Source organism: Phyllobates terribilis, unplaced genomic scaffold (assembly GCF_046119375.1).
Source record: "Phyllobates terribilis strain yellow unplaced genomic scaffold, ASM4611937v1 Scaffold_5__5_contigs__length_657084704, whole genome shotgun sequence".
Classification (NCBI taxonomy): Eukaryota; Metazoa; Chordata; class Amphibia; order Anura; family Dendrobatidae; genus Phyllobates; species Phyllobates terribilis.
This window is the reverse complement of record NW_027362765.1, coordinates 509,298,384-509,367,670: the sequence shown is the minus strand read 5'-3', so window position 1 is coordinate 509,367,670 and position 69,287 is coordinate 509,298,384. Positions and strand designations below refer to the sequence as shown.

Genomic DNA, 69,287 nt, shown 5'->3' with positions numbered 1-69,287 from the left:
CAGGGAGAGCTACCCCAGCTGTCCCCCAATTAAGGGTTAACCGCCTACCAGGGGGTTAATGCAGCAGACTCCCCACAACCTCTGCTAAATGAAAGAGGTGTGCGAGTCCCAGACAAAAAAACCTCTATATGAGGTAGCAGCTGCAGGGCAGCGCAGTCTGCCACCTAATTGTGCCGCAGAAAGGTGCCCTGCGCTGTGGGGGTGAGGAGGTTAAGCTTCTGCCCTGACAGGCAGAAGCGACTCACCCAGCTGGCCGCGGTGCAGCGTTCCTTCGGTTCTGACGGGAGGAGAGGAGAGTGAGGAGCCGGAGGAGGCCGTCAGAAATGGCCGCCGCGCAGTGAAGAGAGAAGCCGGAAGGGGAGGGACAGGAGAAAGCGCGCGCTCAGAGCGCTACCTGCCCGCGAAAAGACCGGGAAGGTAGCGCGCGCTCAGAGCGCTACCTGCCCGCGAAAAGACCGGGAAGGTAGCGCGCGCTCAGAGCGCTACCTGCCCGCGAAAAGACCGGGAAGGTAGCGCGCGCTCAGAGCGCTACCTGCCCGCGAAAAGACCGGGAAGGTAGCGCGCGCTCAGAGCGCTACCTGCCCGCGAAAAGACCGGGAAGGTAGCGCGCGCTCAGAGCGCTACCTGCCCGCGAAAAGACCGGGAAGGTAGCGCGCGCTCAGAGCGCTACCTGCCCGCGAAAAGACCGGGAAGGTAGCGCGCGCTCAGAGCGCTACCTGCCCGCGAAAAGACCGGGAAGGCGCGAAGCCACGCCCCCCACCGGCATTCAAAAAGGCGTGCGACTCCTCTGCTCTCCGCTCCTGCCCCGCTTCACATGTCCTGCAGGGATCCACCTGCGGACGAAAAACACACAGTCACCAACGGTACATGTAACAGCGGCCGCCGCAGCAGCCGCTGAAGCACTCAAACACATTTACCAATGCGGAGTACTCACCCAGCTGAGCGCCACAGGGACCCCCAGGGATTTGTGGCGCTGTGGCCCTTAGCTTCCCCCCAGGACGGAGCGCGCAAGGACCCCAATGGCGCGGTTTGCGTCTCCTCCGGGAAGCGTCCCTCATCCCCAGGGGCCGGCAGGGTTCTGCAGGGACCACCATAAAGGGTATGCAGATCCGCCAGGGGAGGGGTGGGGGTCCAGCAGCGCTGAGACCCCTGAGACCTCTAGACCACGGGGGGTCCAAGTCTCTGTCCGATAAAAATAAAAAAATTTTCTGAGGAGCTGCTCCAGCAGCAACTATCCTCTGCGACCTCAAATTTTAGACTGGAGAGCTGGAGTAGGAGGAGCCCAAGCTGGAGGGGCCGGTCAACACTTTTTTGTAATCTGAGGTGTTCTATCCTGTGTGGGCTCCGCCTACCCACTAGTAATGTCTGTGTCTCCCTGCCTTCCATTCTGCTGCTGAAAAAAGAAATAAAGTAAAAAATAAACAAAACCTGTATACTCACCTCTCCTGTCTCCTCCTGACGGCGTCCTCTCTTCGGCGTCCCATGGGGTACTAGCAGGACCTGCGGTGACGTTATTTAGTCAGCTGATGGTCACGCGACCATCACCTGACCGCTGACCTCAGCGGTCGCGTGACCATCAGCTGACTAAATAACGTCACCGCAGGTCCTGCTAGTACCCCGTGGGACGCCGAGGAGAGAGGATCGCCGCCGGGAGAAGACTGGAGAGGTGAGTATACAGGTTTTTTTTATTTTTAACTTTATTTTTTTTTTTTTAATATAGATGCAGCATTTAAAGCAAAGTTGGTCACACATTATACACGGTGTTCCAAATTATTATGCAAATAATATTTTCTCAGATTTTCCCAAATTACCTATATGAACTGCAGTCATTGTAATTTTCCAGTGAAATAACTATTCGAGTACAATTGAAAGGTTTTTGTACAAACTACCTATGATAACAGTATATTTAAAAAAAAATAAACTCAAAATGCATGTTCCAAATTATTATGCACAGCAGAGTTTTCAACCTTTTCATTTTAATAAAGAACAAAAAAAGTCATTTTTGAAATTCTAAGCATTAGCAGGTTATTACAAACTGAAATCAAACAGTTTTCAACTCAAAACTTTATTCTAGGTGATGTTACATTTGCACATAGGACCGCTTGTTCGAAAGGAGCTTCTGAACTCTCTCGTCCATTGAATTTGTCAGGTTTTGGATGGTTTCTGCTTCAATTGTTTTGCATGAGGACAGATTACCCTCCCAGAGCTGTTGCTTAGATGTGAACTGCCTCCCGCCATCATAGACACTCCTTTTGATGATGCTCCAGAGGTTCTCAATGGGGTTGAGGTGAGGGGAGCATGGGTGCCACACCATAAGTTTGCCCCCTTTTATGCCCATAGCAGCCAGAGATGCAGATGTGTTATGTGCAGCATGAGGCGGGGCATTATCATGCATGAAATGATCTCGATGGTCCAGATGGATGGAGTGGAGGATGGCTGGTTGATGGACACCCCATGCAAACACGGCTACGGCGCTAACAAGGAGGAGGTGGAGTAATGTTTTGGGCTGGAATCATGGGGAGAGAGATTGTCGGCCCTTTTAGGATCCCTGAAGGGGTAAAGATGAACTCCATAATGTATGTTGAGTTTCTCAAACAGCACTTCCTTCCATGGTTCAAGAAGAAGAACCGTGCACTCCGCATCAAGATCATTTTCATGCATGATAATGCCCCGTCTCATGCTGCACATAACATATCTGCATCTCTGGCTGCTGTGGGCATAAAAGGGGACAAACTTATGGTGTGACACCCGTGCTCCCCTGACCTCAACCCCATTGAGAACCTCTGGAGCATCATCAAAAGGAGTGTCGATGATGGCGGGAGGCAGTTCACATCTAAGCAACAGCTCTGGGAGGGTATTCTGTCCTCATGCAAAACAATTGAAGCAGAAACCATCCAAAACCTGACCAATTCAATGGACGAGAGAGTTCAGAAGCTCCTTTCGAACAAGCGGTCCTATGTGCAAATGTAACATCACATAGTTTTCAAATCAAAACTTTATTCTGTTTGATTTCAGTTTGTAATAACCTGCTAATGCTTCTAATTTCAAAAATGACCATTTTTTTGTTCTTTATTAAAAATGAAAAGGTTGAAAACTCTGCTGTGCATAATAATTTGGAACATTCATTTTGAGTGCAGTTTGAGTTTATTTTTTTAAAAATATACTGTTATCATAGGCAGTTTGTACAAAAACCTTTCAATTGTACTCTAATAGTTATTTGACTGGAAAATTATAATGACTGCAATTCATATAGGTAATTTGGGAAAATCTGAGAAAATATTATTTGCATAATAATTTGGAACACAGTGTAAATCCATGCCAGTTGCGTGGATTTATATTGTGGGACCAACTTGTCAAGCACTTTTCCAAGTGATGCTCAAAATCGCTTGGAAAAGTGCTTGAAAAAACGCTTCTCTCTGGCAGATAAAAACATGTAAATCTGCATGCATTTTTTTTTCTGCCAGAGAGAGGCAAAAACGCTCTGCATCAAATATGCTACATGGGCACATAGCCTAATCCTGCTTCTGATAAGGAGATTGCTGAAAACTCCTACTGCTTGTCATTTCAGGAAGAGTTTTTTTCAAATGTTTACTGGATTTTCTCTGCTTGTTATGTGGGGAAAGAACATGGAATATGTGCTTTATAGTGGTATGAACACATCACATTAGTTTAAACTGGTCACTTTATTTTTTATTTTTATTTCTTGAATTTTAGTGGATTGCAGCCCTAATGGGCAATTAAGTCAGATTGGGCACATCAGGTGCAGTAAATGCTGCTATTCACCAGACGGGAAAGCGAGGCAACAATCTCATGTAACCAACCAATAGGACTCCTAAAAAGTGACGTTGATTAGCACATCCAAAAAATATGGAATGGATAAAATCTTCAAATTTTAAGTCTAAAAAAATTAAAAGCCACATGATTGTGATAGAAACACTGACTGGTTTCTGACGCTTAGGAGCTAGTATGCATAACCTAGTGTATGTCTGGATTGCAATATTTTAAACCTCACAGTGGTGAGGAGATCGTATGGTCACCATAGGAGCTACTCTGGATGATCTTCTGACAGCGGGTGAGATGTGCTTATTTCAGGTCTGGCAATTATAATAAATAGGGATTTTCATAAACATACTGGCTGATGACCGGATCATACAGCTTTATAAGTGCAATACTCAAGTACCGAGTGCAGTTATCTTGTGCATGGAGGGTGTAGAGACAGATGAATAGTAGGGAGCAGATTCTAAATAATATTTAGAAGGCAGGAACAGGGGGAAGGTTAATTTAATGCATAGTTAAGGTGGTAGGCTTGTTTAAAGAGATGGGTTTTTAAAGCGCGCTTGAAGACATGGGGGCTAGGCCTCAGTCGGATCGTCTGGGGTAGAGCAGTCCAGAGAACTGGCGCAGCAGGAGAGAAGTCTTGGAGACGGAGGTGCGAGGTTCGGATTATGGGGGATGTTAGGGCGATAGCCAGATATGAGATATAAGGCGGTGCAGAACTGCGGAGAGCTTTGTGGGTGAGAGCGATGAGTTTATATTGGATCCTGAGGCGTATGGGCAACCAGTGTAATGACTGGCACAAGATGGAGGCATCGGTAAAGCGGCTGGACAGAAATATGACCCTGGCTGCTGCATTCAGGATGGATTGGAGAGGAGAAAGTATGGCACGAGGGAGACCGATCAGAAGAGAGTTGCAGTAGTCCAGATGAGAGTGAATAAGAGCGACAGTGAGTTTTAGCAGTTTCAAAGGTGAGAAAAGGTCGGATTCTGGAGATTCTTTTAAGATGCAGGTGCCAGGAACGAGTGAGTGATAAGATATGGGGGGGGGGGGGGGGGGGTAAAGGAAAGGTTAGTGTCAAATATGACCCCAAGGCAGCGGGCGTGCTGCTTGGGAGTTATGGTTGAACCCTCCAAGGTCGATTTGAATTTAACACAAATTTGGCTGAAATAGAGTGCAGGCACATGTTGCATTTGCAGGGCCCCTAACAGCACCCAGAGAGCAGAAACCCCCACAAGTGACCCCATTTTGGAAACTGCATCCCTCAAGGATTTTATCCAGGGGTATAATGAGCATTTTGAACCCACAGATACTACACAGAATTTGATGATTGTCATATTGAAAAAATATTTTCAATAAAGTGTTACAAAAGTGAAAAATTTGTGGATAAAGTAAGAGGAAACACAAAGTTGACCTAATTTATTACCCACTTTCTTCTGAGCATGGTGATATCCCACAGTAGTCAAAAAGTTCTGTTTGGAGACACGGCAGGGAAAAAACTACATTTGGTTTTTGGAGTGTAAACTTGGTCGAAATGGATTGCAGACACCATGTCTCATTTGCAGAGCCCCTGTGGTAGAAAACAGTAGAAACTCCCAGAAGTGACACCTTTTTGGAAACTAGACCCATACAGGAATTCAGCTAGGGGTGTGTTGAGCATTTTGAACCTGTAGGTGTTTCATAGAACTTTTTAGAATGTAGATGTGAAAACAAAAATTAAAAAAACAAAAAAAAAACCCACTAATAATTTCTGACAATTTAGTTACAGCCCCAAATTTGTAAATTTCTCCCAAACGTGAGAATACCCCAGATGTGGTTTTTAACCTGTTTGGGCACATGGCATGGCTCAGAAAGGAAGGAGCGCCATTTGATTTTTGGACCCCATTTTGGAAGTTAGGCTCCCCAAGGAATTCATCTAGGGGTGTACTGAACATTTTTTAACCTACAGGTGATTAACAAATTTACAACATTTAGATGTGAAAACAAAAGATTATTTTTTTTCCACAAATACTGGTTTTAGCACCAAATATATACACTGCTCAAAAAAAATAAAGGGAACAATAAGATACCACATCCTGTATATCACTGAATGAAATATTCCAGTTGCAAATCTTTATTCATTACATAATGCATTCCACTGAGAACAATAAAAAAAATTATCAAGGTAAATTAAATGAATTAGTAATTAGTTTTATCAATGTGCGGGTTCTCGGGAGAGTGCATAGTGAGAGCCTGCACAGTAGCTTCAGTCTGGCCACCTCATTCCATTGATAATGATAAACTGCAAGTGTGGCCAGGAACGCCATAGGGGCCTTATCTATGGCTACCTGAATGACTGCCTTGCACATAAGGTAAGCAATACAACAAAAAACACAACTATACAGAATATATAATTGGAGGCAATTACTAATATTACACCTAGTACATATTGAAATAGGATCTTTGAGATGTGAATACCCCTTCACCCCTGAGCCCTTTTCACCTTCATGACCAGGCCAAATTTTACAATTCTGACCTTACTTTGAGTTAACTCTGGAACGCTTCAATGGATTATACTGATTCAATATGGCTTGCATTTATTTGTGGAAAAAAAAGGAAGTTTGGCGAAAATGTTGAAAATTTTACAAATTTTCAAACTTAACTGATTTAAGGGCATAAAAATTAAGTCACAATATAGTTCATATATAACATTTCCCACAAGTCCACATTACACCAGCACAACTTTGGAAACGTTTTTTGTTAAGGGTTTATTGTTGACCTGCAATCTAGTTTTTCCAACTTTTTTTGGGACTAGATCACATTTGGAGGGGTCTATATGACAGAAAATACCCCAAAGTGACACCATTCTAAAAACTGCACCCCTCAAGGTGCTCAAAACCACATTCAAGAAGTTTATTCACCATTCACAGGAATTAATGGAATGTGGGAGGAAAGAAAAATGAACATTTTACTTTTCACAAAAATTTTACTTTAGATGCAAGTTTTTCAATTTTCATAAGGGTAAAAGGAGAAAATAGACCACAAAACCTGTTGGCATGCTCAAAAAAGAATTGCACAATACCCCATACATGGGGGAAAACCACTGTTTGGACGCACAGCCGGGCTCAGAAGAGAATAAGCACCATTTGACTTTTCGAGTGCAAAACTTGCTGGAATAATCAGCGGACGCCATGTTGCGTTTGGAAAGCCAGTGATGTGCTTAAACAGTGGAAATCCCCCACAAGTGTTACCATTTTGGAAACTAGACCCCTCCGGGAACTTATCTAGATGTGTGGTGAGCACTTTGAACCCCCAAGTACTTCACAGAAGTTTATAACGTAGAGTAGTGTGGGAAGGGGGGGTGGGCGAACATTTTTCCCACAATGTTTAGCCCCAAATTTCTCATTTTCATAAGCAGTAACAGGAGAAATGGACCCCAAAATTTGTTGTGCAATTTCCCGAGCATGCAGATACCCCATATGTGGGGGAAAATTGTTTGGGCGCATGGCAGTGCTCAGAAAGGAAGGAGTGACATTTTGGAACGCAGACTTTGACAGAATGGTCTGTGGGTGTCATACCACGTTTGGAGAGCCCCTAATGTACCTAAACAGTAGAAAACCCCAACAAGTGACCTTATTTTGGAAATTAAATAAAATTTTTTGAGGGGGTCGAATGTGTGATGAGCACTATCAACCCACAGGTGCTTCACAATTTTACAATGTGGCTCTGTAAAAATGAAAAATTTCTCCCACAAAAATGTTTTAGCCCCAAATTTTCATTTTCACAAGAAATTGGACCCCAAAATTTTTTATACATTTTTTCCTGTGTACGCAGATACCCCATGTGGTCGAAAACTACTTTTGGAGGCAAAGTGCAAGGCTCAGAAGGGAAGGAGCACAATATTGGAGTTCAGATTTTGCTGGACTCGTTTGAGGGTTCCATGTCACATTGGCAGAGCCCCTGAGGTTCCAGAACAGCAGACCCCCCCCATAAGAGACCCCATTTTACAAACCACTTCTCAATGAATCCATCTAGGAGGTGCAGTGATCATATTGACACCACAGATGGGTCATAGTTTTCTCTCTGCCCAATGATATATAAAATTCAAATTTGTACCAAAAAATTTTTAGCCCCAGATTTTATATTTTCACACTGGGAAATCAGATATTTCTACATTCAACAAAATTTGTGGGACAAATTTTGGTGCCATTTTTACCCATATGTACAGTAGTACTTAGCCACATGGCGAGACTCGGGATGGAGCACTATTTGTCCCTGGAGCACAGATTTTTCTAGGATAGTTTGCAGACTCCAGATATACAGTTCTTAAGTGCTAGAATAGCAGACTTCCCCCTCAAGTGACCCCATTTTGGACATTATACCTCTTTGGAAATTTATCTACAGGTGTAGTGTCGATTTTGACTCCATGGGTCTTTTCCAGAAACAAGCAGCAGTGGATGTTGCCGAGTGAAAATTGCAAACTGCCGTTGTAGTGCCCAGCTCGTGCTTCTGGAGAAATGCACCTGTAAATTAGGCGGGCTCTCATCGCTACAGAAATGCCAAACATGTGGATGCTAACTGGGGAGCTCAGAAGAGAGGAGGGGGCATTTGTGAGTGCTGAATTTCTTTAGAGGGGTAAGGAGCTATAGCCTTTGTGCTACCAGTAACGTGGAAGCCCTTATATTTCCAGTGACCCGACAAACTTGATTGGGGACTTGCTTTTTTTTGTGGATTGATTTGATGCTTTGGTTAGGAACATTATGGATCACATTTATCTGGTGCTCTACAGTGAGCACTTCTATCGAGGTTCTATCTAAATCTCAGTGACGTGATCCAGATGAAACCCCCAAGGGATCCATTAACTATGAGGCAGCAGTTACTCTGGACTCAGTCTTGCCACTTTTCAGAAGTGCACAAAACTGTGGCAGACGCAACTTTTATGCACACCTTAAAAGATGTACACTGCTGGATCACACGTCAGACGCGTCCAGATTGCCTCCATCTGCCTCATTACAGGGAATATTCTGCCGGGGGTTGCGTCTGAGATTTACAGACATCCCAATTTAAGCGCTCAGCGTACAGCGCAGGATAAATGTGAGCTGAGCCTAAGGGTATGTGCATCTCCCTGGCAGAAAAAACGTATGCGGATTGTACGTGTGTTTTTCCTGCGGAATACATGCGGATTCACATGCTTTTCCGCATGCGGATTGACAAGTGCTTTCCAGGCGATTTTAGCATCACCTGGAAAGTGCTTGACAACTAGGTCACACTATATAAATCCATGCAAACAGCATGGATTTATATAGTGTGACCGTATAAGAATGTTTAAAAATAAAAAAATAAAGCTATACTTTACCCTCTGATGCCCCAGCGTGTGCTGCCGCGTTCGTTCCTGGCTGCCGGGATATCGCGAGACACTGCACTGAAGGGCCTGCGGTCACATGACTGACGTCACTGAAGGTCCTTCAGTCTTGCACGTGAGCAGAGGGAAGGAGACCGGGGGCCGTCAGAAGGTGAATATATCTATTTTTTTATTTTATTCCTGTTTTTACAGCTTTTTAATGGTACCTGGGTGTGGAGGAGAATCTCATCTTCTCCACACTCTGGTACCATCCGTACATTAGAACGCGCCAATAACGCAAGTACAGATGCAGTCTTGCGGAATTGGCGCATTCTAAAGCAAGTCAATGGCGGCGAAAATTCCGCGTTTACGCAAAATTAATGGACATGCTGTGGATTTTTGAGCGCAGCATGGGCACAGCACATTGGGGAACATGGTTGCCCTTCTACCATGCGTTTTTAATGCGTTTCCGCAGCTGCAGAAACGCTGCGGAAACGCATAAAAAAAACGCATCGTGTGCACTCAGCCTTACTGCGATCAGAATGAACAAAACAGCAGGTGAAGAATTGGTCTTATTTTTTTACTCTGTTGCTAGTGCGGTTTAAGTGAACACTACTTTATTCTTTGGGTGGGTGAGATTACAGTGATCAGAGATTATTCTTCGGGTCAGTACGATTACAGAGATACCACATTTATCAATTTTTTCCCCATTTTGGCGCTTTTACATAAGCTACTTTATAGAAAAAAAAATTGCATCGCTTTATTCTGAGAGCTATATCTTTCTGTTGATGAAACTGTATGGCGGCTTGCTTTTTACAGGACAAGATGTTTTCAGCAGTACCATTTTTGCTTACATATTTGTCTTAAGTTATTCCAGTTTTTGTTTGGCTGTATGATAAAGAATTTTTTATGGTGTTCACACAAATGTACCATTTTTATTTTTTTCATAAAAATATATTTACCATTTTGTGCAATTTTTATTTTAAATGTTTTTGCAGTTTTCACCTCTTTTTACTTTGTCCCACTATGGGACTTTCACTTATTCAGCCTGATAGCTTATAAAGCATAGTGATGCAGGAGCATTACTATGCCTTATAAACGGTCAGTGCTGCACTGACACAAACTTGCTACATCATGTTCTGAGCATGATCTGGCATGATCTTTGCTAGAACTGGTGACCTGGATTTTGTGTCATGACAACATTGGGTCACCATGGCAACAATATGTGCCCCGTGATGACTTTGCAAGGTCTCCGATCCAAGGGCATAGGGTGTCTTCTTCCCTCTGCCTGTTCGCTAAATGCTGCGATCGCAGTATCTAGCAGGTAAAGTTGTCGGGAGCAGTGCCAGCACCGCTCCTGGCACAGAGTCCTGTGCGCAGGCGATTGCCATGACATATATACTGCATTGGTCGGGAAGTCCTTCCCAACAATGACGTATATATACACACTGCAAATGTCAGGAGGGTGTTAAAACCAACTCAGATTGGGTGCAGCCTTTCTGACAGTGATACATCATTGGATTCAGCTTCTCTTAACCTACATCAGGCTGCTCTCAGATGAGGTAGCAAAAACCTACTGACAGATTCCTTGTAAATCCTGTTTTGCTCAGCATTCTTCAGTGTCTGGTTTATTTAGTAAACAACTAGGAAGTGGGTGAAGGAAGGTGCCTTTAACTTCTCCACTTGTGTTTACATCTCAGTCCCAATAGGAGTAGGATTCTCATGCATTCATGGTGGCTAAAGAAAACCAAATCATTAAGTATAAATTTTAACTTTTCATACACAAGATAGGGATCGATGGACTGCTGTTATAAGGTTTTGGTGTTTCTGAAATTAATGCTTGAATTTGCTAGGGTTTTTTTAACGATACGATCCTATTGTACATGGTATTCTCATTCTGCTATTGTTGTGCAATTTTGTTGACAAATAATGGAATATTTTCTGTCAAGTGACAATACATAGCATATGTTAAAGAATCTCAAACACTAATTATTTTGATAACTTGTTTATTCAAAAAAACTTATGAAAAAACCACATGGGGGACTCAGCCAGCCTGGCAGGGGGATCCATAGAAAAATGTGCATTTAACACACTGGGGTTATGTATATTAAAATAACACAGAATATACTTTTTAAATGTGTGCATGGAATCTAACAAAAAAAACACACAGAGTGCTTTAGAATGTTTATGCATGCTCTGTCTGACCATGTATGAAGCAATGTTTAGTACACAAGCTTTATTTAATATTTAAACTAGAAAGACAAAACTACTTCCACGGGAAGTTTGATTAAAAGTGCAATAGTAAAACATGAACAAAGATTAACTTTTAAAGCCTTTGAACCAAAAGGCCAAATCTAAAGCAAGAATTACACTTTAATTTCTTCTAGGTTTTCAACTACTGAAAATAGACCACTTTTCTTTTTTGGCGCTGGGTTTGTTTTTTTCACTTGTGCTGCAAAAGAAATAAATATAAGTGTCCTATACTTACAAATGGAACTTTGTTAAAATAAAACACTGAACATGTTGCAGAATATGAAAGGTCCCCCTGCCCCCAACTAATGCATCTAGCAGACATATGATACCATGAAATGCAGTAAACTATGTGCTCTCTAATAAAGACTACATTTTAAATTAATTTAATTGCCAATTGTACACACTTACCAATAAGATCACTTCTATCCAGCAGAAGCTCTAGGTCTTTGTCACTAATGACTTTTCCATTTGACCCCTTCACTTCTCTGGGAAAAAACAAAAACGTAACAATTTGTGGGTTACTTGAAAGTAGCTAATAAGCAGTAGGTTAGACAGAGCTTAAAGAGCACTCCCATCAAGGTTTTCATCCTCTTAATACAGCCATGGCCGAAAGTGTTAGCACACTTTAAATTGTTTTAGAATATGAAGTGTTTCTCCTAGAAAATTATTGCAATTGCACACATTTTTATTTATGTATTGGAGGGAGGGGGTGGGGGGGGAGGCAAATTGGATATAATTCTTACAAAACCCCCAAAATGGGTTAGCGTCATGGGTCTTACAGCAGGACAATGACACCAAACATACTTCATAAAGCACCCATAAATGGATGGAAACAAAGAGCTGGAGAGTTCTGAAGTGGCCAGCAATGAGTCCGGACCTAAATCCCATTGCACACCTGTGGACAGATTTTAAAATTGCTGTTGGGAGAAGGTGGCTTCAGATATGAGGGACCTGGAGCAGTTTTGCAGAAGAAGAGTGGTCCAAAAGTCCAGTTGAGAGGTGCAAGAAGCTGGTTGATGGTTATATAGGAAATGATTGAAACAACTGCAATTAAAGGGTGTGCAGCCAAATATTAAGTTGGGGGTGCCCACTTAGTCCCCATTTTTGGGGGTTGTGTGTTATTTAAAATTTGCCCCCTCTCCCCTCTGTGTTCCAATACACAAGGGAAATACTACATTTTTATTTTTAATGTGAACATATTCTGCAGCACTTATACATGTTTAAAAAAAAATTGTAAACAGAACAAGTGTAACTGCAATAATATTCTGAGAGAAATACTTCATTTTCTGGAACAATTTCAAGAGTGCTCCTTTCGGTCATGACTGTATATTGCAATCATATATAGCACAATTGCTCATTTTGCCCTTCTACCCAGCTAATTCTCCTCTACGTAGAAACAGGAAGTCTCTTGTCCCTGCATTTCTCATACCCCTCAAATCATGACCCAGCTGCTCCACTCCTATTCCCTGCCAGGGACTTTTGCAGTGACTCATGGGGAAAGTTGACCCTTTTTACATAGAGCTTAGAAGGACTCAGCTAGTCAGTTTTTAATAAATGATTATTTGGCCGAGTCCCATAAAAAGTAGTACATTACAATTTTACTTTCAGAACTCAACTGAAGGTTTTGATGGTATGTTCTTCAGTAAAGCCATTGAGATTGGCACAACTCATGCCATGTTAACTGCAGATTCTCTACAGATTTCATGCATTACATAAAATTCTGAAACATTTGAAATAAAATATATGCATACAGCTTTCTTCTGCAACCATTTAACTTGCAACAGTGTCAGTCTCTGAAAGTTAAAAAATAATTGTATTTTCAGAAATAAGTCTCTGATCACTGGGTATCAGACAACTGTAATTTCCAGCAATCCTGAGAAAGGAGCTTTGCAGAGTGCAGCAAAAATGCGCACAAGAACAACCTCTGCTCCACTGTGTGATTGATGTAAGAAAGAGTAGGACAATGAACCGAGTGCAGGTCAAGCATGCGCAGCTCTGCTCCATTCAAGATGTAGCTATACAGATCAATAAGGTATCCCTGGTCCTTCCTATGGATAAGAGAACTCTGTTCTGGGAGTACCCTTATCTCCATTTAAATACCACCAAATATAGTCCTCAATATGTTTAAAGATTAACAGTATTACAGATCGTCCTCCTTTGTCAAGGGCCTTCTGCCAGATATGCAATAGGATGAAAACGGCACTAGCACGTCAGTTCTCAAAATACCAGTTGATTGAACATGTGATGAGACCAATCCACCACCCTACATCTGAAAAACAGCTTTGAGGAGACCGACCAGGTCCTCATCCATCAATCCATATTGAGAACAGGAAAGCTGAGAAGACAGCACTATCAAGTGTGCATACACTTCAGGAGAAAGTGTACAAATAAAAGTACAAAATCATATCTACACTTGTTAAATGGGGTTGGCAACTAAAAAAAAAAAAATGAAGATTGAGAGAATAAGGAAGTTGAGATGATATTCACTGTATTTAAAGAGAACCTGTCCTGTAAATCAGGATTTAGCACTAAAGGCAAGGCCATAATGGTGCTGTGATACTAAGTGATCTGATGTGAAGGGGCAGGATGTGGGGGAACCAGAAGACCACCCTGCCCCCAAGTCCCACCCCAAGCCACTGAGCAGATGCCTTCACATCAGGTATCAGATTAATCACTATCACAGCACCATTATGGCCATGCCTTTAGTTTATAGGGCCACATCCTGCTGACGGATTTGCTTTAACAAACAAATACCTCTTGAGGCAGATGTAGGAAAGGAAATAATCAGAAAGAATAGAATCTGTAGATACCTACCTTTCATGATCCCGGGATTGAAGTAATTCAAGCAACTCATTAGGATCCAAACAGTTTCTAGACTGATTAATCCCAGTCTGACCCCCTTTAAATTTATCTAGTTAAAAAAAAAAAAAAACGACCTTCGATTTAGGCTAAATTGTAAAAAGGAAATAAACACGTTTGCAATTTAGAAACAATGACTTTTCCCATTTGCAAGTGTATAAGTGTAGAGTACCTCTCATTGCTGTACAGTCTACCCCCTCACTTGTCCCAGTGCAAAAACCTAGCCGCTTTGTGCAATCAGCGAGTTGTAAAGTTTACCCCATCTTCACTCCACCAGTGTTTGTCACCAAATTTGCATTTTTCTCTCCACTACTGTGAAGTTTTTTGTATGGAGAGTTGTAATTTTGAATGACATTTTAACCCCTTCACCCTTGGGCAATTTTCAGTTTTTCGTTTTTGCTCCCCTTCTTCCCAAAGCCATAACTTTTATTTTTCAGTCAATATGGCCATGGGAGGGATTATTTTTTGCATGACAAGTTGTACTTTTAAAACGTCAACATTGGTTTTAACCATATCATGTACTGGAAAACAGGGGGGTGGTGGTGGGGGGGGGGGGGTGGTGTTCAAGTGAGGAGAAATTGCAACTCCAGTATTTATTTATTTTTTTAAATCATGTTCACCAAGTGCTAACTGACCTGCCATTACGATTCCCCAGGTCATAAGTTTGTATGGTATAGGTTCTTTTTTATGTGGTGAAAAAAACCAACGTTTTTGTTTAAAAAAACAAACAAAACGTGTCCATTTTCAGGATCTGGGTGAGGGCTTATTTTTTGAGTGCCAAGCTGACGTTTTTATTGACACCATTTCGGGGTAGGTACAATCTTGTGATCGCCTGTTATTGCAATGTTGCGGTGACCAAAAAAGTAATTCTGGAGTTTTGATTTTTCTTGTTACACAATTTGCCGATCAGATTAATTCTTTTTATATATTGGTAGATCAGGCGATTCTGAATTCGGTGATACAAAATGTGTACATTTCATTTTTATTTTTACTGTTTTATTTTGAATAGGGCAAAGGTAGGGGTGATTTAAACTATTTTAATTTTTTTTAAAATTTATTTCTCACTTGCTTTAATAGTCTACATTGGAGACTAGAAGCTATGATCATCAGATCGCCTGTGTATAGCAGAAATGCTCACTTGCCATGAGCGCCGACTGGCACTCATAGCATCCCAGCAATTACAAATGCCAGGGTCTCCTGCAGACCCATCGGCGATCCACGGTCATGTGACAAGGGCGCAGATGGGCTGGACTTATGACGTCCTTCCGCCGTGGCCATGTTAACTGCAGATGTCAGATTCAGAGATTGACAGCGGCATTTAACATGGTAACAGCTGTGGGTGGATCACGATTCCACCCGCTGCTGTTAGGGGCATATGACAGCTGATCGGATCAGCTCTCCTGTGCCTGGAAAGGCACATATTGGCAAGGGGTTAAAATACAATGTGTTAGTTATTTTTCTAAACAGAATTCTGACCCATTTACTTTCACAGCATTTAACGTATGGGTTGGTGTTATATTTTGAAAGTTTGGACTTATAGATGGGGAGTCAACATTTTTAAAGGGGAAAAAAAGGGTGATTTTAAACATTTTTCAAAACTTATTTTTTAGTCCCCTTAGATGTCTTGAAGCTGTGATCATTAGATCACTGAACACTAAGGTATTGCTTCTTATAGTGTAAAAATTGTGATGTCCTATGAAGCTCAACCTGTGGCTAGGCTTCACAGGAATAGAAAACTGGCAGCCACAGGCCTTAGCTGCCAGGACATCCCATCAGTGTCACGGAGGGCTGACAGAGGCTAGTGCGTGCAATGTCAACTGCTTAAGATGGCTGTAAGATTGACATTTAAATGGTTGATGGAAGCAATCTGAGCTCTGCTCAGGCTGCTGCTGTGAGGTGGCATCTACTGCGAGTGGAAGGAGGTCAGCTCCTGAGTAGAGATGAAACCTGAACTTAGAGGTTTGGAGTTCGTACCGGACTAAGTGTCTGGTGCTAAATATCCAACACAGACATTCCCTGGAAGTATATGTTAATGTTTGGCGTTCCGGGTGATTTTTTTCCCCGAAGTTAGTGTCCCCATTGTTTTCAATTGGGTTTGGGCTCTGAATCAAGTTCAGTTACAATTCTGGTATCCGGACTTTGGACTAAAGGTCAGGTACGCTCATCCCTACTTATGAGCACTCTCCCCACACACTGATGAACATGTATGTTATTTTGTGGTACTCAGAAAATGATGATTTCTACTACACAAAATCAGCTAGTCAGGCCAAACAATGAGGGGGGGGGGGGGGGGGGGGATTATATGTAGTGCAGTTAAGCAAATCATGAAATACATACTTTTGTGTATCACCAGTTTCTCCAGTTTTCTTTTTGCAGCAGCTCTTTCCACAATTTTTTGATCAATGGTATTAGCAGTCACCAGACGGTAGACAACAACTGGCCTGGTTTGACCGATCCTGTGACATCTGTCCTGAGCCTGCAAATCTGCTTGTGGATTCTAGGAATATTGGAAAGTGCAATTAATTCAGTCTTCTAAAGTGTGGAAATGTACTTCTATGAATATGTTGAAAGCAGATGCACACACCGTGTTAAGAGCTGGAGTACATTCTGTGGACCACAAGCATTACAATTATCTACCTGTCTATAAAAGCACAAGAACTGTTTAACAAGTATGATTAAAGCACCAGTGCTGGAGTGGTGCTACTAAAGTAAGGTCCCTGACTGTAGTCCTGTACTTACATGCCGCCATTTTTACCTTTTATCGGTGCCACCTTGTGATCGTAACTTCTGACTGAAAGTCAGAGGTAACTGTCATACACTGAGCGCTTAAGTCTATGAGAACCAGATCGAGGCCGTCAGACTTGCATTAAAAAGTGACCTCCAGCTCATTACAGCAAACACTGTAGCGATCCGGCAGGTCGCTGACCTACTAAAGACTGACTGGAGCTGGGCTGATAAGTGAAGATAGGGGCAAGTATGTGCAAGTCTAAGTACAGGGACCTTCGATAAGAAGCACCACTCCAGCGCTGCAAAAAACAAAAAAAAAAACACCCACCACTCCAGGGTTTTGTATTTTTTTTTAAGCTATAAACATTCAATAGTGGCAGTCACCATTATTCTGGGTGGTTTGATGGGGGAAAGGTGCCGTCAGTGCTGCATCTTACCAACTTATATTTGGTGTAACTCTTTCTGGTCTGGTTATTATATTAAAAAGGGATATTCCCAACTCTAATATCCTATCCCAATATGTAGCAGGTGTAATAATAGCTAATACCTTTAATTAGAAATGCTGTATAGTTTTTCTGATTTCCCATGTCTCTTCTCATGTGCAGGATCTTAGGTATCCATGGTTACAACCACTGATATAGTGACAGTTGCTAGTGGTCACAACCATGGATACCTAAGGTCCTGCATATGAGGAAAGACAGCAAATCAGAAAAACTATACTACATTTCTAATTGGAGGTATTTGCTAATATTTCTCCTACTACACATTGGGATAGAATCTTTGAGATGGAATACCCCTTTTAGACAGTATTTAGAAATCTCACTTTGTTTGCCTACCAGGCAGATAGATATATCTAATTTAGGAATAAAATAGCGTGCAAACACCATTTTCCTTTTGTAGTGGTACAGTGAATTGCGGTATGCGCAAAGCATCTTTACAGAATTAAGTGAACACTTACCCAATCACTGTCATAAATGATAACTGTATCTGCTGCTGTTAGATTGATTCCCAGGCCTCCCGCACGTGTGCTGACCAGGAAAATGAAAATATCAGGGTCTGTGTTAAAGTCTCTCATCTGCAAAACAAAAAGATACTATAGCTAACTGCCATGTTCAATGTCAAAGCCAAGATTTTTTTTTTTTTGCCAGTGCAATGCAGAAAGCCAACTTCCCAAATACACGTGTGCAAAGTACATAAGCCTTATTTAAGGTATGATTAAGAATCATTTTAATGAAAGCCAAATTTTAATTTTTAATACCCATTGTTTTAATTCCACTTCATTTTAAAGGACAGGCTTCCTGTTGGGGGAAAAGTGTTAGAAGTAACTACTGCTGTGGTTTTTGGCAGTCACACGGACCACAGGTGCTCTGCTTTGAGTTGCAATAGGGTGAGAATGGATGAGGGCAAGTCAAACAGATGAGGGTTAGGGACAATATAATGCGATACATTGAACATCAAGATGCTGACAAAATCTGCATTTTGCTTTAAAGAAGGCAGCACCACACCAGTCCAGGTCTTTTGGCCAATTGTTACTACATTAGTCTGTAAGGAGAAAGTGCAGCTGCACGAGCGCCAGAAAGTCAAGGAATGTTTTCAGCCTCCAAAATGTAAAGAGGAGCATCATTCACTGACAAATCACAGCTTAAAATGTTCTACAAAACAAACAAAAAAAAGAAGTACTATGACACCTTAATAAAATCAATGGTAAAAAAAACAAATTGTCAAATTCATTATATGTCAAATCTTACATTCTCATCTCTTTCTGTAAAGGTCATAGATCCATCCAACCGGCAAAATTTAAACTTCCTGTAGTAGCAGTAATCCATTAATATATCCAACATTGAGGTCATCTGAGAAAATATCAAGACCTAAAAAAGGCAGAGAATCAGAAAGGTCAAGTATAGAAAAGTTCACTATCAAAGTCTTCAAAAGGAAAGAGACATTGAAGCATTTGTGATCACATCCAAATGCAAAACTTAAGTGTGGGTTATTTTTACCTTGTGTCCTCTTTTCTTCATCTCTGGCAGCATACGATCTAGGACTAAAAACTTTCCTGCACATTTTATCAGATCTTCATCTATCTGGGGTACAGTAAGAAAACAAACCACATTACTACAAAGTTGCTGATAATCTAGAAGATAATTCATTAGGAAAAAGAAATTGCAAAATGTTTTAACACTTACATATATGAAACAATCAAGAAGCATGTATAAACAGGGATCACCACTATAAGGCTGTGTGCCAACGATGCGTTTAAGCGTTTCCGCAGCAGCAAAAACACTTGGTAGAAGGCCTGCCATGTTCCCCAATGATAATCCGCATGTGCTGTGCACATGCTGCGGAGATTTCCGCTGCAGATCATTGGGGAAAAAAACTCAGCACTACCAATTATTTTGCGGAAGTGCTGCGTTTTCGCCGCCATTGACTTGCATTGAAACGCATGGAATCCGCATCACTGCATATGTAGATATGCATTCCACGCGTTTCAATGTGCGGATGGTACCCGGGTGTGGAGGACAGGAGACTCTCCTCCGGACCCAAGTACCATAGAACCTGTGAAAAAAAAAAAAAAAAAAAAAAAAAAAAAAAAAGTTATATTTACCTTCTGATGGCCCCCGCTGCACTCGTCCTCCCATGCCGGCAGCTCACGGTGGACTGAAGGACCTGTGCTGACGTCATTTAGTCATGTGACGGCAGGTCCTTCAGTGCAGTGTACCGCGATCTGCCGGCAGCCAGGACAGAGCGAAGCAAGACTGTGGGGGCCATCAGAAGGTAAGTATAGATTTATTTTTAACCATTCTTTAAAGGTCACAGTATATAAATCCATGCGGTTTGCATTGATTTATATAGTGTGACCAAGTTGACAAGCACTTTCCAAGTGATGCTAAAATCGCTTGGAAAGCGCTTGTCAACCAGCATGCGGAAATGCATGTGAAGAACGCTTCACTTCCGCTTGTCCCTGGCAGGAAAAATTAATGTACAATCCGCATGCGTTTTTTTTTTTTTCTGCTAGGGAGAAGCAGAAATGCTCAGGAAAAAATCCGGAGCATTTCTGCATCGTGGGCACATAGCCTAACATAACAGAAAAGTTAACAGAAACCAAATACATTTTAAAAACAATTAAAAAAGCAAACAAATGCTATACAAGACCCCAACATCATAATGTTTTAGGCCATTCCTCTAACAGTTGTACTAATAGGAGGCATTACCTACCCTGATGAAGCTGGGGCCATTATTTCCTTGTCATTTTACAAGTTCTCTTCAGGTTTATTAATGGTTTTATCTTTTTTACCCCCATTCCTTTGTGTCAACAGTATAGATTTATATGTATGTTATACTATAAAGTTTGGGCACATAGTGACCATAGTACTGGGGATTCTTTACCATCTTTTTTTGATTACTACAAATGAGTGTATGGTACTAGTATCGAGTCTTTTAGGATAATTGAAGATTTTTTTGTACATGTCTATTACTACAACACTTCATGTTTGTGGGGTAAAACATTATATAGTATACTGTAGCAGTACAACGGCCTAAAACATTATGTTGGGGTCTTGTATAGTGTTTGCTTTTTTTAATGGTTTTTTAAAAAAAAGTGTGTGTGTTATTTGGTCTGTCAAATTTTGCTCTCATGTTATAGTGGTGAACCCTGTTTATACATACTGCCTTTTGCTTGTTCATTTCATGGTGTTTTTTCAATATATGACGGGCAGATGCCTATCTGATATGATCCTTTCTTTGAAGCTGGCAGAACACTGTAATCTGTCTATCATTTAGGTTTAAAACTTTAGACCCGGCATGCAAAACCAGGTCATCAAAAAAAAGTTATAAATGCTTTAATTTTCTATTTGAAATTTAAAATGCAGAACACAGACAGCAGCAAAAGTAAAGTAATACTACTTACCCTCGGCACAGTTTTCCATTGGGGTGCAGGGAAGTCCATGACTGGCTGCAGATATCATGCACCCCCAATGTAAACAGTATACAGGCAGGGATGCACCTCTGGAATGGAGGGCTATTACAAATTTAGCACCTATGCTGCTTATACAGCATTTTACACATTTCTGGCAATCCTTTTAAGGGGAATGTTGACAGCATTTTAGCAAGGTGTTTGGTGTGGAATTTGAGGGGCCAAATGCCCTCTTGACATGGTCAAAGATAAGAAAAAAAAACAGCCAATTATGTGTTGCTTAACGGAAGGAGGGGTGAAGCAGGGTGCGCAATTACAGGATCAGCCCCTGGAGTGGAGGTCATCGATGACCATCAGTTTCCGGGGAGTAGATAGAGGGAGAAATTGGTATAGCCTGCCCCTGGACCAGACATCTTTTATGGTGTTTGAGACTCCTTATGCATGCTGGGATATTTTTTTTATGAAATAAAGCTTTATTGGCAATATTATAAAAAAGCAGAGCTATAAATTAGAAATATTTTTAACTTGGGATGTGTAAAATATAACGCTACTTTAAGGGACAAAAGCCCCCCCTTTGAGCGCTATATTTTGTGGTGGTTGTTTAAGACCAACGAATCTAACTAGTCCATGTAAAGTGCAATACAAAAGCTGCACTTCATTGCTAAACCACTGGGATCCCCCCCCATCAAGCAGAAGATTTGAGTGCAGTTTGGGAAGGTTGATGGGCGCAGTTTCTTAGCCTTCTTACTTATTAAGGCGGCATTTCACATTCAATGAAAGCATTAGGAGTGCAGCTCATCATTGAATCTTTTGGTTAACGTCATTATTTATGAATAAACCCTGCATGCAATATAAACATTTGACATTAAAAACTTACCTTAAACTCCTGAGTGAATGGATCAAGAGGATATTCAATCAAATAAGGGTGACTACAGCACTTTCGCAGCAGCATCATAGTATTCCTCATATTGAGGTGTACTTCTGCATCCACTGGCATGGCCTCGTCTGTTGCACATCTGTAGGCAAAGATTAGTCACCAATGGTGGCAATACGGACCAACACTTAAGCACCAAGTTTCCATAGTAGCATACCTTTCTTCTTTTACTTCTCGCGCAAGTTGTTTCTGCATGTTAATAAGCCGGTCAATCTCATTTTCAGTGTCCCGTTCACAGTAATTGACTATTTTACAGCTTTTCCTTTTCGCTTTTTTTTGGGAATCTATGGAATTTATCATAAGTTCTGTGGACTAAATACAGATTTATGTCAGATCAGCTCCATGCCATCTTACAAGAACTTGGATCAGAAAAAGGTACGCTTAAGAGCCCTTTAAAGATTACAAAGACCCAATTTTATCCCCACTTGTCAGACTTGCAACTTCCACACTTTTCTTTACATGTCAGATGGCAAATGATAAAATACTGGCTGCCAGCCACTGTATACACAATTGTGTAAAGGAAAACAGTGAAAAAAAAGTGAGTGAATGCAAGGTGCAACAGGTATGAAAATGTAAAAGTGTCGTGAATTCAAATCACAAGATTATTCTATACAGATTGTTAATTTAGCTAAAAAGACAACCCTTTACCACAGCAGCATTTTCTATATTAATCTTTCAAGCTCTATAAAATGTATTTTTCAGTTAGTCAATGGAAGGGCTTATTTTGTGCTGGTTGAGTTGCAAGTATGCCACCATTTAATGTACAAAATATGGAGGAAGAAAAAAAAAACAAAAACACACACACCATGTAGTTAAATAGCCAATCACACAAACAGCAATACCTTGTCCTGTCCCAACATTTTCTCAATGGTCCGGTTTACTATGGCAGTGTAGAAAGTCTCTTGTTTCTTAGTCAGTGGGGCATAAACTACAACCTCCCTTTTTGGAGGGATCTCTAGTGTTACATCACATTTCAGTCTTCTCAAAAGAAAAGGTGTGAGAATCTAAAGAAAAAAAAAAAAAATAAAAATATATATATATATATATTATATATATATATATACCCCGAATAAGATTTATTCATGTCACATGAAAACTACTCTACAATATTTCAATCACAAAAAAATCTATGTTCCTCACCTGATGCAGCATGTGTAAAATGTTCTGTTCTCTTTCGTTGGCCACAAGGTCTTCAGCATGCTGCGTTATGCCAGCAATATCAAACCAGGACTCAAAACTAAGGTACAAGTAAAATATTGAACATTAATCGAAAAAACAAGTAAATCAATTAAATACCACTCAATGAAAAGGTGATAACTGGTATATCATTGGGTGTAGATGCACAGATTCTATTGATTTATCACTTACTGGACTGTTTTGCTGTTTCAATACAAGGTGGTTTAATCAGAATGAGATTTCCACTACAAGCCAAGCAGCCTCCTGGTCCAACCACGACCCCACAACTGTTTGGCAGATTTCTGTGTATTGTATAGTGAGAGCTGCCAATCCGTGGTGTGGGCGGGTTATACACAGCTCCACATTCTGAGCTCTGCTAGATCTGCAGCAGAGTAAACTGATTATTTACAGAGTGCGGCAGTTGTGATGCAAAGTGATACATCACTGGAATCAGTGTCTGTCCCTACATCATTGACAGATTACATAAAGGGAAGCCATTAGCAGGTTTTAACTAAAATGGGTGCAATGGAGATTGCCAAGGGTCTCAGCCATCCAACTTAAGTGCAAGTCATATACGACGGAAGCTTTTCCCAATGTATACTTAAACGTTCCCATAAGCTCCCATTCATTAGTCAGACGGAAACCAAGTGTATTTTTGGCCTCCAGGTATGTGTGCCTAAATATTTCTTTTGACTGGGCACTGTTGGGTGCATAACTTGTGCATATGTGCCCCAAAAGTAGGTACAAATGCATTCTGGCCTTAAACCTTAGTTTCCTTCCTACTTTTAAGTTAGTTTTTTGTTTTATTTCAAGTATCTATTGTGAGAAAGAAAGGTAATTTTTTAAATGTTTACCTTTGGAGATCATCAAATACATCTGGCAACAGAAAGTTCAGGAGAGACCACAGTTCTGCCAAATTGTTCTGCAAAGGTGTCCCAGTGAGAAGCAGCTTGTTATCCGACCTAAACTGTTTTAATTCCCTAATGAGACGACAGTTCATATTTTTGATCCTATGCCCTTCATCCAAAATCATATACTTCCAGGGTTTATGCTGTAGAGAAAAAAAAATCCACACAAAATGAGAATACTCAACACCATTTTAACCTCTTACCAACATTGGACATACTGGCAAGTCGAATGTCAGTGTGTATGGAGCCCATAGATGATTGCATGTGCATTATACAGCATCTAAAGGCAGAGCTCCGATTGCTGCTGCCAACCTCCTTAAATGCTGTCAATGGCTAGGGGGAGCGCACAGTTACATGCACCATTCAAGGGTACCTGCTAAAGACCCCAGTGCCAATCATGTTGGTACTTTATCAAGCCCAGCCACAGACTGCTTCATAGAACATGATTTTCTCTATATTCTCAAATACTGTGGTATTGCATTATAAAGAACATGGGATCAGATGAGTGCAAGTTAGAGTAACCCCCAAACTGAGAAAATGCTTTAAATAAACTTTAGTTTACTTTTAGAAAGTAATACAATGCAAAGTGAACAAAATAGAAATTTAAGTCCATACTCTGTGAGCACTGTGCCATCAGAACAGCATCAATTATTTTAGGTACACTTGCAGTTTGAAGGAAGTCGGCGGGGAGGTTGTTCTAAATATTTTGAAGATCTAACCATAGATTAGTGGTTGTAGGCTTGTGCAAATCCTTTTTTCATGTATTCACAGACCGATTCAACGTTGAGATCACTGAAAATATTACTTCCATGCTGCCTTGTTCTTTATGCTGAAGATCATTGTTAATAACTCAGTCTGGCCTCTTCAGAGGGTTTTTTTCAGAGGTGCACAAAACTGGTCAATAGCCCTTTTATGCACGCTTAAGAATATACACTGCGTCCACAGTACCTCCATCTGCTGCTGGGTGATCCATCTGAATCACGTATTTTAGAGATTTACACAGAAACCCTGGTGTAAGCACCCAGCGCAGGATAAGTGAGCTGCGCCTGTGATGTTTGTGAGGCAGAATGAACAAATCAGCAGGTGAAGAATTGGTTTTATTTTTATGCCATTCCTGGTGCGGTATAAGTGATGACTCTTTGGGTGAGTAGTGTTACATCAATACCACATTCATATTTTTTTCTGTGGTGCTGCTTTTACAGTAAGAAATTTTTATAGAATAAAAAGGTTTTTTTGAATCACTATTCTGAAAGCTATAATTTATTTCTCCGCTAATGGAGATGTATGGCAGCTTGTTTTTCGCAAGACAAGATGACATTTTCAGCTATACCATTTTTTATTCGACAGTCATCTCATTTTATTCCACTTATTGTTCGTCAGTATGATGAAAAAGCTAGCTTTTTTGCTACTTTAATTTTTTACGGTTTTCACTGAAGGTTAAATAGTGTGACCATTTTATAGGTCAGGTCATTTCAGATGTGGCGATACCAAATGTGTACTATTTTTGCTTTTACATTAAATATATTTGTTATATTTTATTTAACCCCCCCCCCCCACCACCTCTATGGGACTTTAACTTAATCTCACTGGTATAATGCATTATACCCATCAGTATGACACTGACAGAAGCCTCTTAGACCATGCTCCTGGTATAGATTAAACAGGCCTGCCGTACCTGGCTGACCCAGAGGTAGTCATGACTGCCTCGGGGTGTCCCAACAATTGGGCTTTCGCGATGACATCTTGGGGTCGCTGATCAGAAGGGAGTGGGAGTGCCCACCTAGCCTCCGAAATGCGATTTACATTGATTGCGGTATGTAAGTGGTTTAAACAGCTGGGGTGGTCCGGGTCTCAGCCATCACGCAAGCCGAGCTCCCGGCGGTGATCGTGCAGGCACAACTTGTGCCACGCACGATTGCCATGACATACCCCATAAGGCAAAGGTCAGGAACCCCTATTCGACCAAGGCATATGGGTACTTCAAAGTCGTAAAGGGGTTAGTCAAAATTACATACATGACTTTTTGCCATTTCACTTTGAAAATTTTTAAGTACACTTTAAAGGCAAGATGTAAGATGTGAAGCAAAAAATGAACTGCTCCAAATAAAAGCATGTCCATTGGAAAAGGTGTGTGGAGATATAGACATATCTATATCTCTATCTGCTTGGAGGAAGGGGGTATATATTTATATGTGAACGTACCTGTAAAACACGACGATCATTCATTGCAATCTCAAATGAAGTAATTACAACAGGATGAACTTGCAAAGTTCCTTCTCGCTTGCCAATTCTTTTTGAAAGTGCCAGGCGTTCCTGTGGTTTGCCATGATACAAAATAACCGGAATCTGAAAAAAAAAAAAAAAAAAGAAAATATATATAAAAAAAGCCCACAACCAAACTATATAGTTTAGTGAAAAGCAGTCACTTAAAGAGAAGCTGTCATCCAGATATCAAACTGATGGGATGTCTATAAAGGCTCATGAATGGCAAGCAGACCCTCACCTTTCTTGCAGAAATGTTGCAGTTTTAGTTAAATCCATAGATGAAGTTGTATGCTAATGAGAGCTGCAAGTGCAGTGGGCAGGCCTTGTTTGAAGCTCGTTAGCATATAACTATGGATTTCTTTAACACCAAATTGATTTCTAAAGCAAAACACAGCTAAAAGGACGTTAAAAAAAACAAAGAAAAAAGTAGCCAAGCTTAACACAGGTCAAAACTAATGCACTTATGGGATGGAACAGCTCCCTTGATAAAGGCTGAGGCTTCAGGTGCAAAATACTGACTTGTCCTTTTACTGTGTTTTTGATGTTCGTGCAGGAATTCACAAGACAATGAGGACCCTTGACATGGGCTGAGCGCTTGCATGTGTGTGACTGGCGCCCAATACAAGACTTGGTCATGTGCAATTTTAATACTAGGTGACCACCCCTTCCATGAATGGTCGGTGTGTGAGTAGTTAACTTCAGTATTTTGCATCCTTGTCGCCTCCACCTTTATCAAGGGGGCTGCTGCATTCTATAAATGCTTTTGTTTCCTGCTCGTATAGGTATAAATTGATTTCTACAAGAAAGTTGAGGATTTTAATCAGTATTAACACATCTTTACATGCATGTAATTAGTTTGGGGTATAAAATCCTGATGACAGATTCTCTTAAAATAAGGGATAAGCCGCAGAACCAAAGAAAGGCCACTACATGATGCATGGAGCTGCACTGTCTGAGCTCTATACATCCAGATGCAGGCCAACACTCAGATTGTGGGTTTGCTGGGTGTCAAGACCCCAAACGTGATATTAATAACCTATCCTAAAGAGGAGTCAATATACCTGGACAACCCCATTAAGTGTATGCATTAAAATAGATGCAACAGGTAACTTGAAAACCAACCTCCTCTGTGCTTACCTCAGGACAAAACCGTTTAAATTCTGACAACCAATTCGGTAAGGTAGATAAAGGTCCACAAACAAAAAACGGTCCTTGGACACCTCTCTCAATCATCATGGCTATAATGGCAATACATTGGACAGTCTTTCCTAAACCCATTTCGTCAGCCAATATGCCATTGATCCCATTCTCCCACAGCATCTGTGGACAAGTATATATTAGATATTGTACATACTTAAACTTTACTGAAGTATAATTAAAAGCAGTCACTAGTTTTATACTACCCCAATACAGGGGCACCATAAAAAGGATGCAATGCAGTAATTGTGATTTAAGAATAGAAACCCTGGATTAACTTTTTTTTTATCATGGTAGTAGTGATTATTTAGGTAAATGGTCAAAAAAAGCAAGGTACTGTAATTAAAAAAAAAAAAAAAAAAAGTTTTTTGCAGTGTAATGAGCTAACCGGAAAATTAAGCAAAGCCTCTCCAAAAGACAACTCCCTCATTCACACCAGATTTTTTATTTATTTTTTAAAGGGAACCTGTCATTGAATAATGCCAATAACTTGCAGATATTGGGTTAATAGTATTAGGCAGGTTTCTGGCCACAGTACAGAGTGCGGCACCCAGGAGAAATTACCTTTAGTCCTCCCAGGAGCTTTCAGTCACACAGGCGTACCAGCGCAGCCACAATCATTGACTGGCGAATGTAAGTGTGCCCCAGTACTTCACCGACCGCCAACTCTGCAATGATGAATAAAGTTTATGCTCTCCCGGGAGCCACACTTTCAGTACAGCAACCAGGCACTGTTCTTTGTCTACAGGTTAATAGCATTATCCAAAATGACAGAACTGAATGTGTTAAGGAAACTCCTCATTAAAAGGATTATTCCCATCTTCAGATGAATATGAATGGATAGTGGTTGTAAAACCAAGAACTTTTGCAGTTTACTGCTTGATAAACTTTGCAGCAGTCCTTGATAGTTGTTTACAGTTCATTGCTTAGGAGACCAACCATCGCTGCCGTTTAGCTTCTAAGCACTGCACTTAAGCTGCCCGGATTGGGAGGGTAACCGTGCGCTACGGCTATCCTGGCCAGCTTGAAAACTGTTTATAAGCACAAGAGAAAAAAAAATAATTTTTTACAACACTGCATGTTCTGTCTAGTAGCTACAAAATGTAACCAAAAAGTATTAATATCTCAACAGTTGAAAGTTTTAAAAAAAACAGCAAATTGCAATACAAAAACCATTCATGAAGCAAGGAATAACTTTTTAATGCATATTGGTCATCTGACAAATATAATTTAATGCAGTTTGAGTGGTCTTAAGGAGGGTTATTGTGTTTCTTCATGTTTATCTGTACAGCCATCATACACAATTTTGCAAGGAATTGGTATCAGTTGTTTATGGGTAGCATTGTGACATACAGAAGTAGTGCTGTTGCTTCAAAAGCATCCAGCAACTATAAGATAGAGCAGTCACAAGAGACAGTGTTGTGCTTCAGAAGCATCCAGCAACTAGAGGGTTTAATACAGTCACAGGAGACAGGGAGTGTTTAGCAAAGCCCCAGGGGGATTGTGGGGAACTGTTGATTAGTCTGGCTGGAGCCAAAGAGAAAGGTGGTGCGTGATCTGTATCTCAAAGAAGGCCAGTGAACAGAATTCAGGTCAGATATTACTCTGCTCTGTTAGTTCAGGGAGTCTATCAGGCAGAAAGAGAAGCACTGGAAGGAATCATCTCCCTCAACCCCCCCCCCCCAATTTGAGCACAGAATGTTACAAACACCAAGCTGAAAATGTAATCTGGAAGTTACCCTGAGCCACTCCATGCCTTCAATTTGGTAACACCGCATCACACCACCAGTAAAGTACTTTGGCTGCTGGTAAGGAACTGGTTGACCATCCACTTTCCTCACAGGATCAAAAAGATGTTCTACGTTCTGTCTCACAGTTTGCGACAGTCGATCTTTAATAACAGAGTTGGAATCTCCATTTTGTTCCAATTCTTCAGCTGTGAAATTTCTGGAGGCAACCACATCCTGCAGTGGGAAAAACTGGTTAATAAAATACATGTACAGCAGCAAATCTTAAGCTACTGCTTTGTGTGCATACATACTTCAGAGTCGTTCTTGCTTTTTTTGGATGCAGATATGATGTGCTAGCAAAAAGGAAACCACAAAAAAGTCACACCTCTGTTATTGGCAAGAAATACACATTTGTTACCACTTTTTTTTTTTACTTCAGAATTGCACTTCTATATAAAAAAAACAAACAAAAAAACAATATACAAACTTACTTCTTTGGACATAACATCTGAAATACTGTAATTTTCTTTCAGTTTTCTCTTCCTTGCTGAAAAAAAAAAATTAAGTTGGGAAATAAGAACCTGATTCATATAATTTTTCATTCTCCAGTTTACATGTGCTTGTCATTGAACACTGTTTATATGGATCAGAGCCCAAAAAAAAAATCTTAACGTTCTTAAGAGCAGACAGACAAATGCTGAATGAGAGGTAAAGTGCCAAAGTGATAAGTTAGGGGGTAAAGGTGGTGTGAAAAAAACCCTACATCGTGGGCATGAGATTTCTACAAATCTGTCTAAATTTGCTGGAACTTTAAGACACTGCGCTTTTTTTTGCTAATTGAAAATATGCAGTCAAAAACGCATTGTGGGAACATAACCTAAAAGCTGGCCAGACCCAGCCAGCTTCAGAGCTGCACAACAGGCTGTAAAGCAGAGCATGCTGTTGCTCTGTACTTATGTGATCGGCCATGCTGGGACATCTAAGAAATGAGCTGTACATTAAAGGATTACAAATCCCTCCATTTCTGAGAAGAGGGCTTTTATTAAGTGGCAAGTTCTAAAGTTTGTTTTTACAAACATTTAGCCAATGTACACATTTATAAACTTGATATAACCAAGTTTATTTTTAAATCCAAAACATCTTTACATGGGAAAAAATTTTACACTAAAATGGCTTAGGCTCACCTGTTTTGCTAGCATCAGATGAAGTCTTTACGTTCTGAAAAAGAATTAGCTTTAGTATGCATGGTTATACGGCTTTGCTTTTAACGTACGGGATGAAAACTTGACCAAATTAATACACAAACTTTTCATTAAAAGTAGCATCACACTTCCTCTCAGCTTCTGTGTAGTTATTACTGGAGAGCACCATTTGACCAACGCCATGCAGCATTAGTAGTGCTTTTTGGAAGAAACTTAATGTTATCATAATACTGGAAAAGCCTATTAAATTTATGAAAAATTGACCAGAGGCATATATAAATGTAATAATGCAGAGGTTCTCCTGTATTGTCATTGTAGAGGATAAAACTTAAACGACATGCAAGGAGAACTGTATCCCGAATCAGATTTCCATACACTACACCGTGTGTAGATGCCACAATTCCCCTGTGCATTACACTAAAGCAAGATGAGCCGATATGATCTATGAAGAAAGCGGGGAGAATTACTAGGCTAAAAAGGCCAACGTTCAGGAACTCTATGCACCTCACACTTCAGAACGGTCTATAGAAGATGGGTTAAAATGCTCAGATTGTTGTACAAAATAATGGTGTTAAAGAGAACCTGTCATGTAAAATAATGCTATTATGCAGTTAATCGCGTTCTGACACTATGGCGCCCTGAGGAGCTGTAATGCCTAAAGGAAAAACTATTTCCCCCAGCAGCGTTCACTCAGTGGTAGCACCGAAAAACAGGGATCCAAATGAGAATCAATGTGTGTTAAAACTTCATGTTTATTAGAATTCCTTTAAAATCATGCAGTTTCCATTCATAGGGGAGGCATCGGCCAAGTTATGACTAAGGACAATTTTGTTCAAAACGCGTAATCCCCTGGGATCTACGATTTTAACAGCATGATTTTAAAGGAATTCTAATAAACATGAAGTTTTAACACACATTCAGATTCTCATTTGGATGTCTGTTGCTGGATCCCTGTTTTTTGTTGATTACCACAGCCGCTTTATTCGAGCACCATCCTGGAGTCCACACCCAAAGGCCATAGGAATTAATCTAATAGTGAGCTAAAAAAACTCTCTCAGTGGTAGCACCGGTGCGGCCTCTGTCATTGCTCAGCGTATAGACAGTGGCGGCTCTAAATACTGACTGACAGCTCACTCATCATTGGGGCTGGCTGTCAGACAGGGCTGGGGGTGCAGTTACAGCTACAGCCCTCTATACTTAGAGCTGTGACTAAACCAACGCCGATGCCTCCCCTATGACTGGAAGCAGAATGCTGCCAGGGGGAATACAGCTAACTTCCTCGCAACATCGGGCGCTCTGTGCAAGGCCCTGCACAGTGCCAGACCGCTGTTTACCTGCAGATATGGGGTTAATCTGCAGGTTGTGTTATTTTACATGAAATATTCCCTTTAAAGAAAACTTAAGATAAAGCAGATCTCTCACACTGCTTGTGTGACAAACCTTTGGTGCTTCTACCTATTCCAGTTTTAATAAAGGAGCTGTATTGTCATTTATCAGCTCAGACAGAATTATAAATGCAGATGGTAATAACCAAACACCAGTAAAAGAATAGTGTTATTTTAAAAGTTACCGAAAGCAAAGCCAATGCTTTAAGAGGATCCACACAAGGCTACAAGCTGCAGTTGCTTCACTAATTTAACATGCTATTTAGTGCAGTTAAAGTGAGAATACCTTTTCAGCCAATTTCTGTTTCTTCTTTTCAAGCTTTTCTTGCTTTTTAATCTCCTAAAGAACAAACATGTACAGTGCAAATGTGATAGTCACAAAATTCTGCAACCAACATCGGTTACTATACAAACACAAATCTAGTTACCCAAGTCTACCTTCAATCTTAATTTAAGTTTATTGAGGTCAATCTATTAGGAGGAGGACAGGAGCCCAGTATAGGGAATAACAGGAATATTACAACTATGTTTTAGTAAACAGATTCAGGACAGGCAAAACAGCTTAGATTAGTAGCTTAGCTGATCGTACATAAGGCCATCATACACAGGTGGCTTACCTCTTGCTGCTGCTGTTCCATTTTAGTTAAGAGGAACTTCGAATAAATGTTGCTTTTCTCAAGTAAATGTTGAAGTCTCTTGAACCGCATTTCATTGGAATCTCTTTCCCAAGACATACGAGCCTGAGTGAGATGGATTAAGCACATTACTGGGACTTGCACCTTGTGACTGACACTGGACGTACATACAGCATGTAGAGTGAACAGGAACGTATCTGACCCAGTGAGAGTAGCAGAGTATTTCCGTATGTCACATGAGCACTAATAAACTGTAGTTATAGCAGCTATGAAACTATAATCTAGTCATCCACCCAAAAAAATGCAATCTTTCTTCCACCCCTTATAGTAATCTTTTGCTAAAAGAGAACAGCTTTTATTTCCTTAGTTATATTATTGCCTGCAGGGGTAACTACCTACAGCATACACAGCATCTTGAAAACTTATGTTTGGAGGACTACAGTAAAATAGTGCCAATACGTTACACGAGTCTACAAGCTCTATTTTAACAATTATGAAAGTTTGCCAGGGTAATCATTTAACACAAAACTGTTACCTTTTCCATCATCTTTTGCTCTTCTGCTTTAGCTGCCTCCTCCAGTTTCTCCTCCTCTTGAATCATATCAGCAGTTATTATTCCATCTAGGGATGACTCCATGTCGGAGTCTGGAGAAACTGAGGATACAAATAGTGTACTGCTCTTATCAAAGACTAGAGTAAACTAAAATGGAGAGTCAGTTGCAGTTTTTAGGCCTCAAAAGCAGTGGGACACAAAACAGACAACACCACCACTATTCTCTTCAATGTAATTACACCATAAAACTTAACTGCACTGGTAGTGCTACAAAGCATGACTGTAGTGGGACCACGTGTCCGCATGTCATAGCATCATAGCAGAGGCCGGTAAGCAAAGACCAGACTCAGTACCACAGAACATAAGAAGACTGAGGGCAAGTATAATTTGACAATTTTCAGCACGAGTAATCAGATTTTATTGCATATTTTCACTTCCTCATTAAAAGCGTATGGGGAAATAAAAATCCTCACTCTTTCCGCAGCCAACATTGACAAGCTGCCAGTTTAAAAATCCACAGAGTTCAGCTTCTGTGCTGAAAACATTTGCAGCATGTGGACGTTTGTCTTTGCTGCTGTAATATTTCACAAATCTGAAGATTTCAGTTCCTTATAGGGGATCTGTCAGTAGGATCATCCCTCCTAAGCCATCTATATGGGAATGCAGGTCATAGGAAGCTGAACATAATATGTTGAGATCTATCTTATAAGAAAGAAGGTGGCGTTCTCTGCAATATGTAAATGAGCTGTTCAGGACTATGGGTTGGACACTGATCTGAATGAGAATCTGCCTCCAGATATTATTATAGATGAAAGAAGGCGTTACCAGTGTGATGGCCACTCTCCTGATCTCACTGCAGAGCTGTGTGATTATTAGTGTTGAGCGATACCTTCCGATATCAGGAAATATCGGATCGATTCCGATACCGGAAACCAATGGGAAACAAATATCGGAATAAAAATAAACCCTTTCTTTCCTTGTAGGTTAATTCTACATGAAGGAAAACAACTAAGAATAATGTAGAATGTATTACATGAAAAGCCGGCAATTCAGCAGCAGCATACACCGGTACCCGACAATTTAGAACATCACACATAGATTAGATAGAAACATGTCAGTCACATATATAAGTACAGCGACAGTGTTGCTTACTGTACTTGTCATTTAGTATAAAGGATTTATCAAAAAAAAAAAAATTAATAGTGTTTTCATGCACCGTCTCTTTAAAAAAAGCTGGCCGGCAATTCAGCATCTGTACCCGACAATTTATAACAGAAAGAATAGAGCATCACACATAGAAACATGTCAGTCACATATATAAGAAGTACAGTGATAGTGTTGATTACTGTACTTGTCATTTAGTGTTGAAATAAAGGATTTATTAAAAAAAAAAAATTGGCGTGTCGTTCCCCGTAATTTCAGGCTCTAGCGGAGGTTAAGCAGACGGCTGGGGCAGATGTTTGAAGCCTGGGAAGGGGGTAATAGCCACGGAGCTTCCCAGGCTACTAATATCAGCCCCCAGCTGAATACCTAGCCTTTACTAGCTATTAAACTGGGGGACCCCCAAAAAAAGTGACATGGGGTCCCCCCTATTTTAATAGCTAGCTAGCAAAGGCTAGGCAGACAGCTGGGGGCTGATATTAATAGCCCAGGAAGGGTGCCATGAATATTGGCCCCCTCCCAGGCTAGAAACACCAGCCGTCAGCCGCCCCAGAAATGGCGCATCCATAGGATGCGCCAATTCTGGCACTTAGCCTCGCTCTTCCCACTGCCCTGTAGCGGTGGCAGTGGGGTAATAGGGCTGGGGTTGATGTCAGCTGACATCAAGCCCAGGTTAGTAACGGAGAGGCGTCTATAAGACACCCCCCATTACTAACCCCATAGTCAAAGTTACAAAAAAAACCACTAACACCCAGAATAAAGTCCTTTAATTGAAATAAAGACAATTCTTTATTGTTCTAAATTAAACCATAATTACCATCACGCCCATTCCAGCTGAAGCCAACGATCTCCTGCAATAAAAGTAAAATAATAAAGCAACCTCATCCTTACCTTTCCATGGTTCCCACGATGGCTCCAGCTCTGCTACATTCACATGACAGGCTGGACCGCAGCCGAAAGCTGCCATCCAGCAGAGACTGAGAAGCGCAGGCATGCTTGCGCTCCTCAGTGTCTGACTGACGGCATAAAGATGAGCCGAGTTCATGTCCAATGAACTCAGCTCACCTAATGCACTTCACTGACAGTGTGGGAGAATTCTCATGCTGAAGCGCTGAGTGCAGGAGAATTTTCCCACGCTGTCAGTGACATGCATGAGGTGAGCTGAGTTCATTGGACATGACCTCGGCTCATCTTTATGCAGTCACAGCGAGACACTGAGGAGCGCAAGCATGCCTGCGCTTCTCAGTGTCTGCGGCATGGCAAGCTGGATGGCAGCTTTCGGCTGCGATCCAGCCTGTCATGTGAATGTAGCAGAGCTGGAGCCGTCCTGGGAACCATGGAAAGGTAAGGATGAGGTCACTTTATTATTTTACTTTTATTGCAGAAGACATTGGCTTCAGCTGGAATGGGCGTGATGACAAGTATGGTTTAATTTAGAACATTAAAGACTTGTGTTTATTTCAATTAAAGGACTTTATTCTGGGTGTTAGTGTTTTTTTTTTTTTTAACTTTGACTATGGGGTTAGTAATGGGGGGTGTCTTATAGACACCTCTCCATTACTAACCTGGGCTTGATGTCAGCTGGCATTATAAGCTGACATCAACCCCAGCCCTATTACCCCACTGCCATCGCTACAGGGCAGTGGGAAGAGCGAGGCTAAGTGCCAGAACTGGCACATCCTATGGATGTGCCATTTCTGGGGCGGCTGGTGTTTCTAGCCTGGGAGGGGGCCAATATTCATGGCACCCATCCTGGGCTATTAATATCAGCCCCCAGCTGTCTGCCTAGCCTTTGCTAGCTATTAAAATAGGGGGGACGCCACGTCTTTTTTTTGGGGGGGGGGTCCCCCATTTTAATAGCTAGTAAAGGCTAGGTATTCAGCTGGGGGCTGATATTAGTAGCCTGGGAAGCTCCGTGGCTATTACCCCCTTCCCAGGCTTCAAACATCTGCCCCAGCTGTCTGCTTAACCTCCGCTAGAGCCTAAAATTACGGGGAACCCCACGCCAATTTTTTTTTAAAATAAATCCTTTATTTTAACACTAAATGACAAGTACAGTAACCAACACTGTCACTGTACTTCTTATATATGTGACTGACATGTTTCTATGCATCTAATCTATATGTGATGATCTATTCTTTCTATTCTAAATTGTCGGCCGGCTTTTTTAAAGAGAAGGTGCATGAAAAACTATTAAAAAAAATAGTGTTAATACTAAATGACAAGTACAGTAAGCTGAGCGCTGCCATCCAGCTTGTCATCCTTCAGAGACACTGCAGAGCGTAGGCATTATGGGAACTTCCGATTCCGGTATTCGATATTCTAAAAGTATCGGAACTCAGTATAAGAACTCCGATACCGCGAATATCAGTCGATACCCGATATTTCAGTATCGGAATGCTCAACACTACTATGTTGAGATCCATCTTATAAGAAAAAAGGTGGCGTTCTCTGCAATATGTAAATGAGCTGTTCAGGACTATGGGTTCGACACTGATCTGAATGAGAATCTGCCTCCAGAGATTATTATCGATGAAAGAAGGCGTTACCAGTGTGATGGCCGCTCTCCTGATCTCTCTGCAGAGCTGTGTGATTATACCGGACACATCTGAAGGTTCCTCTCCGCTTCCATCTCACAGGCAGGGTTGCATATTGTTGCAATACAGCAGAGCTACAACTGCTAATGTGTTTGTAAGGAGACAAAGTTCAGTTCTACTGTTGTGTAGATTATAAGTCTCACTGGTAACTGCGGCTTATATTTATTAAAAGCCATTGAGGCAGAGTCTCATACAGATTAGTTATACTGTAAGAGGCAGCTTGGAATTCCCTATGCACAAGCCAGGAGAAAGTTTAGTGGCTTCTCACCTCCGTGGTTACCATATTGTGCCTATTCATGGTCATTTTTTCTATTTACTCGCATAGGTGCCTTTAACCAGACCTGGATCCCTATACATAGTCTGTTTGATCTAGACTTGGTCCATTTGTGCCAGCCCGTTGTTTTTACTGACAGATGCATCCTGCGCTGTCTCTGGACTCTAGCTACACCTCTAACCACTTTATCTGACTGGCATGACTCGTCATTAACCACCCCCCTCAAACTTGATTGGTCTGCCGCAAGTACACATTTTTTGTCTTCTGATTCACTGAGTGGTTGGACACACCTATTAGTATCTGATTGGCCAGCCAGCAGCACATCCCTCTGCATTCCTGGCTCTTTTAAACCTGGATAGCACAAGCTTTTACAGCGCTTGTGAGCGGTGGATACCGCAGACTCACCTAGCGCTGCAGCACGCAGTCTCCCACTATCCAGATAGTTTATCTTCCTGACATGCAATTACTATTTGATCCAGGGGGATGTGCGCATTCTATTTCACAATGGTCAACAAGGTTTATGCTATTTTTTTTCCACCACAATACGATTTGGCACCTTCTACCACGGGGTGAATATGCGATGTATACCATATGATGTCATTATCAGTTTTCTTCACTGAGAATATATATTTACATACATTTGTCTCCATGAACCTGGGGTCTTGCCATTTTAAATCCCTTGGCTGTATATTTATTTGATCTTTCCTTGGTTTAGTATCCCCCCCTTTTTTTTACCCATTACCTTGAAAGATTGAGCTCGATATCACGATGCTAGGTTGGGATTTCCTCTATCCTCTTGAAAATTTTGCTTCATGATGTATAGATATGTTCTATTCTGCTTTCATATTGTTGTGCATTTGTTATATTTTTTGATAGACTGATGCAGGTCGTGTGTTGACCAAAAAGGTCTTTATTCTTTTCTGTTTATATTCCACATCTAATAAAATATTCCTGTTGAACCCACTGAATGAGTGCCAAGTGTCTAACAATAACTGAGGGATCGGGATCCTAACAGTGCCATTTTTTCTCTCTCATGCAGATCAGTGTCCCGCCCATAGCCCTGAACAGCTCATTTACATATAAGAGCAATGTGGATTTTTCTGGAAGACCTTGGATCTCAGCCATAATTTTATTCAGCTTCCTATGACCTACATGCCCATATAGACAGCTTAGAAGGGTTAATACTACTGAGATTCCTTTTAACCTTAATTTGGCCATTTTTGCCCACTTGTTTTTATAGTGTTCTTTGCTTGGTACAAATGACAGAAATAAGATTCTGAGTCAGTAGAATTATAGCAATCCCAAGCTTACATATAGTTAATATATTAGTGGTCATGTAACTTTTGTTCATGTCATGAGACTGGTGACAGTCTGAGATTTATAGATACACTATTATGTCATCAATGAGGCACCTTATGGCCATTAAATAAAGGTTTTGTTTTTTTTAGTGGACACCCCCTTAATAAAAACAATTACACTTGTAGTACCAGAACTTTTTTTTTTTTTTAAAAAACAGTGACAAAACATTGTTCACACCCCCAAAATCTAGAACTCACCAGGTGAAAAATAACCCACATACCGGTCTTTCGTGAGAAAAATAGTTACGGGCCTCAAAACTCACTTTTCAGTAATTTTTTTTCTTTAAGTCACTTTAATACATAGATACAATACCTTGAACCTAGAGGTCTAAACGGAGTTAAAATTAAAACCCAATTGCTTCATGGCACCAGCGCCACAGACGTTTCTGCAACAGAACAATCTGTTTAACGACTTTAATGAAGCAGTACCTTTAATTTTTTCTGAACTTTCAGATATATCTCAGCTTCCCCACCCCCCTTCCCCTTTAGTCACAGATATGGCTGTGGCTAATCAGTTGTGTGACCCCTACTATCCAGCCCTTGTACCCAACAGGACCATAGCCTGATCTGGATGTTTACTTATACAGTCGGGGGATACGTGGGGGGTGTCACATGACCAACTATTTAGTTAGCCCATGGTCTGTACCAATGTAATGTACAGACAGGGGTATGCTGATCAGGCTATGGGGCCATCACCATAAAAGCATGGTACGTTGTTTGACTACACAGTTTTCAATATGAATAAGCTTTATACCCTAAAGCAATCCTCCTACAAGCACTTACATAAAGTGCCGTGTGTCCTTTCCAGCTGCTTACACAATGCAACGTGGAATTTGCCAAGAACTTACAATTTTAAACATGATTGAACCCATCAAACATACAGTCATGGGCGAAAGGTGTTGGCACCCTTGAATCTGTTCCAGAAAATTAAGTATTTCTCCTAAAAATGATTGCAATTAACATGCAATTATACACATTTGTGTTCAATAAAAAAAAAAATAAAAAAAAAACTAATTTGCCAATTTAACACGAAACATCAAAAAAGCTCCAGACAATTGTTGTCACCCTTAACTTAATATTTGGTTGCACACCCTTTGCAATAACCAATCGCTTCCTATGCCTCAACTGGAGTTTTGGACCACTTTCGCAAACTGCTCCAGGTCTCATATTTGAAGGCTGTTTTCTCAACAGCAATTTTAAGATCTCTCCAAAGGTGATTAGATCCGGACTCATTGCTGGACACTTAAGAACTCGCCAGCGCTTTGTCTAGATCCATTTCGAGTGCTTCCTGAAGTATGTTTGGGGCCATTATCCTCCTGGAAGACCCATGACCTAGGATGCAAAAGCAGCTTTCCATAAAGGTAACCGGATTGGAAGTGTTTCCGCGCTCTCTGGAATTACAACACGAGTAATAGATTAAATTACAGGTTTGTCGACACGTTCCAGAGTCTGACTCCTTCCTCAGGACAACCATAAAAAACAGCAATTTTATCTATTACGCCAGAAATAATCCCAATCCGGTTACCTTTATTGATAATCTATGGAAGCTGCTGCATCTCGTCTTTAGGCTCTAAGTGCTGTAAAACCGCTCACTTTGTAAGGTAGTGTGTCACCTTTATTAAATTGTTTAACCTGGATAAGACCCTATTGTGCTCTTGCATTTCTTTACAAAACCTAGCTTTCTGACACTGGGCACTACATTGTGACCCAAAATCCTTTGGTTATCCTCAGATTTCAGGATGCCTTGCACAAACAAGGCACTCCGTGCCAGGGGCAGTAAAACATCTTTGAACGTCCACCATATCTAACTGCAGTGCTTTACCAAAAAGCTCTCTTGGTATCATCAATCCACAAGACACTTTCCCAGAAAAGAATTTTGGCAAACTGCAATCTAGCTTTTTATGTCTGTGTCAGCAGTGGGGTCCTCCTCGGTCTCCTGCCATAGTATTTCATTCAAATTTGATAGTGTGAGGACACTGATGCACCCCGAGCCTGCATGAAAGATTGAATTTCTTTGGAACTTGATTGGGGCTGCTCATCTACCATTTGGACTATCCAGTGTTGCAACCTTTTATTACTTTTTCTCTGTCGTTTACATCCAGGGAGATTAGCTACAGTGCCATGCAGGGCTGTGGAGTCAGTAAGCCAAACCTCCAACTCCTCAATTTCCATGACACCAACTCTGACACTGACTCCCTCATACATGGCTCATGTTTAAGTGATAAATTTACTGTAGCACAGATTAATCTCAGCTAAAAGTCTAGACCCTTAGATCAGGAATAGGACAGCCATTTATAGGCATTTCATAACTTTCCCAAATTCTTACAAACTGCATTGAACTACTGTACCCAATGTATTATATATTTTAGGAGTTATTTTTTACAGACTCCACAGCCCTGGTGCCATTGGTTGTAAACCTCGCTATGTTGCGCACCGTGGACAAAAGGAACATCAAGATTTCAGTAGACTGACTTGAGAACCAAAGTTTAACAATCCCAAGGCTACAAGTCCTCAGAGTTCTCTTCTCTTTCTGTTCTCCATGTTTAGTGTGGCACACACAGCAAAGATTGAGTCAAATTCTCCCCTTTTTATCTGGTTTCAGGTGTGGTTTTTATATTGCTCACACCTGGTTACTTGCCATAGATGCCTTTAAATGAGCCTTGATTCATGTGATATGCTTGAAACAAAGTTGTTGACCCCAATTTTGGAAAGCTGATAATTCTGTCCAGCCTATGTTTGTGGTTGTACCAAATTATGTCCAATTTCCCTTTTTTCTGTTTCAATACACAAGAAAAACATGTTTAACAAAACGTGTAATTGCAATAATTTCCTGGGAGAAATACTCTCTTTTGAACAATTTTAAGGGTGCCAACAATTTTGGCCATTGACTATCTACCAACAATGGTGCAGCAAGTCAGGACCAGGTACACAGCATCTGGTTCACTGGACTAGCTAGATACATGGATGAACAGGGAATCTTACAGCCAAGTCAAATTTGTCAGGGTCCTATGCAACATCCCCCTCAGCCCTATAGAGGGTCCAGAAGCCACAAGGGGGGGGGGGGGGGGGGAGGTAGGGGCAAGTCCTGTCCGCACTATGAACAGGAGCTGCCTGGAATTGCATGTGCTATTCTCACAAGTAAGGGATGGGCCTTGTGCGGTCTGTTACACGATGGGATAATCTGAATACGACCCTATACTCTGCTCACAGCAATGTATTGTACACCCATGTGCATAACAGTTTTGTAGCACATATGACAGATACGTTAATCATAAGTCAGATTTGGAGTTCTACTGTATCTGTCACAGTAACAAGCACTGCAACCCCTTCTGATGGGTATGCGCAAATGTGGAAGTTACCCTCCACCCATAGGACAGAGCAACTGAAGAGGCAACTACACAGTGCCCCGCCGCACACGGCTCTGTCCCACCCGCCGCACACTGTTAACCTGCTCCCTCCCGCACATAATACAGACGTTGCCCCGTATAAGAGAAATGCAGTTACCCGGCCGGGCGCAGGCGGACAGCTCTTCTACAGGCATGCTGATAGGATGGCGGGAAACTTTGTCAGTCAGTCAGTCAGTCACTCACCAGGGAACAAGTAGAATCTGGCGCCAAATCTTCAAGCAGCTGCTATAACGCGCCCAGCCGGCTCCGCCCACACACTGTGATGCTCTCGGCAGTTTCCGGGTAGAACACATTGAAAGTATCGCGAGAAATGGATGGAGCGGCGCCAGCTGAATATGATTGGTGGCAAACAGCTGGGGGCGGGGCTTCGGGTATAGAAAAGTCCAGGTGTAAGGCAAGGAAAAAGCGCGGGAAGTACGGCGCAGCTTGGCGGGAGCGTGGCGAGACTAAGAAAGGGAAAAGCCGCACAGGCTACCGCATGTCGTTATAATGCCGGCTGTTCTCAGTGAGAGGAATATGTTTGTATATTTTCCCACTGAAAACAATCTTTATTCAACTGGCTAACACGGCACCAAAGCCTTATGTGATAATACTCATATACGGCTCTGTCTCCATGGCCTGACTAGCCCCGAGGAGGCAGAGACCCTGCACGGGGCGCCTGACTGGCCCCGAGGAGGCAGAGACCCTGCAAGGGGCGCCTGACTGGCCCCGAGGAGGCAGAGACCCTGCAAGGGGCGCCTGACTGGCCCCGAGGAGGCAGAGACCCTGCACGGGGCGCCTGACTGGCCCCGAGGAGGCAGAGACCCTGCACGGGGCGCCTGACTGGCCCCGAGGAGGCAGAGACCCTGCACGGGGCGCCTGACTGGCCCCGAGGAGGCAGAGACCCTGCACGGGGCGCCTGACTGGCCCCGAGGAGGCAGAGACCCTGCACGGGGCGCCTGACTGGCCCCGAGGAGGCAGAGACCCTGCACGGGGCGCCTGACTGGCCCCGAGGAGGCAGAGACCCTGCACGGGGCGCCTGACTGGCCCCGAGGAGGCAGAGACCCTGCACGGGGCGCCTGACTGGCCCCGAGGAGGCTGAGACCCTGCACGGGGCGCCTGACTGACCCCTGAGGAGGCAGAGACCCTGCACGGGGCGCCTGACTGACCCCTGAGGAGGCAGAGACCCTGCACGGGGCGCCTGACTGACCCCTGAGGAGGCAGAGACCCTGCACGGGGCGCCTGACTGACCCCTGAGGAGGCAGAGACCCTGCACGGGGCGCCTGACTGACCCCTGAGGAGGCAGAGACCCTGCACGGGGCGCCTGACTGACCCCTGAGGAGGCAGAGACCCTGCACGGGGCGCCTGACTGACCCCTGAGGAGGCAGAGACCCTGCAGAGGGCGCCTGACTGACCCCTGAGGAGGCAGAGACCCTCTTACAGAGAATTTTGTGTAAAGCAGAACCAACACTAGTTTAAATTATGATAAATGTCACCAGCAAAGATAATCTAACAAATTCATCTTTATTGAAAAAAAAATACTTAAAAACACATAACATTTAAAAAATGGGAAAACCACGAGGTGGCACCATAACCCACATCACCATAAGTTTTACAATTGTAACATATAGGTGATTTAACACTGTTATAAATACAGCACATTACTATATATTCGCCCAACTAGATGGGTATGTGAAACACTCCAGCCCACATCAGGTAACCTCTCTTGGTAGCAATCTCCTTTGTGACATGTGGGTGGATACGGTGCTTCCAACAGTGTTAAATCACCTATATGTGTTGTATTCATAACAGTGTTGAATCACCTATGTTACAATTGTACAACTGATGGTGATGTGGGTTATGGTGCCACATCACCATCACGTATTTGGTATTGCCACGTCCGGAACGACCTGGCCTATAAAACTGTCCCATTAGTTAACCCCTTTAGTGAACACTGAAAAAAAAAAAAACCGAAGCAGAAAACGGTGCTTTATCTTAATGCCATGAACAAAAAGTGGAATAAAAAAAAGACATGAAAATAAAAATGGTACTGCTGAAAACGTCATCTTGTCCCGCAAAAAACAAGCCATCATACAGCTCCATCAGCTGAAAAATAGTAGGAATTAGTCCTACCAGTAAGGGCAGGGACACACTGGCATATAACTCGTGCAATGATCGCATCGCACTGAACGGACTGGCCCAACACCTCTCCTGACCTGAGCATGACAGCATGATTGATTTCTATGCAGCTGTCAAGCTCAGGTCAGGAGAGGTGCCGGCCAGTACGAGGTTTACCATGCGATACTCTCTGGAGAAATATCGCAGTGTGTCCCTGCCCTAATGGTATTTCCAGGACTCCATCATGACAGCTCCACCAGGAGGTCGTCCTTGTTATCATTGATAGGGACAGGAAACACAGAAGAGGTTAAATAGCCCCTCCCCACCTCCACCCTCCAGTGATTTTTCAAGTACCACACCAGGATGGATGCAGCAAATGTGTTTTATTGAATTTCCTTCTACATATGTTTACCTCACATAGCAGACAGAAAATCCAAGGGGAGGGAATGTAATGGTGCTGTCATGATGGACTCCTGGAAATACCATTATCGGTAGGACTAATTCCTACTTTCCAGGACATCCCTCCTGACAGAACCACCAGAAGAAATACCATATAACTCCTTTAGGATGGGATTACTGCTTGGAGGGCTTTCCTTTCAAAGGCCGTCTGTTGATTTGACAGAACGTCCAATTTGTAATGTCTTCAAAAAGTTTTTAGATTTGACCATGTCTCTGCTCTGCAGATGTGATCCACAGAGGCACCTGCTCGTCCTGCCCATGAAGTAGACATTGCTCTCGTCAGTGAGCTTTGATGTTGTCCTGCTTCAACGTATGCTGAAGTGGTCTTTGATTTTATCCACCTAGTGAGTGTAGATTTTGATGCTTTCCTTCCTTTGTTTCTTCCCTCCAAATTGGATAAAAGGTTTGGATCAATTCTCCAATCTGTGACTTTCAGGTATTGTAGAACTGTTCTCCTTACATCCAAGGAGTGGAAAGAAAGTTCTTTCTGGTTGCTATAATTTTGTTAGAAGGAAAGCAAGACAATCTCCTGACTTCTGTGGAAATCGGAAACCACCTTAGGTAGGAATGCTGGATCTAATCTTAGGATAAGACAATTTTCCTGTATCTTCAGGTATGGATCTTTAATAGAAAGGGCCTGCATTTCACTAATGCGTCTTGCTGTAATTATTGCAACAAGGAAGACAGTCTTTAAGGACATGAATGTTAATTCTGCCTGATCTAAAGGCTCATATGGCTTCTTGCATAGAGCATTTATACTAGATTGAGGTTCTATGGGGGCACGGAGCTCCTTATTGTAGGTTTAAGCCATTTGATAGCTTTAATGAAACTAATTATCCAAGCTTGGGTGATTTGCCAGTGGATAGTCAAAGAATGACCCCAAGGCTGATACCTGTACTTTTAAAGTACTGGATCTTAGCCCCTTATCGAACCTTGTTTGAAGAAAATTTAGTATTTCTGGGATATCTGGGCCCGAAGTGATGGAAACTGGAGTTTTACTTTGGGAAGAGAACGTCTTCCAGATCTTCAGATAGATGGCCGAAGTCACTGGCTTCCTGCTTCCTTGCATTGAAAAATGACTGCCTCTGAGAGTCTTTTTGATCTTAGGAGCTCCCTCTCAGGATCCAGGCTGAGAAATGCAGAATCTCCAGATTTTGATGGTATAGCGGACCCTGAAACAGAAGGCCCTGTCTTGCAGGCAAGAGTATCGGGTCTTCTAGAGACATTCGCCTCAACAGCGAAATCAGCTTCTTCTGGGCTTGTAGGGAACTATTAAGATCACCACAGCCTGGCTTTCCTGAATTTTTTTCAACACTCTTGGAATTAAAGCGAATGGTGGAATGTGGTTTGACGGATGTATGGGAACATAATAATAGGCACTTTTTAGGTATAACGTGCATATTACTGAATCTTTCTTTATTAGAGCTATAATGGATTTAGAGATTCAGTTTGAACCGTTTGTAAAGAACCGACTGGTTTAGTGATTATAAATTGATTATTGTTCGGAATTCTCCTGGCTTTTCTATGGAGAATAGACTTGAGTAGCAGCCCTGATATTGTTGGGAACAAGGTACATGTACTACTACCTTTAAGTCTATGAGTTCCTTTACATCTTTTATGAGCCACTGATGGACCCTTGAAGATTGGCCCGACATTAGGCAGAATCTTTCGAGAGGTGTACTGGTGGGCCAGATCCTGTACCCCTGAGACACTGTCTGCAGTATCCATTGATTTTTGGTTATTTCTTGCCAGCCTCCAGAGAAATATTGAAGTCTTCCCCCGATTCCTCTGGCGTAATTGTCTGTTGGTGCTGGATCCTTGGCTATGAAAAGAGCCTCTTCCTCTACCCCCTTTGGGGTAGCTCCAATCTGCCCGATTTCCCTTTCCTCTACAGTCCTGTCTGGGATGAGAGCTTGTCCTCCCAAAGGAAGGCATGTTCTTTGGCTTCTCTTCAGAAAATGCTTTCTTCTAATCTGAAGCTTTTTCTAGTAGCTTGTCCAGGACTGGCCCAAACACCTGTTGACCTGAAAAGGGAATTGAGCAGAATTTATTTTTTGAATGGGTATCACCTGACCATGTTCTTAGCCAGAGAGCTCTCCTTGCAGCATTGGACAATGTGCTGTTCCTTGCGGCAAATTGAACCAACTCCACTGAGGCGTCTGCCGTAAAATTGGTTGCCATCTTTAGCAAGGGAAGTGATTTCAGTATTTCTTCTCTAGGGGTTTTAATTTTTAAGTGATCTTCCACCTCCTCTACTCAAAGACTGATTGAGCAGCAATATTTGTCTTGATGATGGGCGAGGAGGATACCCAGGTCTTTTTAAGGAGGTCTTCCGATCTTTTATCCATTGGATCATTTAGACTAGAAGAATCTTCGAAAGGTATAGCGGTTTTCCTAGCCACTGTGGCTACCGGTATGTCGATTCCCGGAGTCTCTTCCCATACTTTCATTTCTTCTTAGTCAAAGGCAAGGTGAGATATAAAATCTCTTGGGATGACTAGCTTTTTCTCTACATCTTCCCATTCTTCCAGGATCATTGCCCAGATATATTTATTTACCGAAAAAACCCTGTTTCTGCGGGCTCTTAGGCAACTAAACATTTCGTCCTGGATGGATAATGGCTCAGAGGGTTCTTCTATTTTCATGGTATCTCAGACAGATTGTAGGAGTGCGTCTGTATTTTCTGATGCAAATAGGTATCTCTTTTTTCCCTCAGGTAGAATTGTAGTAGGATTTTCACCTTCACCCTTCTCATGGTCAGAGTAGTAGGATAATTCCCCTTCCTCTGAACTTGAGTCCATATTCCACCTGGGTCATTTAGGCCGGGGAGCCTGCGACGGCATAAGGGCAGATATTGTACTCTGTACTTCTTTAATTATAGCCTTCATCCTGGTTAGGAGTGAGGCCTGTTCGTCCTTAAGGACTTTAGCGATACAGTCCTTGCAGGCTTTCTTGTTGTAGCTCCTTGGTAATCTAACATAACAAGTAGCGCATCTATTAGCTTTCCTCTTAGTAGCTAAGGTGGAACCTCTAGGTGTCTCCTTGTCCTAAAAGACAATATAAACACTACATAGGCTATGCTTCAGCACAGTGGTAGGGAGTCACTGCTTGGGCCCTACTCACGTGATCCAGGGATGGTTCTATGGACTGAACATCCAACCGGCTAACATTCTGGCCATCTGTCACGCAAGGTGTGGGAAAGACTTAGTGCAACACAAAGGGAAGAGGGAAAGGGAACCCAGACACTAGGGAAAGGGGGGAGTGGAAACCTCCTAGTCTGGTCTAGTGTCACCCTGTCTCAACTACCGTCCCTATATTGGTTCTTCACCAATCGCTGCACGCGTGCCTCGCCCTGACTTTCCATGGCGTATGGCTAAGGCTAGAGAAGGGAGGAGATGAGCACTAGTCGATCTCCACTAAACTCTATAGACAACAAGGGTTGAAAAACGGGAGGATTGCTTAGCTTTAGACGACTCCAGACAAATGCGCACATAGCCTCAAGCTCCAGAGAGGACGAAGTACTGCTCTTACTAAAGCCTCACAAGTAGTAATGAATATCGCCGGCACCTCCCTCTCATACACACCGGGTATTTATACACCCAGGCCAGGGAGCTAATTAGCCAGAGGGAGAAAGCCACTGGGTCCTAGAGACAGCCAGCCGCTAAGAAGAAGTCTGTAATGCCAAACGTAGATATCTCCTGCACCCAACTGCAGGGCAACTGTCTGTCACCTCTGACACAAACGTGACACCCTCCATGATAAATTAAGACTGCTAGGCTAGCTAAACCTTTTAGCATTTAAATAGTTGTCTCACCTGACTTCAGATCATCTGATTCGTCAGATCCTTCTGAGTCCCATCTGCTGCCAATCCTGAAAATTAGGTCCTGTTGTAAGACATCGTGGGTTTATCCTTTGCGCCATGTGCGTCCAATGCTGGAACGCACGCCGGGACGCAAAGGATGTTGGCCCTCCTGGGACCGAATGTCATTTATGTGAAAATGCCGACTGGCATCGCGTCCTGGGTTTACCCCCTGCGACATGTGCGTTCCACGCTGGAACGCACGCCGGGACGCAAGGGCTGCTGGTCCTCCCAGGACTGGAAGTTCCTGTTACCCAGGAACGCCGGCCGGCATTACGACTTCCGGTGAAGCTCATGCCTCCGGAAGTCTGCGTCATTAGGGACTGCGTGCCTGCTCAGGAGTGCACCCTGGCCAAGTAGTTCCCAGGTAAGTGTACGCACTACCGTCGGAAGTGCACCCTGGGGTGCGTTCCACATTGTCTAGCCGCTCAGGCCACCAACGCACCTATCGATGCTCCGAACCTGACAGCAGGAGCCCAGAGCCCCCTAGGTAGGGATAAGGCTGTTCCTGGGAGCACCCAGTTCGACCGGCATGCAGAGGGACCTTAGGAGGTATCTGGATGGTTCTTCCAGATGGGGAGGTAAGGTATTAAAAAATCTCCCTGAGCCCCAAGAGGCTCCATTGAAATTTTAATCCTGTGGAGCGCCTCTTCTGTGTCTGTCCCTGATAGGGATAGGAAAAACACTGGAGGGTGGAGGTGGGGAGGGGCTATTTAACCTCTTCTGTGTTTCCTGTCCCTATCAAGGATAAGAAGGACGACCTCCTGGTGGTGCTGTCATGATGCACGTCCTGGAAAAGACATATAGCTTTCAGAATAAAGCGATGCAAAAAAAATATTTTTTCTATAAAATAGTTTTTATTGCGTAAAAGCGGCAACACATAAAAAAACAATATATATGTAATATCGCTGTAAACGTACTAACCCGAAGAATAATAATAATTTAATATAATAATAATTTTTATTTATATAGCGCCAACATATTCCGCAGCACTTTACTATTAAGCGGGGACATGTACAGACAATAAATTCAATACAAGTTAAGACAGTTTAAACAGTTCAATTAGGAGTGAGGTCCTTGCTTGCAAGTTTAACTTCTATAAGGAAATTGGGGGACACAATATGTGAAAAGTGCTTGTTATTTCAGGTCTGGCAATTATAATAAATAGGGATTTTCATATAAAGCTGCATGATCCGGTCATTAGCCAGTATGTTTAAGTGAAATACTCAAGTATCGAGTGCAGTTATTGTGTGCATGGAGGGTGTGGAGACAGATGAATAGTAGGGTGCAGATTCTGAATAATATCTAGAAGGAGGGAACAGGGCAAAGTTAGTTTACTGAGTTGAGGTGGTAGGCTTGTTTAAAGAGATAGGTTGTTAAAGTGCGCTTGAAGACATGGGGACTAGGCATCAGTCGGATCGTCTGGAGTAGTGCATTCCAGAGAACTGGCGCAGCTCGAGAGAAGTCTTGGAGACGGAGGTTCAAGTTTCGGATTATGGGGGATGTTAGTCTTAGGTCATTTGTAGAATGGAAGGCACATGTAGGGTGATAGACAGAGATGAGAGAGGAGATATAACGCGATGCAGGACTGTGGAGAGCTTTGTGGGTGAGAGCGATGAATTTATATTGGACCCTGTAGCAAATGGGCAACCAGTGTAATGACTCGCACAAGATGGAGGCATCGGTGAAGCGGCTGGACAGATAAATGACCCTGCCTGCTGCATTCAGGACGGATTGAAGAGGAGAAAGTTTGGTAAGAGGTAGACCGATCAGAAGAGAGTTGCAGTAGTCCAGACGAGAGTGAATAAGAGCGACAGTAAGAGTTTTAGCAGTTTCAAAGGTGAGAAAAGGTCGGATTCTGGAGATGTTTTTAAGATGCAGGTGACAAAGGAAAGGTTATTGTCAAGTATGACCCCAAGGCAGCAGGCGTGCTGCTTGGGAGTTATGGCTGAACCCTCCCAAGGTAATTTCGATGTTAGGTAGACTTAGGTTAGTGGAGGGGAGAAACACAAGAAGTTTAGTTTTGGAGAGATTCAGTTTAAGATAGACAGGAGGACATGATGTTAGAGACAGCAGACAGACAATCCTTGGTATTTTGTATTAGGGTAGGGGTGATGTCAGAGGAAGAAGTGTATAATTGGGTGTCGTCAGCATAGAGATGATATTGGAACCCTAATCTGCTGATTGTTTGTCCAATAGGGGCAGTGTATAGAGAGAAGAGGAGGGGGCCTAGGACTGAGCCCTGTGGAACCCCGATAGTAAGAGGACGAGGAGATGAAGAGGAGCCGGCAAAAGATACAGTGAAGGAGCGGTCAGAGAAGTAGGAAGAGAACCAGGAGAGAACGGTTTCATTGAGGCCTATTGAGCATAGCATAGTGAGGGGGAGCTGGTGATCCACAGTGTGAAATGCGGCAGAGAGATCCAGGAGAATCAGCAGGGAGCAGTGACCTTTGGATTTAGTTGTTAGTAGATCATTAGAGACTGTAGTGAGGGCAGTTTCAGTGGAGTGTAAAGAACGGAAACCAGATTGTAGAGGGTCGAGAAGAGAGTTATCTGAGAGTTAGCGGATTAGACGGGAGTGGACCAAGCGTTCCAGGAGTTTAGAGATGAAAGGAAAGTTAGAGACAGGTCTGTAGTTAGCAGTGCAGTTTTGGTCCAGGGATGGCTTTTTAAGTAAAGGGGTTTTGATGGTATGTTTAAATGAGGAGGGAAAGATACCTGAAGAAAGAGAGAGGTTAAATATTGTAGTCGGGTGAGTGGTGACCACCGGTGAGAGAGACTGCAGGAGATGTGAAGGAATGGGGTCACTGTTGCAGGTTGTAGGCCGAGAAGAAATGAGGAGCTGGGTAACTACTTCTTCTATAACAGGCTCAAAGATGGCTAGTGAGCTTGAAGTGTGGCAGGGAAGGGGATGCAGGCACTGGGAGATTGGGCTGAATAAAGCAGCCTTATCAATTTTACCACACGTGGAACGCCATAAAAAAAACAAACAATTGAATTGTTGTTTTTTATTTATTCTACCTCCCAAAATCGGAATAGAATGCGATCAAAAAATGTCACATGCCCAAAAATGGTACCAATAAAAACATCACTTGTCTCGCAAAAAACAAGCCCTTACATAACTGTGTCGGCTGAAATATGGAAAAACTAGTCTTTGCCAAAAAAAAAGTATTTTTTTAGTGTGTGACAGCTGCCAAACATAAAAACCCGATATAAATCTGGTATCGCTGTAATTGCACCGACTCGAAGAATAATCTAATCTAATCACTTATACCGCATGAGTAACGGCGTAAAAAAAAATAAAACCAATTCTTCACCTGCTGCTAATTTGTTCATTCTGCCTCTCAAAGATCGCAGTAAGGCTCAGCTCACATTTATCCTGCCCTCTGCGCTGAGCTCTTACACCGGGGTTTCCATGTAAATCTCTGAAATACGTGATTCAGACCGAACCCCATCAGAAGATTCCCTGTAATGAGGAAGATGGAGGCACCATGGACCCCATCTGACCTGTGATCCCACGGTGTCTGTCTTTTTATTAGGCGTGCATAAAAGTGCCGTTGGCCACAGTTTTGTGAACCTCTGAAAAAAAGGGACACCGCTAAACAGAGGTCAAACGGAGTCCAGAGTAAGGCCAGTTTCACACTCCCTGATATTTCCAGTACCGGAAGAAACAGTACCGGAGATGTGTGTGCCTGGGAATGAGCGGTACAGTTAGTGCTGTTCCCAAGCGCCGTGTGCTGAACGCTGCCCTCATCATTGTCCCCTGCCGGCGCTGCGATCAGCGCGAGCAAGGGACAATGTTGAGAGTAGTATTCTGCTCCCGCTGTGTCCTGGTGTAAAAATAAGAGTAAAATAAAAAAATCCTTATACTCACCTGTCCGAAGATGTCCCCCGCTGTAACCCATCTGACCGCACATGCCGAGGAGCCTGGGAGAATGACTCACTCCAGCGAGCGGGCCCCGGATTTGCGCTCAGTGAGCGGCATCCTGTCACTCTGTCCGTGGAAACACACTGACATGTGCACAGACCCATCCATTTGAATGGGTCTACGTTTTTGTTAGTGTCTCTGGTACGTGTGGAAACTGTGACCACACGTACTGGACACACTTACATGTGAAAGAGGCCTGACTCAGCTGCCTCATTATAGTGAATGGATCCCTTGGGATTCATCTGAATTATGTAGAAGCTGTGTATATGGAGTCTGCTTACTATTCTAGGAAAATCTGGTCTCCAGGAGGCAGATATCGCTCCGTCCCTCCCGAGTCTCACTGTGTGGCTAAGCAGTACTGTGCAGCCACATATGGGGCACTTCTACATTTCCCAGTGTGAAAATGTAAAATCTGGGGCTAAAACAAGACTTTGGTGGTAAAAATGTAATTATTCTTTCTTCACCACCCAATGGTGTAAAATTCTGTGAGGCACATGTGGTATCAACATGCTCACTGCACCCCTAGATGAATTCATTGAGAGGTGTAGTTTGTAAAATGGGGTCTCTTATGGGGGTATTCAGGAGTTTTGGCACCTTAGGGGCTCTGCCAATATGACATGACACCGTCAAACCAGCCCAGTAAAATATGAACTCCAATATGGCGCTTCTTCCCTTCCGAGCCTTGCACTGTGCCTCAAAATTTGTTTTTGACCACATATGGGGTTTCTGCGTGCTCAGGAGAAATTGCACAACAAATCTTGGGGTCCACTTTCTCCTGTTACCCTTGTGAAAATATTTTTTTTTTGGCTAATATAACATTTTTGTGGAAAAAATTAGATTTTTTTTATTTTCACAAGTCAACGTTATAATTTTCTGTGAAGCACCTGGGGGGTTCAAGGTGCTCACCACACATCTAGATAAATTCAATTGGGGATGTAGTTTCCAAAAGGGGGCACTTGTTGGGCATTTCCACTGTTTAGGCACATCAGGGGCTCTGCAAACGCCACATGACGTCCGCAGACTATTCCATCAAAGTCTGCGTTGCAAAATGTCACTCCTTCCTCCCAAGCCCTGACATGTGCCCAAACAGTAGTTTTCTCACACACATATGGGGTATCAGCATTCTCAGGAAAAATTGCATAACAACTTTTGAGGTCCAATTTTTCCTGTAACCCTTGTGAAAATAAAAAAATTGGTCTAAAAAATATTTTTTGTGGAAAAAAAGTGTTTTTTTTTTATTTTTACAGCTCTACGTTATAAACTTATGTGAAACACTTGGGGGCTCGAAGTGCTCACCACACATCTAGATAAGTTCCTTAAGCGGTCAGGTTCATTTGGGCCTAAGAGGAGGTGATGTAAATAAGGCACTGGCTAAACTGGAGTGCCGTTGGATCTATAGACTGGGAACTATGTCACCGGCGGGCCTTAATGAACGATTGAGCTTCTCCCCTTTCCTTTAACTATGTGGCATCCGCCTGCTCCCTCCGCGTCTCTTTTTCTCTAGACGTGGGACCCCTTTGATGTGACCTGCCCTCTACTTTTTTTATCATTTTCAGGATTATATTAGATCCTTCTGCCTTCTCCTTTTCCCTCCCTCCCCCTTCTTTTGTCTGATATGGCTATTTAAAAAACACATGGATTAGGCTGGTTGTTGCTGCTCGACTTCTCTTTATGATGGCCTATACTATGACTATTGTAAATTGTCTTCTCTGGATGCTTTGACCTCCTGGTGACTTCCCTCGCATACTGTGTTAAGTATGAACAATTAATGTTCTCTACTGGTATATCTCTGCCCCATACCTCTTTTGCAGCCTGTCTTTTAATTGTGTATGTTTGCCATCTTTTTATCCCCCTTTTTAGTTCACTCATTTCCCCTGGCCTCTTTTTATATGTGGAACCTCTTCTGAATACAGTTGGAAGGGAATTTTGCCATTTTACGACAGGTACCATATTTGGACTTAAGTGTAACCCTATTTTCTCCTAAAAAGAACGAATGACACGATAGATATGGACACCAATTCATATTATGGACACTCTTTGCAATATGATCTGCTATGCAGCATGCATATTGTTTAAATTATACATTATGTGTGGGGTGGCATTGGGCTACATGTGTGAACAGGTGCGGTATTCTTTTTCCCAGGTGGGAGCAACCTCCTATTCTTCCCCATATTTGTCCCCTACATGTTTGTGATCGCTACCTCACCTTTTGCGGTTAAGTGTGCTGAACTTGTGCGCATGCGGCCCGGGTGCTCCGGTCATGTGACTGTGACGCGGCCTCTGATGGGCGGTATCCCGGAACATGTGACATCAATGGGGGAGTTCCCCTCTTCCGGGACGCTGCCTGCGACCGCGCTGCTGTCACCAATGTCCGAGGGCGCGCGACGCTATGCGCCATCATTGGTCAGTGCCCACTCTTTCTCCCTTGGTTCGCATATATAAGAGGCCTTGTATCCACACACATCCCACCACTGCCCCCTGAGGAAGTACGGAACACAGTCGGGGCCTCCCCTGACACTCTTGGTTATCTCCAACCTCTCAGTAAGTATGTCATATCTAGCTCAATCCATGTGATATTTGCATTATTGTGTTGTTGTGTATGACTTATGGTCGTTTGTACTGACCTTATATATGGAAGATCATATGATTAATGTTACTGTGATTTTATCAACACACATCCTGTTGTTACTAGTGTTGAGTGAACATGCTCGACACTGCTCGGTACTCGCCCGAGCATCACGCTACTCGGGATGTTCGGCGAGCCCCGAGCATTTCCGGGTTACTCGGGCAGGAGCTCGGGTCTCCGCCCTGCATGTTTGGCGCTCTTTACAGAGCCAATGAACATGCAGGGATTGCCAGCCAGTCACTGTAATGCCGCAGCCATGTTCGTTGTGGGCATTTCATTGATTGGCTGGCCGCACAGTGTCACCTCGAGTATTTAAAACCGAGCGCCGCCATCTTGGACAGAGACGGCTGGGATCAGACAGTGTAGGTACAGTGCTGCTGATTTAGGGAGAGATATATTCTGCGAAATAGTTAGTGTAGGGTCAGTAAAGGCTGCCAGATCAAACAAGCAGTCCTTCTCAGGACTAATATCCATCCCAGATATCAGGAAGGCAGGCAGGTAGGCTGTATAGGAGACGCAGTGGTTATACCAGCAAACGCTGCTTTACAGTCCTGTGTACTCCTGTTGCTGAAATTGCTGGACTTAGCTCCAGGTCTCGGGGGCCAGGAAAAATCGTTTTTTTCATCTAAATCCTCTTTTTTTTTTTTCTTCCTTCACACAGTACAAATACCCATCTTATTAAATTTTGGTGTCCCCCTCCCCCCCCCAAAAAAAGTGTGTCTGTGACAGTTCAGACACAAATATATTTTTTTAAGAGTCTGGTGTGGGCCTGAGAAATAGAAGTGTGGTTTTGCAGTTCCACGGTTCAAACCTCTGTATTATCCACTTTTGGGCCATTTTTACCTAAAAAAAAAAAAACAGTTTCAGTGTGTCGCTCACTGTTCAGCGGCAAATATATCTATTTAAAAAAGTCTGGTATACACCAGTAAATTATAACTGTGGTTTTGCCGTTCCACGGTAAAAAATCTCTATTATCCTGCTTTTGGCATTTTTTGCCGCAAAAAAAAACCTATAATAGTGTCTCCCTGATTGTTCAGACACAAATATATTTGTTGAAAATAGTCTGGTGTAGGCCAGAGAAATAGAAGTGTGGTTTTGCAGTTCCACGTTTCAAACCTCTGTATTATCCACTTTTGGGCCATTTTTACCTTAAAAAAACAGTTTGAGTGTGTCGCTCACTGTTCAGCCGCAAGTATATCTATTTAAAAAAGTCTGGTATACACCAGTAAATTATAACTGTGGTTTTGCCGTTCCACTGTGAAAAATCTCTATTATCCTGCTTTTGGCATTTTTTGCCGTAAAGAAAAACAGTAATAGTGTCTCCTGATTGTTCAGACACAAATATATCTGTTGAAAATAGTCTGGTGTAGGCCCGAGAAATAGAACTGTGGTTTTGCAGTTCCACGGGTCGAATCTCTGTATTATCCTGCTTTTGGCATTTTTTGCCGTAAAGAAAAACAGTAATAGTGTCTCCTGATTGTTCAGACACAAATATATCTGTTTAAAAGAGTCTGGTGTACACCAGTAAATTATAACTGTTTTTTCCGTCCCACGGTAAAAAATCTCTATTATCCAGCTTTTGGTATTTTTTCCATAAAGAAAAACAGTAATAGTGTCTCCTGATTGTTCAGACACAAATATATCTCTTTAAAAGAGTCTGGTATACACCAGTAAATTATAACTGTGGTTTTGCCGTGCCACGGTGAAAAATCTCTATTATCCTGCTTTTGGCATTTTTTGCCGTAAAAGAAAAAAATGTAATAGTGTCTCCCTGATTGTTCAGACACAAACATATTTGTTGAAAATAGTCTGGTGTAGGCCAGAGAAATAGAAGTGTGGTTTTGCAGTTCCACGGTTCAAACCTCTGTATTATCCACTTTTGGGCCATTTTTACCTAAAAAAATCAGTTTGAGTGTGTCGCTCACTGTTCAGCCGCAAATATATCTATTTAAAATTGCCTGGTATACCCCAGTAAACAATAACTGTGGTTTTGCCATTCCACGGTAAAAAATCTCTATTATTCAGCTTTTAGTATTTTTTCTGTAAAGAAAAACAGTAATAGTTTCTCCCTGATTGTTCAGATTGTTTAAAAGAGTCGGGTGTAGGCCAGAGAAATAGAACTGTGGTTTTTCTCTTCCACGGTTCTAATCTACTTTTTATTACCCTTTTTCCATTGATAGTGCGAGTGTAAGCTATTTTACGTCCTTTACAATGGGCAAGGCGCGTGGCAAGGGACGTGGAACTGGACGTTCTGGTGATGGTGCGTGCAGAGGATGTTACCGTGGCCAAGGTGAAAATGTGCCACAACCAACAGCCACATCTTCTCGCTCCCACTTCTTGACCGAATTACTAGGGAAGCACAGAACAACAGCAGTATTGCGAACTGATCAGTGTGAACAGGTTATTAATTGGATAGCAGATAATACTTCCAGTTACCTGGGCACCACCACCTCCGGTCTGTCTTCCACACGGTCGAATCTTAGTAGCCTTGAGTCTAGACCGCATACTCCTCCTCACCCTGATGCTCCTTCCCCCCACCATGCCGAGTGTCGTCAGACAGCAACTGATCCCACACTTGGACACTCTGAAGAGCTGTTCACTGGTCCATTTCCATATTTGGGCCCCTCGCCTGCTCCGCTTGAAGTGGTGGAAGAGGAGATCCCATGTAACGATGCCCGAATATTTGAACAGCCACGGCCACAGGAAGTCGACGCTGGCAATTTGTCACAAGAGGTGGACGATGACGAGACACAATTGCCCGGAAGTGAGGAGGAGGATCGTGGTGCGCAAAAGGAAGAGGAGGAGGTGGTGGATGATCTAGCAACTGACCCAACGTGGCAGGAGGACATGCAGACCGAGGCTGGCAGAGCGAGGCCGGCAGCACACCGGGTTTGAGGGAGGCAGAGTACCCCAACAGGCAGGAAGAAGTAGTGTGGTGGCCGCACACAGAAGGCAGGCAACAGTTTCCTCTAACACGAACACGAGGGACGTTGCCAGTACAACTTGTAGGTCTTCCAGAGTCTGGAATTTTTTTAAAGACTCTGCTGATAACCCCAAAAAGGCCATTTGTACCACCTGCCATGCCAGCATCAGCAGGGGTGACAAAACTACCAGCCTGACCACCACCAGCATGATCAGGCACATGGCAGCAAAGCACCCGACTTTGTGGGGTGAGCCCCAGGGTCCACAACCAGTGTCAGCGGGAGTCACCACTGCTTCTTCCACTGTTGTGCGTGCAATAGAACCCCCTGTTGTGTGTGCAAGGAAATCCCCTGTCCATACTGCATGCAAAGATGCCCCCTCCTCTCAGTCTTCACTTGTTATGGCAGTTTCTCAAGAAACAGCATCAACGTCTACGTCCCGCCGCAGCGTTCAATTGTCCATATCCCAGACCTTTGGATGAAAGCGGAAATTCGCAGCCAACGCCCCACAGGCCACAGTCCTAAATTCGCACATTTCACGACTGCTTGCGTTGGAAATGCTGCCTTTTAAGCTGGTGGAGACGGAATCCTTCCGCAACCTTATGGCAGTGGCCGTCCTTCGGTACTCGGTCCCCAGCCGACACTATTTTGCCCGGTGTGCCATCCCCGCACTACACAAGCACGTGTCCCAAAACATCTGCCATGCCCTCAACAACGCAGTTACTGGGAGAGTCCACCTGACAACGGACACGTGGACAAGTGCTTGTGGCCAGGGACGGTACATCTCCCTGACGGCACACTGGGTAAACATAGTGGGAGCCGGGACCCAGTTGGACCTTGGGACGGAACACATCCTCCCCACACCGAGGATTGCGGGCCCTATGTCAGTTAGAGTTGCCCCCCACAGTGTACAGCTCCTGTGCATCATCCTCCTCCTCCTCCTCATGTTCAGCCTCCATCTCAGATATCACCACATCAGTTACAATCTGGATGCACTGCAGTACTGCCTCCGCCAAGCGGCAACAGGCTGTGCTGAAACTCAGAAGCTTAGGTAATAAACCTCACACTGCTTGTGAGTTGTGGACAGCTGTGAAAGAGCAGGCAGATCTGTGGCTGAGACCGCTGAACCTACATCCAGGCATGGTCGTGTGTGATAATGGCCTTAACCTGGTGGCGGCTCTGAGGCGAGGCGAGATCACACACGTACCATGCCTGGCTCATGTGCTTCACCTCATGGTTCAGCGGTTTCTTAAATCGTACCCCGAGTTGCCAGATCTGCTCGTCAAAGTGCGCCGCCTGTCAGCTCATTTTCGCAAGTTGACTACGGCTTCCGCCGCCCTTGCTATGTTGCAGCAGCGTTTGCAGCTTCCGTCTCACCGACTGGTGCGTGATGTCCCCACACGTTGGAACTCTACCCTCCACATGTTGCAAAGGATTTGTGAGCAGAAGAGAGCAGTTGTGGAGACCAGCTGCAACAAGGCCGTCGATATTCAGGTCAGACTCCACACATAAGACCTCAGGAGTGGACCTGGATGTCTGACATATGTACCATCTTGACAAACTTTGAGGAGTCCACCAAGATGGTGAGTGGCGATGACGCCATTATTAGCATCAGCATTCCACTTGTCTGTCTTTTGCAACGCTCTCTGCAGAGAATTAAAGAGGAGGCATTGCAGCCAGAGTATGATGAGATGGATCAAGAAGCCATAGTGGTCGATTATACACAGCCCAGCCTCATCTCATCCCAATGTGCATTGGGGGGCAATGAGGGAAAGGAGGAGGAGGAAGAACAGGAGCTTGTATCATGCGCTGTAGACGGTAGTACCTGTACAACTGTCGTTCAGCGTGGGTGGCCTGAGGACAGGCGGGAGGAGGAGGAGGAGGAGAGCATGGTCAGTCGTCATCTTGGTGAGGACATGGAAGTCTTGCCCGTTACCAATCTGGCACGCATGGCTGACTTTGTGTTACGCTGCCTTAACCGTGACCTTCGCGTTGTCAAAATGTTGGGTGACAGTCATTACTGGTTGGTGACACTTTTAGACCCCCGCTACAAGGAGAACTTTCACTCTCTTATTCCTGAGGTGGAGAGGTCTACAAAAATGGGGCAGTACCAGAAGGCCCTTGCTGCAGAACTGTTAAAAAAGTTCCCATCTGAACACGCTAGCGGCAGAGGTCACAGTTCGTTGCCCAACCAAGGCGTACATGCGAGAGAGATTCAACTCCAATCCAGCAGAGGCAGGGGAACACTGTCAACGTTCTGGGACAGTTTTCTCAGGTCCTCCCTTCAGACAGACCCTGAGGCGCGGGGTACTCTCATAAGGAGTGGAAAGTTGCAAAAAATGGTGAGGGAGTACCTTGCCGACCGTACCAGCGTCCTCCGTGATTCCTCTGTGCCTTTTAATTATTGGGTATCCAAGCTGGACACTTGGAATGAACTCGCTCTGTACGTCTTGGAGGTCCCGGCCTGCCCTGCCGCTAGTGTGTTATCGGAGCGTGTTTTTAGTGCCGCTGGGGGAATTATAACTGATAAGCGCACTCGCCTGTCAACTGACAATGCTGACAAGCTGACCCTTATCAAAATGAACAAGGGCTGGATTGGGCCAGACTTCTCTTCATCTCCAAATGACAGCAGAGTAACATAAAGTCAAATCCACTGTGTTATTTCGGAAGGTGTATTCACATGCACCGCTTCACACCCACACATGGTTATACGCTTCCTCATTTCGGCTGTTTTATGTTCTTCTCCTTATCCTCAGCCTCCACCACCACTATACCACCAGGGTGACCGTGGTCCGTGTTGCCATTATTGAAAGTTCCTCCGTCCTTATTTTTGTCAGCTTTTGCTTAGAAGGCATAAGCAAAGACTGTGGGAGACCCACTCCCCAATAATGGGAATAATATTTTTAAGATGCTGTACTGTATGGCTCTTGTAAGGGGCATTAAAAGCGTCTTGTTAAGCTACTGCGACCTCCACGTCTCTTCCGAGGGGCATTAAAAGCATCTTGTTAAGCTACTGCGACCTCCACGTCTCTTCCGAGGGGAATTAAAACAGTCTTGTTAAGCTATGTGACCTCCACCACTTTTCCAAGGGGCATTAAAACCATCTTGTTAAGCTACTGCGACCTCCACATCTCTTCCGAGGGGCATTAAAACCGTCTTGTTAAGCTACTGGGACCTCCACGACTCTTCCGAGGGGCATTAAAAGCGTCTTGTTAATCCACTCTGAACTCCACAGCTCTTCCAAGGGGCATTGAAATGTTTTTAATTAACTCTAACCTCCACGACTCTTCGAACGGGCATTGAATTTCCTCCTAATTTTTGGCAGCTTTTGCTTAGAAGGCTTAAGCAAAGACTATGGGAGACCCACTCCCAATAATGGGAATAATGTTTGTAATATGCTGTACTGCATGGCTCTTGTAAGGGGCATTAAAACCGTCTTGTTAAGTTACTGCGACCTCCACGTCTCTTCCGAGGGGCATTAAAACCGTCTTGTTAAGCTACAGCGACCTCCACGTCTCTTCCGAGGGGCAATAAGACCGTCTTGTTAAGCTACTGTGACCTCCACCACTTTTCCAAGGGGCATTAAAACCGTCTTGTTAACCTACTGCGACCTCCACGTCTCTTTCAAGGGGCATTAAAACCGTCTTATTAGGCTACTGTGACCTCCACGTCTCTTCCGAGGGGCATTAAAACCGTCTTGTTAAGCTACTGGGACCTCCTCACCTTGGCACTCTCAACTCCCCTGATGGAAAAGCCAGGGCCCACCGGAGGAATCTGGTTCTCTGGTGGGCTCGTCCAATGCTGCCCTAAACAGGCCAGGCTAAGAAAAGTGTGGGAAGGTGAAAGGAGAAATAGGGGCGGCTGGGGACCGTTTATGGACTCCCGGCCGCCCCCAGGCGGCTGGGGACCGTGTGTGGACACCCGGCCGCGGGGCGGCTGGGGACCAAGTATGGACACCTGGCCGCTGGGCGGCTGGGGACTGAGTATGGATACCAGGCCGCCAAATCTGCCATGACGTGGTGGCCAGATTCTGCCTCCACATGCCTAAAAGGCCCAATTTAAAGTGCAAGCAAGCAGTATGGTATTGCAGCCTGGGGGTGGGTGGGTGGCAGGCTGCATACTTGCTCTTGCATTGCAAGGAATGGGAGAGGTACAATTGAACACTGCCCTGGGACAAGGACTTGAACGGGGATAGTTGCAAGTCTGCAATGACATGTGCAGGGTGGGAGGCATCTTCGCATGTACCATGAACAGGGGTTTGGCATGCACACACTACAGCAGAATAGGCTGTCCTTCCGACTAAATGCACTGGGGAGGGCACAGGTAATGTTTTGGTATGCACGCTTAATCTTATGTATAAGGCTCATCGAGACAAATAGGGGCAGCTGGGGACCGAGTATGGATACCTCGCTGCCGAAGCAGCCATGAGGTAGTGGCCAGCTTCGGCCTCCTCCAAACTAAAAGGCCCCATTTCAAGTGCAAGCTAGCAGTATAGTATTGCAGCCTGCGGGTGGGTGGTTGGCTGCATATTTGCGCTTGCATTGCAAGGAATGGGGGAGGTACAACTGAACACTGCCCTGGGACAAGGACTTGCACGGGGATAGTTGTAAGTCTGCATCTTCTGATGCGGCACGGATCACTTCTGATGGGCACACTTTTAGGCAGTGACCTGGGTGTCAGAGATGCTTCCAGGGGTCTTCCCCATGCTGTTCCCATGTCTTTTCAGCACTGTATGCATGTGTTACACAGCACATGGCCAGATAAGGTTGTAAAATGTTAAAATGACATTTCCCAGTGAATGCATTTATCACGGTTGAAAGCAATACAAAAGTGCAAAAACACATAAAAAATGCTACTTGTGAACGTAGCCCAAGGTGTGGTGGAGTATTTTTTTGGGGGGTTATTTATTTTACCTTATACACAAGTCTTTACCCTGGAAAGGAACTTCCTTAACATATTTCACAGGAAAGCAGTTTCAGTTTAGTTTTTGAACGTTTTATTGTGAGCCCTTGAAAGTGGCTTAATACCTCTTACCACGTCGTTGACAGCAGTGACCTGGCGGTCAGAAATTCTTCCTGGGCGATCCCCATGCTGTCCCCATGTCATTTGAGCACTGTCACTATCGTTTTGGGCACTTGTTAGGCTTTTAAAAGACTGCCGGGGGTGCCGCCGCAAAAATGCTCAGGTCTCCCATAGACTAACATTGGGCTCGTTGTTTGGGTCGAGCACCCGAGTATCACGGCGAGCTCGGCCCGAGCTTCGAGCACCCGAGCATTTTAGTGCTCGCTCAACACTAATCTCTACAACAACTGTTAAGAGGAGACTTTGTGCTGCAGGCCTTCATGGTAAATTAGCTGCTAGGAAACCATTGCTAAGGACAGGCAACAAGCAGAAGTGACAAGTTTGGGCTAAAGAACACAAGGAATGGACATTAGACCAATGGAAATTTGAGATCTTTGGTTCCAAACACCGTGTCTTTGTGCGACGCAGAAAAGGTGAATGGATGGACTCTACATGCCTGGTTCCCACCGTGAAGCATGGAGGAGGTGTGATGGTGTGGGGGTGCTTTGCTGGTGACACTGTTGGGGATTTATTCAAAATTGAAGGCATACTGAACCAGCATGGCTACCACAGCATCTTGCAGCGGCATGCTATTCCATCCGGTTTGCGTTTAGTTGGACCATCATTTATTTTTCAACAGGACAATGACCCCAAACACACCTCCAGGCTGTGTAAGGGCTATTTGACCAAGAAGGAGAATGATGGTGTGCTACGCCAGATTGCCTGGCCTCCACAGTCACCAGACCTGAACCCAATCGAGATGGTTTGGGGTGAGCTGGACCGCAGAGTGAAGGCAAAAGGGCCAACAAGTGCTAAGCATCTCTGGGAACTCCTTCAAGATTGTTGGAAGACCATTTCCGGTGACTACCTCTTGAAGCTCATCAAGAGAATGCCAAGAGTGTGCAAAGCAGTCATCAAAGCACAAGGTGGCTACTTTGAAGAACCTAGAACAGAGGTCCCCAACCGCCGGTCCGCGGACCAGGACCGGGCCGTTGGGGTTTTTCAGCCGGTCCGCGGCGCCGCTGACAGTTGTAGAGGATCAGCAGGGAGAAAGCCAGCATGTGATCAGTAGCCTATAAGAAAAGAGGAGGAGGGACTGGCAGTGAATAGATAATTAGCCATGCGGCCCTACTCGCAGAATGTGCTCAGGCAGGAGCAGGGACAAGCAGGTCATGTGTGTCCAGCGCTCCTTCCCCTCCTGCTAGCTGCGAGTTGGAGGGGGAGGGGCTCTGGATGCTAATGGGCAGCTAGATATGACGTCAGGTGTCCCACCCTTATGACTCCTGTAGCTGTGTTCTGGTGTCGTGCGGCCCAGCAGCAGATTTTCTGGTTAAAGTGAAAAAAGCAAATAACAGTGAAAATTCATAGCAGCAGTGGCTGTGTCCAGTAGCAGCAGTAGTGGTCATCATCATCAGATGGGACCTAGATGGGACCGTCTTGTTGCAGGAAAACAAGCCCAGTGCTCCCACTGATCCAGGGAAACAAGCCTGGTGCTCCCACTCATTCTGAACCTATGGTAAGTTGAATCACATTCTCATTATAAATGTCATAATTATATGATAAGTATGCACTAAGCTCCACCCCTCCATAACCCCACCCACATATGACCAAAGCCCCGCCCCCACCCCCACCGGGCCATTGAAAACTGGTCTTGCTTAAAGCCGGTCCCTGGTGCAAAAAAGTTTGCCGACCACTGACCTAGAATATAAGATATATTTTTAGTCGTTTCACACTTTTTTGTTAAGTATATAATTCCACATGTGTTAATTCATAGTTTTGATGCCTTCAGTGTGAATGTACAATTTTCATAGTCATGAAAATACAGGAAAATCTTTAAATGAGAAGGGGTGTCCAAACTTTTGGTCTGTACTGTATAAAACGGTCTCACTAGTTAACCCCTGTAGTGAACACGGTAAAAAAAATAAAAATAAAAAATGAAGCAAAAAACGATGCTTTATCACACCGCCAAACAAAAAAGGGAATAAAACGCAATAAAAAAGATGAATGTAAATAAAAGTGTTAGCGCTGAAAACGTTATTTTGTCCCATAAAAAACAAGCTGCCACACAGCTCCAACGGCCGAAAAATAAAAAAGTTCTAGCTCTCAGAATAAAGCAATGCAAAAACAATTATTTTTTTCTATAAAATAGTTTTTATTTTGTAAAAGCGCCAAAACATAAAAAAAATATATATGGGGTACCGCTGTAAACGTACTGACCCGAAGAATAAAGCTTCATTATCAATTTTACCACACGCGGAACAGCATAAAAAAAAAATAAAAAAAACAATTCCTGAATTGTTGGCTTTTGTTTATTCTGCCTCCCAAAAATCAGAATAGAAAGCAATAAAAAAAGTCACGTGCCCGAAAATGGTAGCAATAAAAACGTCAACTTGTCCCGCAAAAAACAAGCCATCACATGACTGTCAGCCGAAATATGGAAAAATTATTGCTCTCAAAATATGGCTATGCAAAAACTAGTCTTTGCAAAAAAAAAAGGTTTTTTAGTGTGTGACAGCTGTCAATCATAAAAACCCGATATGAATCTGGTATCGCTGTAATTGCAATGACCCGAAGAATAAAGTCGTCTAATCACTTATACCGCATGAGGAACAGCGTAAAAAATAAACTCTAGGGTTAGGGATATGGTTGTGCTAGGGTTAGGGTTGTGCTAGGATTAGGGTTGTGCTAGGGTTAGGGTTGGGCTGGGGTTGTGCTAGGGTTAGGGTTGTGCTATGGTTAAGGTTGGGCTAGGGTTAAGGTTGGGCTAGGGTCAGGGTTGGGCTAGGGTCAGGATTGGGTAGGGTTAGGATTGTGGTTGTATTAGGGTTGGGGTTGTATTAGGGTTGGGGTTGTATTAGGGATGGGGTTAGGGTTGTGTTGGGGTTCGGATTTTTTCAGTAGTAAAGAAAAGAAAATGACGACGATATGGCGACTTCTGTTGAGCGCAAGTGCTCGCTACTTGAGTTTGCATCGGGTGCTCAAGTATGCACTGAGCATAGCGGGTGCTCGAGTGACATGCTCGAGTCTCTGCCCCATATGTTTTTGCAAATGTTATACAGCCAAAACAACCTTGCGAAGATTACCTGCCATGCACGAGCGATCCCTACATGTTTTTTTTAGGGGTGTCTAATAACCGTGGAACATGCAGGCAGGGACTCTAGCATGTCACATGTCACTTGAGCACCCGCGATACTTGGTGCATACCTGAGTACCCGATGCAAACTCAAATAGCGAGCACTTGCACTCAAGACTAATGACAACTTATTAGTGTTGAGCGAGCACTAAAAGCTCGAGCCGAGCTCGCCGTGATACTCGGGTGCTCGACCCGAACAACGAGCCCAATGTTAGTCTATGGGAGACCCGAGCATGTTTGCGGCGGCACCCCCGGCAATCTGTAGAAAGCCTAAAAAGTGCCCAAAACGATAGTGACAGTGCTCAAATGACATGGGGACAGCATGGGGATTGACCCAGGAAGCATTTCTGACCCCAAGGTCACTTGTCAACAACGTGTTCAGAGGTATTAAGCCACTTTTACAGGCTCATAATAAAACGGTCAAAAACGAAAGTGAAACTTTTTTCCTGTGAAATATGTTAAGAAATTTCTTTTCCAGAGTAAAGACTTGTGTATAAGGTAAAATAAATAACCAAAAACAAAAATACTCCTCCACACCTTGGGCTATGTTCACAAGTAGCATTTTTTATGCGTTTTTGCACTTTTGTATTGCTTTCAACCGTGACAAATGCATTCACTGGGAAATGTCATTTTAACATTTTACAACCTTATCTGGCCATGTGCTGTGTGATACATGCATACAGTGCTGAAAAGACATGGGGACAGCATGGGGAAGACCCCTGGAAGCATCTCTGACTCCCAGGTCACTGCCTAAAAGTGTGCCCATCAGAAGTGATCCTTGCCACATCAGAAGATGCAAACTTACAACTATCCCCGTGCAAGTCCTTGTCCCAGGGCAGTGTTCAATTGTACCTCCCCCATTCCTTGCAATGCAAGCGCAAATATGCAGCCAACCACCCACCCACCCGCAGGCTGCAATACCATACAGCTAGCTTGCACTTCAAATGGGGCCTTTTAGTTTTGAGGAGGCCGAAGCTGGCCACTACCTCATTGCTGCTTCGGCAGCGAGGTATCCATACTCAGTCCCCAGCCGCCCGGCGGCCGGGTGTCCACGCTCGGTCCCCAGCCGCCAGGGGGCGGCCGGGTGTCCACTCTCGGTCCCCAGCCGCCCCGCGGTCCACACATGGTCCCCATCCGCCCCGCGGCCGGGTGTCCACACATGGTCCCCAGCCGCCCCGATTTCTCCGCGGAACATCCCCACACACTTTTCTTAGACTGGCCTGCTTTAGGGCAGCATTGGACGAGCCCATCAGAGAATCCGACTCCTCCGGTGGGCCCTGGCTTCTCCATCAGGGGAGTTGAGAGTGCCAAGGTGAGGAGCATGATGAGGATGATAGAAGTTAGCATCTGCTTTGTTTTCAAGGAATGCAAGCGCATGTATGTAGTAGCTGCTAGGCCTGAGGTGGTCAGCGTTTCAGGCACATATCCTACCCCCTCCGAGGATTGCTGGATGTTTTCCTGCTACTATCCAAGTTCTATGACTCCCGTTAAAACAAAGCTTCAGGTGATAAATGATGGATGAGGTAGTGGCAAAGGAGAAAGAGCAGGAGGAACAGGGACCATTCACATCAATATCAGGCCAGTCAACCACATATGTCTTATAGGATATGTTTCTGTAACAAAAGAAGCGGTTCGGCTACACAGTTATAGGGCATACAGTGAGTGCAATGCCTAATAAAAATTTTGAGGCACTCCAATGCCCCTTGGAAATGACATGGAGGTCAGAGGGCCTTAACTAAACCTTTTTTTCCATTTATAGCAACTGGGTCTACTGTGCACTGTTGGTGAATGGAAGGCTTTCCAAAAATTATGAGGAACTGCAATGCCCCTTGAAACAGACGTGGATTACAGCATACTAAAAACCTTCTACCCATTATTGGGGAGTGTGTCTCCCTTAGTTTTCACCTTTGCATTGAAAAGCAAAAGCTGACTAAAATTAGGAGGAAATGGAATGCCGTTGGAAGATTCGTGGAGATTAGAGGTAAGGTAATTAAAAACAACATTTCAATGCCCCTTGAAAGAGCTGTGGAGTTCAGAGTGGTTTAACAAGACGGTTTTAATGCCCCTTGGAAGAGACGTGGAGGTCACAGTAGCTTAACAAGACGGTTTTAATGCCCCTTGGAAGAGTGGTGGAAGTTACAGTGGAATAAAAAGACAATATCAATGCCCCGTGGAATAGACGTTGAGGTCACAGTAGCTTAACAAGACGGTTTTAATGCCTCGCGGAAGAGACGTGGAGGCCACAGTAGCTTAACGAGACGGTTTTAATGCCCCTTGGAAGAGACGTGGATGTCACAGTACCTTAACAAGACGGTTTGAATGCCCCTTAGAAGAGTGGTGGAAGTTACAGTGGAATAAAAAGACAATATCAATGCCCCGTGGAATAGACGTTGAAGTCACAGTAGCTTAAGAAGACGGTTTTACATTAGTCCCATTATTGGGGAGTGGGTCTCCCATTGTATTTGCTTATGTCTTCCAAGCAAAAGCTTCCAAAAATTAGGACGGAGCAACTTGCAATGCCCCTTATAAGAGCCATGCAGTACAGCATATTACAAACATAAGTCCCATTATTGGGGAGTAGGTCTCCCATAGTATTTGCTTATGCCTTCCAAGCAAAAGCTTCCAAAAATTAGGACGGAGCAACTTGCAATGCCTCTTACAAGAGCCATGCAGTACAGCATATTACAAAGATTAGTCCCATTATTGGGGAGTGGGTCTCCCATAGTATTTGCTTATGCCTTCCAAGCAAAAGCTTCCAAAAATTAGGACGGAGCAACTTGCAATGCCTCTTACAAGAGCCATGCAGTACAGAATATTACAAACATTAGTCCCATTATTGGGAGTGGGTCTCCCATAGTATTTGCTTATGCCTTCCAAGCTAAAGCTTCCAAAAATTAGGACAGAGCAACTTGCAATGCCTCTTACAAGAGCCATGCAGTACAGCATATTACAAACATATGTCCCATTATTGGGGAGTGGGTCTCCCATAGTATTTGCTTATGCCTTCCAAGCAAAAGCTTCCAAAAATTATGAGGAAACGCAGTGCCCGTTCGAAGAGTCATTGAGGTCCCAGTAGCTTAACAAGACGCTTTTAATGCCCCTCAGAAGAGACGTGGAGGTTAGAGTGGTATAACAAGACGCTTTTAATGGCCCTTACAAGAGACGTCGAGGTCAGGGTGGTATAACAAGACGCTTTTAATGCCCCTCAGAAGAGACGTGGAGGTCAGAGTGGTATGACAAGATGCTTTTAATGCCCCTCAGAAGAGACGTGGAGGTCAGAGTGGTATAACAAGACGGTTTTAATGCCCCTTACAAGAGACGTGGAGGTCAGAGTGGTATAACAAGACGCTTTTAATGCCCCTCAGAAGAGACATGGAGGTCAGAGTGGTATAACAAGACACTTTTAATGCCCCTTACAAGAGACGTGGAGGTCAGAGTGGTATAACAAGACGCTTTTAATACCCCTTACAAGAGACGTGGACGTCAGAGTGGTATAACAAGACGCTTTTAATGCCCCTCAGAAGAGACGTAGAGGTCAGAGTGGTATAACAAGACGCTTTTAATGCCCCTTACAAGA

General features: G+C 43.4%; 1 protein-coding gene across 2 annotated transcripts; it reads right to left on the bottom strand.

The window, feature by feature from the left end:
- Positions 1-11,084: 11,084 nt before the first annotated feature.
- Positions 11,085-41,930, bottom strand: HELLS (helicase, lymphoid specific). 2 transcript variants are annotated; one of them, XM_073685628.1, is made up of 22 exons: positions 41,810-41,930; positions 32,812-32,930; positions 32,259-32,381; positions 31,928-31,981; positions 30,239-30,272; positions 29,546-29,601; positions 29,366-29,407; positions 29,064-29,288; positions 27,265-27,447; positions 26,065-26,208; positions 23,809-24,005; positions 22,919-23,015; positions 22,621-22,782; positions 21,936-22,090; positions 21,722-21,860; positions 18,932-19,015; positions 18,683-18,802; positions 17,893-18,009; positions 16,545-16,704; positions 14,163-14,259; positions 11,757-11,833; positions 11,085-11,547 (listed from the first exon to the last, which is right to left on the bottom strand). In XM_073685628.1, exons 2-22 carry the CDS (start codon positions 32,911-32,913, stop codon positions 11,462-11,464), a joined length of 2,454 nt encoding a protein of 817 aa, XP_073541729.1. In that variant the 5' UTR covers positions 32,914-32,930; positions 41,810-41,930; the 3' UTR covers positions 11,085-11,461. The 2 variants fall into 2 exon arrangements, with proteins under 2 accessions (XP_073541729.1, XP_073541728.1); XM_073685627.1 differs by having other exon boundaries at positions 41,724-41,893.
- Positions 41,931-69,287: the final 27,357 nt, after the last annotated feature.

Excerpts from the sequence above, each read along its gene's own strand:
- HELLS (XM_073685627.1), bottom strand. The coding sequence starts at position 41,760 with ATGCCTGTAGAAGAGCTGTCCGCCTGCGCCCGGCCGG. Across the intron at positions 21,861-21,935 it reads CGAGAAGTAAAAGAAGAAAG|ATGTGCAACAGACGAGGCCA; the intron begins GTATGCTACTAT and ends CTTTGCCTACAG. Across the intron at positions 18,010-18,682 it reads TTACAGAAAGAGATGAGAAT|ATGAGAGACTTTAACACAGA; the intron begins GTAAGATTTGAC and ends TTTGTTTTGCAG.